The sequence below is a fragment of the Seriola lalandi genome, unplaced genomic scaffold (genome assembly GCF_002814215.2).
Source record: "Seriola lalandi dorsalis isolate HSWRI2012SDOR001 ecotype SW California unplaced genomic scaffold, Sedor1 jcf7180002053444, whole genome shotgun sequence".
Lineage (NCBI taxonomy): Eukaryota > Metazoa > Chordata > Actinopteri > Carangiformes > Carangidae > Seriola > Seriola lalandi.
This window is the reverse complement of record NW_019523997.1, coordinates 1-58,070: the sequence shown is the minus strand read 5'-3', so window position 1 is coordinate 58,070 and position 58,070 is coordinate 1. Positions and strand designations below refer to the sequence as shown.

The 58,070-nt window shown below is 38.4% G+C and overlaps 9 protein-coding genes across 9 annotated transcripts; 2 read left to right on the top strand and 7 right to left on the bottom strand.

Moving 5' to 3' along the window:
* Nucleotides 1–3,912: 3,912 nt before the first annotated feature.
* LOC111651155 (trypsinogen-like protein 3) lies at nt 3,913–7,756 on the bottom strand. Its single transcript, XM_023401119.2, has 5 exons — nt 7,621–7,756; nt 7,391–7,532; nt 6,401–6,654; nt 4,780–4,916; nt 3,913–4,562 (listed from the first exon to the last, which is right to left on the bottom strand). The coding sequence occupies exons 1-5, from the start codon at nt 7,658–7,660 to the stop codon at nt 4,371–4,373; spliced, it is 765 nt and encodes a 254-aa protein (XP_023256887.2). The 5' UTR covers nt 7,661–7,756; the 3' UTR covers nt 3,913–4,370.
* A 2,848-nt stretch (nt 7,757–10,604) lies between these two features.
* Nucleotides 10,605–12,064, bottom strand: apoc2 (apolipoprotein C-II). The gene is made up of 4 exons (XM_087172601.1): nt 11,969–12,064; nt 11,590–11,652; nt 11,299–11,461; nt 10,605–11,216 (listed from the first exon to the last, which is right to left on the bottom strand). Exons 2-4 carry the CDS (start codon nt 11,636–11,638, stop codon nt 11,126–11,128), a joined length of 303 nt encoding a protein of 100 aa, XP_087028727.1. The 5' UTR covers nt 11,639–11,652; nt 11,969–12,064; the 3' UTR covers nt 10,605–11,125.
* Nucleotides 12,065–14,140: 2,076 nt separating this feature from the next.
* On the bottom strand, nt 14,141–15,976 carry apoa2 (apolipoprotein A-II). Its single transcript, XM_087172599.1, has 4 exons — nt 15,863–15,976; nt 15,570–15,614; nt 14,765–14,996; nt 14,141–14,553 (listed from the first exon to the last, which is right to left on the bottom strand). Exons 2-4 carry the CDS (start codon nt 15,610–15,612, stop codon nt 14,397–14,399), a joined length of 432 nt encoding a protein of 143 aa, XP_087028725.1. The 5' UTR covers nt 15,613–15,614; nt 15,863–15,976; the 3' UTR covers nt 14,141–14,396.
* Nucleotides 15,977–16,931: 955 nt separating this feature from the next.
* Nucleotides 16,932–18,087, bottom strand: apoc4 (apolipoprotein C-IV). Its single transcript, XM_087172600.1, has 4 exons — nt 17,977–18,087; nt 17,648–17,693; nt 17,450–17,534; nt 16,932–17,294 (listed from the first exon to the last, which is right to left on the bottom strand). Exons 2-4 carry the CDS (start codon nt 17,691–17,693, stop codon nt 17,084–17,086), a joined length of 342 nt encoding a protein of 113 aa, XP_087028726.1. The 5' UTR covers nt 17,977–18,087; the 3' UTR covers nt 16,932–17,083.
* A 4,467-nt stretch (nt 18,088–22,554) lies between these two features.
* apoc1 (apolipoprotein C-I) lies at nt 22,555–23,975 on the bottom strand. Its single transcript, XM_087172602.1, has 4 exons — nt 23,834–23,975; nt 23,359–23,428; nt 23,112–23,253; nt 22,555–23,010 (listed from the first exon to the last, which is right to left on the bottom strand). The coding sequence occupies exons 2-4, from the start codon at nt 23,411–23,413 to the stop codon at nt 22,950–22,952; spliced, it is 258 nt and encodes an 85-aa protein (XP_087028728.1). The 5' UTR covers nt 23,414–23,428; nt 23,834–23,975; the 3' UTR covers nt 22,555–22,949.
* Nucleotides 23,976–28,122: 4,147 nt separating this feature from the next.
* Nucleotides 28,123–30,624, bottom strand: apoeb (apolipoprotein Eb). Its single transcript, XM_023401079.2, has 5 exons — nt 30,546–30,624; nt 30,212–30,273; nt 29,957–30,110; nt 29,446–29,733; nt 28,123–29,347 (listed from the first exon to the last, which is right to left on the bottom strand). Exons 2-5 carry the CDS (start codon nt 30,252–30,254, stop codon nt 29,002–29,004), a joined length of 831 nt encoding a protein of 276 aa, XP_023256847.1. The 5' UTR covers nt 30,255–30,273; nt 30,546–30,624; the 3' UTR covers nt 28,123–29,001.
* A 4,875-nt stretch (nt 30,625–35,499) lies between these two features.
* LOC111651129 (uncharacterized) lies at nt 35,500–36,994 on the bottom strand. Its single transcript, XM_023401083.2, has 4 exons — nt 36,914–36,994; nt 36,783–36,833; nt 36,467–36,617; nt 35,500–36,323 (listed from the first exon to the last, which is right to left on the bottom strand). The coding sequence occupies exons 2-4, from the start codon at nt 36,820–36,822 to the stop codon at nt 35,747–35,749; spliced, it is 768 nt and encodes a 255-aa protein (XP_023256851.1). The 5' UTR covers nt 36,823–36,833; nt 36,914–36,994; the 3' UTR covers nt 35,500–35,746.
* Nucleotides 36,995–39,586: 2,592 nt separating this feature from the next.
* LOC111651132 (apolipoprotein A-IV-like) lies at nt 39,587–41,109 on the top strand. The gene is made up of 4 exons (XM_023401086.2): nt 39,587–39,707; nt 39,813–39,864; nt 40,009–40,159; nt 40,258–41,109. Exons 2-4 carry the CDS (start codon nt 39,825–39,827, stop codon nt 40,832–40,834), a joined length of 768 nt encoding a protein of 255 aa, XP_023256854.1. The 5' UTR covers nt 39,587–39,707; nt 39,813–39,824; the 3' UTR covers nt 40,835–41,109.
* Nucleotides 41,110–45,790: 4,681 nt separating this feature from the next.
* LOC111651130 (meprin A subunit beta-like) lies at nt 45,791–53,309 on the top strand. Its single transcript, XM_023401084.2, has 17 exons — nt 45,791–45,905; nt 46,200–46,259; nt 46,376–46,403; nt 46,667–46,714; nt 46,806–46,843; nt 46,931–47,009; nt 47,132–47,249; nt 47,567–47,745; nt 47,847–48,065; nt 48,159–48,311; nt 48,597–48,644; nt 48,779–48,991; nt 49,274–49,726; nt 49,857–50,042; nt 50,461–50,575; nt 50,720–50,776; nt 51,385–53,309. The coding sequence occupies exons 2-17, from the start codon at nt 46,203–46,205 to the stop codon at nt 51,461–51,463; spliced, it is 2,070 nt and encodes a 689-aa protein (XP_023256852.1). The 5' UTR covers nt 45,791–45,905; nt 46,200–46,202; the 3' UTR covers nt 51,464–53,309.
* The last annotated feature ends 4,761 nt before the right edge of the window (nt 53,310–58,070 follow it).

The following is a 58,070-nucleotide window of genomic DNA, read 5'->3' as shown; positions in this document are numbered from 1 at the left end:
GTGTGCGTGCGTGCGTGCGTGCGTGCGTGCGTGTGCGTTTTGACATTTTAAAAAGCTGTGTGGTGGTAATGTGAAAACTCTGTGTGTGTGCGTGTGCGTGTGTGTGTTTGTGTGTGGGGGGGGGCTAGACTCAGATAGCCACAATATTCATTATTCTATCACCTTACACATTATCACCATCCACACACAGACACACACTCTCTCTCTCGGTCTCTCTCTCTCTCTCTCCTAAACATATGTATTAACAAAACATGATTGTAATCACTTAATCGCTTACTCACCGCCTCTCAGACACGTCCCACACTTTTACACACAACACATCCCACACATACATGCACAAACACACACACTGCTGCCTCTCAGTGTGCTCTTGTAGCTATTAGGCTAGTGTCATTAAAGCTCTTCAGACTAATTATCTCCCCTGATGAGCCACAGGTCTCAATGGGACAATGGGGAGAGATCCGGCATGATTGACTTGGCCTGTACAACTTTCAATGTGCCATTAGCCCAGTGAGCAGAAACACACACACACATGTAGTACTGTATATACACACTCACACACACACATACTCAGCCTTGTGCTAATGTAAGTCAGCTTCTCATGTTCATTTGCATATTTGTGAAAAGACCTGTCAGTTATTATGAAGAAAAAGTGTATGATGGAAGGATGAGTGTGAGAGCGGGTGTGTGCGGCGTGCACTTTCTCTCTGTTTGTGAATGTGTGTTTCAGTGCGTGTTCGTCACTTTTCCTCTCTCATGAGCCAGGTGCCCCAGGGGAATGCTGGGAATGTAAGCCACTGATGAGTGATGGTGACAGTTTGCCAGAGAAACAGAGCGATGGAGGGAGATGGAGGGAGAGAGGGAGATGCCTTACGTTTACTCTACAGATATTGCACCAACCACTGATAAGCACTGTCACATCCCAGGAAAAAGATTTCCCCCTATGGATCATCATTCATTTTAATTCCCTCATTAATCAGTTTATGCCACGGTATTTGGGCAATTGAGGATGATATTTGTTTTCAGTGTGGGCTGCGCATGCATGCCTGAGTTATAAAAGCCAGAAGAAACAGAAGGAGGAAGGGAGGACACTCAGAAATTGGGAAATAATTTACAGTAGCTTAAAAATAGGGAGTGCGGGAAGAGCGAAATGGACGATGGTTTAACATTAATACAGGTAAACATAGTATAGCTAAGTGGGCTGAGAGAAAGGATTCCACAGTCTGTCAGTCAGAGATATCAATAAAATATGTGCGCATGTTTGTGTGAAGGGTAGAAACAGAGAAGAAGATAGCAGCTCTGTTGGAGTCAGACTTGTGTCTAGAATTTATTTCAGGACATACAAATCCCTCCCACCTCGAAGGTCATCTTATCTTTACAACTTCTGAATGTGTTGGTCCATTAAATTCTGTGGGAGTGGGATCCTTGGAAGGTGCATCTGACCTTAGCAGGCCAAAAACAAGGTGTCATTTTAAATGCAATCCATGTTTCTAGATAAGCACACAACTTTTCAATGCAGCAATACAGTTGTGTCATTGTTATAAAGGAAGTATGTTTTTAAAGCTATATGTTGTGCTATGGTGCAGTAGATTTCTCCTCAAGCCAGGTAATCAACCTTTTTTAACGACCCTTGAAAAAGTATTTATAACACTGTAGCTACAGCTAGTGGCAATACAGCTTTTTGGTCCTAAAATATCTCAACGACTGTTTGAGGCATAGCCATTTATTTTTGTTCTGACATTCATGGTCCTCAGACAATGAAGCCACTGTGCCTGATGATCCCCTGACTTTTCCTCTATCACCGCTACGGCAGTGACATTTATAATTTTGAGTGAAATGTGTCAAAATTTGTTGGATGAACTGCCATGTGATTTGGCACTGATATCCAAGGTGCCCAGTGAATGAACTGTACGCATGTGACTGATCCATTAACTTTTCATCTAGCGCCATCATCAGGTCAAAATTTAATTTGTCCAATACTTTGGTTTATGAACAAATATCTGCAAAACGAATGACATTCCCAACAGCATTTTACCTGCTAAACATCAAGATGTTAGCATTTGCATTGTGAACATGTTACCATGGTGACATTAGCATTTAGCTGAAAGTACCACTCAGCCACAATACTGCCTACCAGAGCTATGAATGCGAGTGTAAACTCATGTTAAATGCTAGGCTATCAGGACACTTAAAACCTTAAAGCAGCTGTTTGTTCATCAGGCCTCATCTTCTTATTGTATATCCCACTTAAATGGCGTTCACTGACTTTACTTTCAGAGGACATGAGAGGTTGGATTTAACATGTAAGAAATGGGCTGTAATGTTTGCAGAAGCACATAAGATAACTAATTTTAATTCTCAGAGAGTTCTGGTAGAAATTATTAGGGGGATGCTTTATCTCCCCAAAGCAGACTGGTAAACTAGGAGCCATGCCCTCTTCAGAGGGTGCAGACCACATACTACAATCCATAACAACCTGCAGATCATTTGGGATTAAGTACACAAAGAGACCAAAAAGGTATTTGCTGAGAAATCCTACAGGATTTCAAGCTTGTTATATTACATATCTTGCCTGAGGGCATAAGTGAAGTATCTATTGTATCTATTATGAAAGCTAACAATTATTGACACAGTAGCTATTACATTAAATTGGTTTCAGTCAAATCCCCCAGAATTATAAACAATGGCTATCCAAATTGAAACAAAGAAAGAAACACAAACAGCAGCTCCAAATACACACACCAATTAATATCACACTGCTTTCGAAAGTGACATCCCAGTTACCAAAGTCAGCCCCTCAGTTTGCTTTCTGCCTCCCGCTGAGGTTTGAAAGGAGGGGGGAGAGAGGGTGAGGAATGGGAGAGAAATGGTGAGAACAGATGGCAGAGTGGCCCTTATGTTCAACTGCCTGGGTGATTATGGACACAGCTGTCAGTCACTTTGCATGTAAGTGTGTCTGTGTGTGCAGTGTCTGTGCTTTTTGTGTGCGCGTCCAACTCCCCCATGTATTCCCTAGCTCCTTTGTACTCAGTGTGTGTTGATAATATTACATTCCATCCATGTGTTTATTACTAGAACATATTTTTGTGGACATATTGATGCAATGGCAGAGTTCAGATCAATGATCAGAGTTCAAACAAAACCTTGAACAGAATGTAAGATTCATGACACCTGTTCACACTGCAGTGAGCAGAGGTTTTCTCCCTCTCTCCCCCTCTGTCTCTCTCCTCTCTTTGGGACGTTGGTTGGGCTTTACCCCCATCTAGAGGAGCTTCACATTATTGCCACTCATCTTTTGTCATGGCAATATTTGCATAGTGCAAAATTCCCAGGCACACCTCATTAAGAGGCTCAACCTGTTTGACTTTTAATTGTCATGAAACTCTAATTAACACAAATGAAATGCTTCATTCCAAATATATATTACAAATTATTTACAAAGTGGTGACCATCCTTTTAACATATGAAAGTCAGCCTGTGGTTACTGACATTATTTTCTAAAACAACATTGAGAGACAGTATTATTACCATAGAAAATTGACATTGTGAACTTGTTAGCAAAGAAATGCCTAATTATAATTACAACAAATGGCGCATCATTAGCATTAATGTGGTGTCATGTTTCTGCCCACTTGATAAATGTAAGTCCAATATCCACTCTCCCTTTGCTCAGTGCCAGCTATATTTTGCTTTTTCTGCTAAGTGCTCCACTATGTTCACCAACTAGTCTCTAACTTTGTCTGTCTGCTGTTTGGTGCTGGGCAGGTAGTTTGCAGTGGGTTTATTGTGGCTTTTGCTCAAAACATCCACTTGCTGTGAGTGAAAAATGGCACTAATGGGAGAGCATATCAAAACAAGTTGCGAGTTGTGAGACCAAAACAATGAGTTAAAAGATGCTAAAATTCCATTGAGTGGAGGGGTACATCAGAATTGGATGTTTATTCCCTTTTTGCAGTTTTGGTGTTCAACATGTGGAACAAATAAATATTTCCTGTCATGTCAAATTCACTGTCACTGTCACATACATGGCAGCAAATGTGGAGTTATGATCTGGTGTGAAAAACATCAGAGCTAATTAGCAGCAGCTATTAGCCAGCTGTAGAAACAGTTTGCCAAGGAAAAAAGTCCATGAATGAAACATGAGGTGTTGCAACATGTCTCATTTCATTTTAGCTGAGAGTAGGATTTATGTATGTTATTCTTAAAGTATTACTTTCACTAAGTGCAACACTGTGTCTTGCTGAATTTACTGAAAGGCCAACTACTACACTTCAGGTTCAAGCACTAAACCTTGCCTGCAAAGTGGTCAGAGGCAATGTTTATAATAATGGCTACATTTTATCTCTGAATAAATGTGTCTCTCTGCTGCATCATGCCAGCATCCTTGGAGTGGTTTCAGTTGGCAGAGTGGGTGCATAACGGTCCATCACATCTTTGACCCAGTCATTGTAGTTGCACATCTTGGTGTAGACAGTGGGGTGAGCTGGGTTCCTGCAGCCATGGCTGAACCACTGCAGACCTTGCAGCTGGCCATCGCACACCATCACACTGCCATCATTATTCTGGAGAGAGAGGGGAGAGAATAATATACTCTGCTGTGGTTGTTTATGGGAAATGCATGCAAGTGAGTGAGTTGAAATGAAATGAAATGAAATGAAAATACAGTGGAAGGCAGGGAGGAAAGATGAGGGCAGAGACACGGATTAGATTATGATGCACAACAGACATACAGGTGAGAAATGCAGAGCTACAGTTTCACTGGGGTATGTCCATACTGACCATGCAGTTATCTGTGTATACTTGACCAGCGCAGACCATGCCCATGCTCCAGTACAGGAACTCAGGGAATGTGTTCATACAAGTCTGGTCATCCACAACAGGCACAGTTATACACTTCAGACGTTGAGGAGGCTCATCTGTTTTGGAGAGGACGAGGGTGATTTATTGCTCTGATTCTTTCAAACTAAGTACTTCAAATCTCATACGAATTTATAAAACAAGTACAACTTAGTGGTTATGATATATTCAGTACCATCATTCATCAATCTGCCTGTCATTCTTTGACAAGAGTTTCCTTCTTTTCTTCATTTCCTTCGGCAGATCTATGAATTAGCTCCCATTTTTATGCATTGTCTCCACTTGCACTGGAGCATAAGGTCTAAACCTTGAGTAAATACTACTTTCAAGGTCTTCCTCTTTTAATTAGTCTTGATCACTGACACATTTTGACAGGTAATTAGAAACTCTTCTGATTAAAGAATGCCATTTTAGCTATTATTAAAATAGTGTTCGTGTCTTGTTAGGGCAGCAGTGACCAGAATACTGATGAATATCTTAGCAAGTACATGCCCACCTGCTGATCAGAATCCAACATTTCCCTCAGTCATGCTTAAAATATAAAAACAACATTGTTGCATTTTGTATCTCTCCAGGTTAAGCCTAAATGTATGATAGGTGCTTCCAGTCATTGTGCTATGCTAAGCTAAGCTAATTGCCTGGGCTCCAGTTTGATTCTTAACTGACAGGTATGGAAATATAAACATATTTTCCAAATATTGCTAACTGAGACTCTTCTAGTTTTCTCATAGCTGGCCCTGTCTGTTCATGGAACATTTTTTTGTACTACAGGTTAGCATGGGTTACCGGTCTCTGACCCTGTTGTTTTCTTCTCCTTGTGGTGCTGTGGAGCAATGTTTACATTATAGAAAAAATATAGGTCACCATATTGTTTGTTTCTTGAATTCTACTAGTACATGAATAAGGATAAACATGCACAGTGCCAGCATAGTGGTGACATGATACATATTTCACCAAACCACAGAGAGCAATAATGTCTATCAGTCCAAGTTTTTTTTGTGTTAGGAAGGAAATTCATTCAACATATTTATCAAGCCTTAAAGGAATAGTTTAATGTTCTCAGAAATGCACTTATTGGAATACAATGAAAAAATAGGTGGATACTACTCTCACATCTATGTGCTACATATTAAGCCAGACAAGCATAAAGACTGGAAACAGGAGGAAACCACTAGTTCCCAACTCTGCACAAATTCGAAATATATCCACCTTCCAACACTTGTAAAGCTCACTAATTAAAAAGAGATATCTTGTTTATTTTATCAGAACTAACCCTCTGCTCGAAAGTGAACATGTGTATTTTCCCAAAATGTTGAACTACTACACAGAAGCTGTGTTAATGAGAAAGGTTTGTTTACAGTAGAAACTCCAGGGGCTTATAGCTGATACTCGAAGGAAAGCTGGAGTTAAAACTTTGTAGGGCAGGGAATGTTTGAGGACTGGATTAGGGAACACTGGTTTATCCTGCAATTATACTAAATTATAATGTGGTTACAAGTTAATGAGCTGTAAAAGCCACAGTAGCACATTTAAATTCACTTACATTGATTTGGGACGGTGGAGCCCCAGCCGCTGACATAGCAGGTCTCTCCAGGCTGTGGGCAGCGACTGGGCAGAGGGATGGGCTGAACGTACTGGTTGAAGCGGGCCGGCCTGGACAGACGGACCATCGTGAGGCTGTGGAGCGGTGAGCGGTAGGGGCTGTGATGGATCACATCAGCAACCGGAATGTGCTGCTCGGTGCCCTCCATCACAGTCACATCATGTTCCCCAAGGGATGCAATGGTTCTGTCGGATCTGCAAGGATACAAGGGAAGATTGGTTCTAAAGTTATTAAGCTCAGGCAGGAGGACTTTTCAGGCCTCATGCAGAAACAGGCGCATGACTAAGGAACAGCAGGTAAATGAATGTTGTTTATGAAGGAACACAAGTGGACTTTGCAGTGGTTCTGTCCACTGACTGAGTAGTCTGCTGACAGATTATAAGATTATAATAGTATATTTTCTTGACATTATTTCTTAAAAGCTACAGCATGTGCAGTTCTTCATGAATCACTTCTGAGAGGGAAAAAAAATGCAAAACATTCTGCTTTTTTTTTTTATTAATCTCTTCAGGAAAATTGTATAAGACACCAGCTTGCTGAATGCAGCTGAAGGTCACGATGCAAATGCTGCAGCAATTGAATTAATGGTAAAAAAACAAACAAAATTTCTAGATTTAAATAACACACCATTGAATCTTAACAAAGTAGATATATCAAGCACTTCAGCCAGGTTTTACCAAGCCCAAATGTGATTTAACTGCCGGTAGTGTGGGGAAATTGGATGTCCATTAAACTAAAGTACTGCCATTATGGTGAAAACTCTGCTTACCCAAAACAAAAGCAACTTTTTACATTAAAAGTTTTCTTACAAATGACTCTAAAAACTGTGACAGTAATTAAAAAAATTATATGGAACATGACATTGCAAAAGATTTTAATTTAACATCAGCAGTCAGTTTTTGTTTGGCATTAACAGGCAATAACACCTACATTGGTGTACAATCAAAGGAGGTTACGAGCCACCATTTGTCAATGAGCGCTCCACTGCAGGATACACTTCCACCATGCAGATAGACCTGCCAGGGTCTGGAGTGAGGCTGGCACACCTTGTCGTAGTTCAGGGGAGACGCTCCTGCAACACAACAACCAGAACAAACAGGAACTATATGGCTATTCCAACATTAATCTCAGATAGAAGATACAATGTGGTAAATATCTACCTGCAAGCCCCAAAGCAACCATCAGAGGGAGAAGATTCATTCTGTATATCTTGTTTTTGTCGTGTATTTGTGTAGCTCCAATAACGTGTGATGACCGTTTCACCAGTCTTGCTTCTTTATATCTGCAGGACAGTGGGAGGAACAGACTTCTTTACTGCTACTCAACTTCACTTCCAGTTCAGCTGTAATTTTTGTAATAGCTTTATCAGAGAAAGTTTCAACACTTCCACGTTCAGTTATAGAGACACACCTTGTTTCCTGTAACTGTTTGTTCCTTTCCAGAGAACAAGAAAGACCCTCCTGAGACATGATACATTACAGTTTTTGTATTTTGTTGACGTTTATGTTGTTTTCATGGACTTAAGATCAGCAAACACATGCTGTTCACAGCTTCTTTAGGCTTGGTGGCTATATTAAAACCATTTTTTATGGTTAGTCTGTGCACCACAACTGCACTCTACACTGGACAATGGTGCCATAGATAAATCAACAGAGCTTCTTTAGCACTACGAACAATGATAATAAAAAAAGATAAGAGTCGAGATATGAATCCCTCTGCTGGGAAGTTAACATAATAGCGTTAATATTTTACTTATTATTTTACCATGACGTACTTTTAAAAGGTCACAGATTGCACAACTCTGAAATCAGTTTTGTGAAAGTAAAATATTTGCTTATAGGCCTAATATTTCTTCCTCTTAGCGTCTCTAAAAACATGATTGAAAATATTTTTTGTTAGTACTTAAATAATGACTTTTAAATTATTTCTAAATTCAGGTAGAGGCATCCTCACAAAGCTAGCTAACATTTAGTTTTTGTGTTATTCATCGATTAAATAAAAAATTTAGGAACAACTGGTTTACTGGTTAAGTAAAATAACAAAACAAATACAATCAAATCAATAACATCATCAAAACTATAAATAACATCGATAAATGTTTCAAATTACCTCATATAATATAATTAAAATAAGGGCAGAGAATGTGCCAAACAAGCACAAACAAATGATAGCTTATAACTGTAACAATACTGTCATATAGTCTAGTTTAGGTACCTCTCCATTTGTTTCTTACAAGTGTAAACACTTCTTTGATTTGTTCCATCCCAGTGTACTAACTGTATTTAAAATGTTAGTCATAGGTCTGGGGATAACTAATTCAATTCTCACATACCAAATGGGATATGTACATATGTGTTAGAGTTCTCCAAAAGGACTGAGGTATACCTACAGACGTAGCTTTGCTAGACTGAGATGTAATGTGGCCGCAACTGACAGCCAAGACTGATTTATGCATATCAGTGACACTACGATATAAACAACAAGCTTGAAGCCTTGTATTAAAAGGCAGAGCTGGAGAATATTAGATAATCTCTGTTCAGTTATCATTGATTTAAATGTAGACATGTTTGAAATAATAGTTTTTATTGACCTAGCACAGTTTGTAACTGTTGATTCATGGGTTGAATCATCTGCAAAAATAACAGTAAAAGATTTCTTGGAAACAGGGAGCAAATAATTTCAATAAAATAGAGGAATGGGCCGAGGCCACCTGGCAGCAGAGAAGTCCCCATTGTAGAATACTTCTTGCCTTCTGTGAGACAACTTCTTATCAGAGAGAGGCAAAGGTCTAAAACACCTTCAAGCAACCAGCAAATTATGACTGATGACATTAAATTTGATGGCGTGTTTCCACTGAAATGGAAATACATCGAACCGCGGAAACATCTGTTTATTATATGACATATGGTAGGAGAGAAACACCTAGCAGCAATTTCACATGGTCTGCCATCCACATTATCTGTCCCAGGAGAAATATCTGCAGGGAGTGATGACAGCGAACTTTCAGCTTTTTTAACATCAACATAAAAAACATGACAAAACAGGCCATCATAAGTCAAACTAGAACAAACTTTAATTTCGCAATTTTAGTAATATAATGTTGTTTAAAGTAATTGTTGATGTCAACTCACTAACACATTTTGTGCATTCCTGCCCATGTGTAACACACACTCACAGGGTCCAGCAACATAAGCCCATCCTTACAGCACATGTGGCGCACGATGATTCTACTCATACTGTATACACTCTCTTTGAAGTAGCATCCATTTTTAGGTATGACAGCTCCAATAGCATTTAAATGTAGAAATCTGATCTGTGGACAGCTCTGAATAAAGATGCAAATATGCTCAAATCAAAGCAGAGGCTGGAATCCAATTAATCAAACCACATTTGTAAAAAGTCAGGTCTGTCAGTAAGCCAGGTTTCCTCCTCTCTCTCTCACAGTGTAATGTTTTGCAGCAGTTTCGATGCCGAGAGATTCAATCAAATTACTGTCAAAGCCAGATCTGATCACAGTTGTCAGCGTGGATAAAACATGCGAGACAAATTCTGATAGCAAATACAAAATGCAGTTCTTCTCAGATTAATCCAGCAATAGCAATATTTTGTCAGAAGTATTATAATACTGTTGTCCTTAAAATGCACACAGATGTGTAGTTTGTCCTGTGGCTCTCTGGTACAGTATACATCTTTTGTAACAACTACGCATGATCGCACTTGAAAGCAAATTTCTCTCCTTTAGTTTTGTGCTGCTTGTAGCTTCAGAAGAGGCCACATGTTGGAGATTGATGCATTAATTAAAAATCATCACAACACTCTTGCATCACCGCTTGTCAGAAGCCACAAAACAAACTTCGCAGTCTTTGTTGTTTATTCATCTCTGTCGGTTTCTATGCGCTCGCATTTTTACATGTTGTTTCTTTTCATCCATTATTAATTGCAGCAGAGGCCTCTGTTCTGGTGCTGCCTCAGCCGATAAAAGTCTGGTGCCTCATTGCAGATTCATACAGACAAGAACACGTGATCCTTTGCATCAGTGAGATAAAAGGAAACACAGGTCTTACACAAACAGACAGGAGACAGATGCACAATTCACCGCATCAAACAATAAACTAAATTATAAGTTATCAACCACACAGAGTAGTTTTTGTACAAATATTTTATTTCAAGATAAGACACAAATATTTAAATTTATTCAGATGGAATGACCATTTAAAGTCAACTATGAGGAAACAAAAATACCAGTAGGTGGCGATAGATCATTCAATCATTGCATGTTTTTCATGGCTGGTTGTTTTCTAATTCTGACACCCATGGAGAAATTCCTTGGTTCATGAAAAGATGCAGCTTGCTCCTTTTCTTGTGCTTGCAAAGTTGTTTCTGTCCAGTTTCCTCTGTGCAAGATGGTTTTTTTTTTCAAAGGATTACACATTCCGCATTGGGTGGTTATCATCATGAACCACCGGTACAGTGGCCCAAGAAAGCACCACAAAGAGCACCGGGTACATCATTTCTGAGGATGCTGTTTGAGGTTCTGGCGCTTAGGTGAGGTGAGATATGGCAAAGTTCAGAATGTCAAATAAGGCTTTAGTCTTTTGTGGGAAGCTTTAAAGTTTTTTACACAATGGGAGAAGGTAGCTGAGGTCACTGGAAATGAGTTTTTGTTTACTGCTGGGGGTAGAAGAGGTGGTAAATCTGGTCATGCAGTATGCCACCGTATGTGCTCACGACTGCGCTGGTGTCAGTGTAAAGGTTCCTGCAGGAAACACAGAAAGAGATGTTTAAAGAGATTAATTCACACTTACTGCATTAATGAATCTGCATTTAAGATCTCTTACTTTGCCTTCTCCTCCAGCTTCAGGCCCTTCACACTTTCCAGGTACCCACTGGCAGTGCTGACAGTACTTTCATATAGGCCCCTGACTTTATCTGCAATGGTGGTCAGAGTCCCCTGCTGCTGCTCCTCCTGCGCCTCCCTCGGCACACGGAAGCTCTCGGCACCTACAAAAAGAAAACCAGGTCAGACGGGTCAAAGGGTATCACGTATTATCAGGAATACCAGGTATATTTCTCCATCGCTGATATATTTCTGTTCTGGATTCAGTTTTATCGTTTGAGAATACACTTACTGAGAGCAAGGAGTGCAACAAGCACGGTAACGACCAGCAGCTTATTCATAATGTCACTCGTATCTGTGAGGAAAGTGAATGAAGAGACATTAAAAGCTTACCTCTTCTATCCACTAGGGTGAGATATTGTCATAGGTTTCTCTCATGTGTAGTCGATACAGTGTATATGTGTTGATATTAATTGTTTATGTATGAATTTTCCTCATCGAGCATGAAAACCAAACATTTTCTGACCTTCAGCTCTGTTAAACACACAACTTATGCCAGAAAACATTAATTATCTTTGAACTTGTCTGATGACCAGTGCCAAATTCATTAATTTGAAGACTTTTATACTCTATCCCATTCAGTAAAGGAAGCAGAAGTTGTCAGTACTCACTGTATTTCTCTCCAGAAATGGCTGTGGTGAAGAAAACAGAGTAAGAGGCAACGCTTGCCTAACCAGCTTATATAGGAGAGTAAATGTGTTGACTTGTTGCTCCAAGAGCCAAAGTGCACTCTGTGGGAGATAAACCCACACTGTTGTCCAGGTGGGAGTATGTGTCACATTGTTTCTTGATTAAACAAACATTGTTACTATCTGCATAATCATGAGGATGGTATGTGAAGCATCAAAAGGTGCTTTAAATGTCATCAGGAGCTAAAGATTAATTGAAAGATTTGATTCTATAAGCAGAGGGGTTGAAGGGAGGAGAGGGCATCATGTTGGTACATTTCCCACTAATTCTTGACAAGTTTTGAATGCACCGCAATTGTTTTCCATTGATTTAGTTAGTAGTTTATTAATGCAGCACACTCATACACCTTGTCCAGTTCACAACCTCCATAAGGAGGACCTTGTTACTTGCATAACAGAGATGATGCATTCATGCCACATTACAATAGTCCTAAGTCCTATTAAGATGGTCCTAAGTCTAGAGAGTGTTGAACACGTCACCCAGTCTAATTCAGGTTATGAAATATTTGGTCAGCTAGACTAGATTTATTGTGGCAGTCAAAAGACTTCTCTTGTTTATGGAGTTTTGTTTTGTTTTTGTTTTTTTTGGGGGGGGGGCGCTGTTGTCTTCTACCTTTCCTGTTAAATATCCATGAATTACTTCTACTCATCATTGTGGTCTTAATCAGAAATGGAGAAACAACTGTTTTAGCACAGGATTTGCTGACAAAGGCACAGGTGAAAAATAAAATATAGATTTTGTTTCTTCTTCATGTGGAGACCTTTGGACTTTCTAATGTTTTGTGTTGTATATCCTATCCAATGTAATACATTTTTTTTATTCATCCCTGAGGTTTTTGCTGTTATATAATATAATACACACGGTTTTAGTCCTACTACATACTACAATAGGAAATCATAACATATACAGTAGTTTATGAAAGCTTTATATCTCTTTTTTCTATGACTTGAGAACAAGCTTCCCAGCTACCTGCATTATTCATCGTGTTTAATTACAAAAGGGTTTAGTTTTATCTATATCTATATTTTTTTCAGAAGTAATTTTCTCTGAAATAGCAACATGTTCCTAAGAGCCCTAAGTAAACATCCCAGCCAATCATGTGATCCAGCCTCACATGTCATGTTGCTTGTGACCTGAGAGCTCAGGTCAGTCTGAGGACAGCTGTGGGCAGCGGTGGGATTCAAACAGTTTTGATTAAATCCAGCTGATTCAGTGCTGGGATGACTCTTTGCTTGGTGATCTCTGTAGCTAAAGGCAATCATTAAACCCTGTAATGGCACTATCAGTGCTTACAGCAACACTGACACTACAATCAGTTCTTTTGTCTGTTGTCTCTGTGCCATGTTTTGAACACTGTTATTACACAGTTGGGATCAATTACTAAAAAAAAAAAAAAAAAAAAAAAAAAAATTGAATTACTAGAATGTATAGTGGCAGAAATATAAAAACTGTTGCACATCCTGTTGCTCTTGCACAAAATGCCATGATTCAGAATATCCTCAGAGCTGGCCCACTGGGAGCATCTATTAACAGTGAATAAAAGAATCACTGTATCAACACTGACAAGTTAAATTGTCTTCGCCACCTTCCTTCCAAGGAAATAGCACTTCTAGAGGAATTATCCATGTGCTCGTTTTACTGTAGGACACTTTCATGATTTCAGGATAGGATGTACACACACTCAGCCTGCGATCCAAGAGCTCAATTCAGAGTAAAGATGACAAAATATTCTTGCTAAACATATGAGACATCTCCATGTGTTATTATTGTATAGTGTCTGCGTTTAATAATTGAATGGTTTTCATTACTAATACTGTAAAGCATTCATTTTAGATTACAGCTTCATTGCTATCAGAGTGAGAGCTACGCTCATAAACCAGTTCCATAATGTTTAATTCGTTTATGTGGCAACAAATTAAGATGTGGAGATTTTTGTAGCTTAATTGAAATTTGTAAGTATAATTATATAACATGGTGATTAGTGGAGCCTTGAACAACTTTGGTCATAAAATAATATCTTTAAATAACCACATTTATGATATTAGTTGTGGAAGTAAACCCCTCAATCTCATGATGAAGAAGCACATTTCAAATAGTTTCCAGTTCATTTTATTGGACACATTCACACATATACATACACAATCACACGCAGACTTTGGTTAGTGTATCAAACACAAAATACTGTACATGCACAATTTGCATAGATGGTGTTGCCCTTGTTTTTAACTAACTTTGGCAAAGGATTGTATTTGCATTGTGCATTGCTCTTCTCAGCCTAAACTGGTGTAGTTTCTATGAGCTATCATCTATTACAGATTGCTGACAGGTGTTTGCTCCAGTTGGTCTTCTTTACTCAGCGGGCAGGAATTTGTCCAGGTAGACCTTGGCGTGGTCGATGCCGTCGCTCAGGAAGTCGCCAACATGGGGGCGCAGGTAGTGTTCGTACAGACCCAGAACTGCTGTACGGGCCTTGTCCAACAGGGGGGCTGCCTCCTCACCCAGGCCACTGCACAAAACAGGGATGACTGATTATTTAAAGAAATCACCATAGTAAAAAGATTCATCACCTAACTCAGCGCCTAGAGAAGCCTTTTGCTTTTCCTTGTATGTTATATTTTAAGTGGACACATTTCCTAACATTGGCAGTTTTCCCTCAAACTGACAGTGAAACATCTACAGGGTCTTCCCTGGAAGGATTGTTCTTGGGGAACACTCACCTGGCAACCTTGACGGCAGCTTGGAGCTCGGGCTTGCCCTGCAGTTCCTCGAGGTAGGTCCTGGCAGTCTGTCCACGCTCGCTCTCACCAATTTTCTGCACGAAAGGAGCAGCGGCTTGCTGCACCTTGCCAAAAGCGTTCAGCAGCCTCTTGTAGAAGACAGATTTCATTGTGTCATACTTGTCAACAAGTTCCTGCGATGGTGCAGGGACGTCACACAGGCTCATGGAGACTGGAAGGAAATAAGAAAGATTATTATGTTTGAATCAATGCTATAAAAAATCAGATCAGAATAAATCAAAAGATCAAGACAAGTTCATTTGAAAGAACAATCTCTGTATGTAAATTCTTGCATTGGAAGAATTATCAAAGCAAGTGTACCTTTAAGGCCAAAGAAAAGCTGCTTTGAATGTCTAGGCTTCTTGGTAATTGTGTCCAAAATCAAATTTCTTGAACCAGTGTTCAATGTATAAAATCATTTCTGCTTCAGCAGCTCAGTGTCATTTAAAAATCTGTCTTTATCTTAAAGTCAACCACAGATAAAGCAGTGCGGGAGCCAGCCATGCAGCAGTATCCAATAAGTTATTGCAATTTATTGAATGCAGTAAAAACATGTTGGATTTATATCATTTTTTTTAGAACAAAGAAAAAATGAATAGCATTTACATTTAAGTCAGTTTCCTCAAATGGCTCTCTGAGTTTGTGTAATATTTTCTGAATTCACAGTCACATAAAAGCCATGCTTTACTTAAACATGTCATTCACACAATGCAGTTGTACAGATTGTATTGGTATGTTGCCTTACCCTGCAGAGCGAGGATCAGTGCCAAGGCATATTTTGCATTCATGTCTGAAACAAAATGGAAAAAGAAAAAGAACTTAAAATTGAACTCTACATATGGAGCTATCGATATTCTTTTACATATTTGACATTTTAGCCTTTGAAGATGAGAAACAAGTTGATGAAACTGCAGAATGCAAAAAGAAGTAAAATACCTAAATGTTTTATTAAATGGATGTTTTAGTCTAATCTGCCCAGAAGTGGCTTCAGCGGAGAAGCTGCAAAGGCTGCAGCAGTGAGAAGAGCAGAACACTTACCTGCTGTTGTGTTGGATGTACAGATCCAAGAAGTGACAGTCTTCTCTGAAAGCGAGTTGTCTGTAACTCGGACCTCACATCTGGACAGGATGATATAGGGGGGGACTGCAAACAAACGTCATCTGATGAGCATACACACACCTACACACACACACGTGCATGCACATGCACGCACACACACACACACATAGTCACACACACCCACACACACGTTCACCTAAACAAAGTCCAGTGTACATGATATTCACTTTAAATACTGTATGTGGAAATATGACTTCATGGTTATGCAATGTTCCTTAAATGTAAATTTATCTGTATTCATATGGCTATGCACTCGGAGCCCTCCTGATACTGCATAAGTCGTGTGTCTGCAAAATCTCCTTATGTATGCGTGTCATAATTGTCACGTGTCTTAGGGGAAAAAAAAGAAAAAAAGCTCATGTGTTTTTACCTGCTTTTATAAAAGATGCTAAATAAAACAAATAAATAAAAGCTATTGATTAGATCAGCTCTTGCTTATCAGCCTTTCTTTTACAGCCATAAGCCACAAGTCATAATCACTTTATAATGTCTGCTCAGAGCAGATCAGAGTCAAATGGTCAGCAGGTCAATCAACCAGGGCCTGTCTAGACACACTGTGCTGAACCCAGAGCAATGCATGCTGGGATTTATGCCTTCACCTTTCACCCTCATAGCCTGGGACAGACTGCATGTAGGGTGATAAATGATCAGTATCATTATGTTTTAAAGTCTCTCTTTCTCTTTGCTACCGTCTCAGTCTTCCTTTGCCAATTGTCCTAATTCTAAAGAACTAAAACTCTATCGCTAAACTCAACAGGAGATGGCTGAATGTAACTGTTCAATGTCTTTCTGATGACTCATTATCCTACATTTTATTTTAATAGGACTCTGCAAACAATGTTTGTAAATTATGTAATTTACCTGAATCTTCCCTCTGATCATAGGTTGTTTTGATTCATGCCTTTGACTATTCCCTCTTGTGATCTTTACCTCTCTTTGCCTTGCTTGCAGGACACACTGGGCCCATGTACAGAAACAACTGGAGCCGTTTCATGTATAACCTGGAGTTTTATTAAAAACTAGTTTGATTCTTTCTGTATTTGACACAACCTGCAAAGCTCAGTGATGTTGAGATCAGTCTAACATCGAGTGTTAAGAACTGTAGATAAGTCATGTGACAAGAATATTGTGAGCTTTTCCTTAGTGTTGATTGGGTTGATCAGTTGCAGTAGTTCCTTTAAATGGCCTGTAGTTGTCAATGGTTGTCTGGATCTTCTCCCACATGGAGCTTTTGACATTAGAGGCCCATCCAACATAGTTGTCAGTCACTGGTTGGATGTGGTCTTCATAGTAAGTACCAAGAAAGTCCAGTGCTGTTACCCCCAAACCATGGACTTTAGCTTTTGCATCCCTATGAGATGCACAAGTACACAAATGAGTAACAAGGTACATATAACGTGTACACAAACAAAACATTTTTAGCAGTTCTGATAACTAGTAATCATTTACAGACAAGTCCATTTTGCTCGCATTAACTGTTGAAGAGCAGAGTGTGTTCAGAAATACCTGGCCCTCTCTGCCAGCCTCTGCAGGATTCCCGGAGAGTCAGCTTCTGCTGGTTTCAGCGTCTGGGCCGAAAGTGGCCCGCATGCTGCAGAGGAGGATGCTTGTCAGTCAAGAAGAGCAAAGACACTAGTAGAAGAAAGCTCAGAGATAAAGTAACTGAGACTGAAGACGGAATTTTTTTTTTTTTTTAACCCATACCTTGCATTAGTAAGATGAGACCAAAAACAAGCAGTTTTGTATGCATCTACCACAGAGATGAGAGAAACACAAACATCAGCAGCTTTTTTTGTCATAATATTATTTTTATAATGCAAAATTGTCTGTCAACATGACCCATTTATAGTTCAAGTTAAATGTCACATATACAACAAAGCATATTCACAGCATATTATAAAACGTATTGTTTTCTTTCAACTCTGTCTCTTTGTAACGATAAAAACATCACAATATCAGATAAAATCTCAGATTTCAAAACAAAATTTAACCATGTGTTCATCAACAAACATGCACAACAAAGGACTTTTTACCTTTTCTTCTGACTCTGGCCAACAGAAGTTGAATGAAACAAGTGTTATCAAGCCACTTTATTTGTATTAGATGACTGCAAGAGCGTGTACATTGGCCCTGATCGGATGACCATTCAACTTGTTTTTTTCTTTTCTTCATCACGTTTTATTGACAAAAGCAACGAGAGATCAAAGCAAAATACTTCAAGCAAACAGTGTGGATCTACTTTCTCTCTTAGAGTCTCACTTTTATGATATTCTCATAAATAAGAAAACACTAACACAGAAAATACAGAGACAAGTTGACAAACAAGCTTTTAAAGAGATTAGATTTAGGGTTTTTTTTGTTTTTTTTTTATAAGCTTTCAAAGACTTGGAACTTATGGGAAGTTTTGAGCAATGGTTAGGGTTGGTATCACCCACAGCAGATACTTGTGTGATTAGTTTTCTTTTAGCCTGTTAAATATTTGCTGTTTTTACAATGTTAATGTTAGAATCCAAGTGAAGAAACATTGCTTTTTAGATCTGCAGATTGCGAACTCTTGATATCTCTTCAAGATCAACATTAGCATTAGAGTTCAACAACTGTCCAAATGCCCTTTGGTTCTGATATCTCAGCCCATTTGATACGTATACAGGCCAGTCAAAGTCTCTGTTCTAGTGGGAGAGATATGGGTTTTAGTGAGAGCTGAATGGGGAGGGGGGGGGGTCAAATAGATAAACATTTTCAGCCAAGCAAAGCAGTTCTGTGAACAGAGTCCACCACAAAATCAATTTTCAATCAATCTTTTCACTGCTTAGGCTCTGTGGCTGTTGTATGTTCTGAATGAGAACAACTCAACACTAATGTTGAGACTGAAGTTCATAACTGTGTAGCATTTAAAAACCTGCTCTCGCAGCTGTCTAAACAGCTGGGATCAACATTTTTCTTTGTTTTGTGTGTCAGGTTTTGAACATCTGAACTGTGCTACAGATTTAAAGATGTGTGTGTGTGTGTGTGTGTCTGACATAACTACAGCCTCCCGTTATGCATGAGGAAAGTTATATTTGCCATAACATAGAGTCAGTTGCCACTTTATTAGTAATACTTAGCTGAAAATGATGCAGTCTAATACAATAGTCCTGCAATAAACCCTCCATCATGAAGCTTATAATGTTCAGTTTTTATTTAATCTATTTCAGAGAGGTCTTGATTCAACTTTATGATCACTGTATAGAATGTAATGTTGTAAAATGTGGTGTCGAATTGTATTACATTATACAGAGTGGTGTTTCTTTTATTTTGCCTACCTTTGTTGATGTAAAAGGGGCAATACAGTTCAATAGCACCACAAATTACAGCCTGATATTGGCGTTTATTGCAGGGCTGTTGTATTAGACTGCGTTAGTTTTATCTAGATGTACCCAATAAACTGGCTATTGAGTGTATATGCATTTAGTTCATACAAAGTAAATGTAACATTAAGTATAAAAAACACATTTAAATTAATATATTAAGGTATGATGTTTTGCTTACAATTCTTTGCAATACAGTGTATACAGTATGTTTGTATATACTGTATACTGTGTGAAGCTTGAAAATGATAGAGCCACTAGTCAGTTTCATTTACGATCGTTGTGATGGCTTTAAATAAGGAAAAAAAAACTCAATCTCAGGGTTAAGCTGCTTTCATTTCAGATGCATCAGGAAGTAGATTTTTCTCCAAATCCAACAGTTGAAGCTCAAACTTTTCTTAACATGTACAGTACAGGTTCCTCTTGATGAAGGAACGGAAACCATAAAGGCCGAATGGCTTACCAAGAAGAAGCACTTTACTCTTCTGTGAAAACTTAAACTAATCAAAGTGAAAGTGATTTAAAGTTAATTTTATCCCCGACAGCTGATGCAACATGATCAGAATCTGTGCAGTCTGTGACCTCCGTGCACCAGCCGCTGACCTCTGTCATTCTGTTCTCTTCACTGGAACAGATTTCGGTGAACTGGAACAACTGGTGGATCATTAACCCAGCATAAACAGTGACTTTAGCCAGGGAATTGTGAAATGCCAGAAAAGCAGCCATGTTGGCACTTGCCCTTTGGTACCAGCTATTGACACAAATAACTTATTATCTGTTAGATGCTGCAGTCTATTATTTAATTAAGTTATCAGCTTTAGTGCCCATTCATACGATACTGAGCCTGCTATAAACTAATATTTTGGTCAAAGTGCTTGAAATCCATTCATCACATTTTGATCAGTCAGTGTCTGTTAAACCGCTACAGACAAACTGGTTTCTCATTCAGGAATTGATTGATCGGCAGAGCTTTTCATTAGATGGGCATCTGTACCTTCCATGTCCATTTCATAGTAAATTTAATATTATACACTCCTGCTCTTGAATACTTTTTCAAATGATTAAAAGTAAGGGAGTACACAGGTTAATTTCTCATTAATATGGAACTGGCTACAACCTGATTATCTAAAAACATTTCATGATTAGGTTTTTAGTGCCATGAAGCACAACTATGCACTTAGGTTTGGTATAACACTGATATAATAGGAGATACATTGAAATGATAGACTGCAAGACTGGAAACAGTGTATTTCTGAGTGAATCTAAAACCTTGTTTATTCTGTTAATATTCCAACTCCAGTAGGTTTTTATTGATATATGGATATCTATCTTGGAAATACTGATTCATTAATTCAAGAATATACAGTGGGGCAAAAAAGTATTTAGTCAGCCACCAATTGTGCAAGTTCTCCCACTAAAAAGATGAGAGAGGCCTGTAGTTTTCATCATAGGTACACTTCAACTATGAGAGACTGGAAAGAATCCAGGAAAGAATCCAGGAAATCACATTGTAGGATTTTTAATGAATTAATTGGTAAATTCCTCTGTAAAATAAGTATTTGGTCACCTACAAACAAGCAAGATTTCTGGCTCCCACAGACCTGTAACTTCTTCTTTAAGAGGCTCCTCTGTCCTCTACTCGTTACCTGTATTAATGGCACCTGTTTGAACTCGTTATCAGTGTAAAAGACACCTGTCCACAACCTCAAACAGTCACACTCCAAACTCCACTATGGCCAAGACCAAAGAGCTGTCAAAGGACACCAGAAACAAAATTGTAGACCTGCACCAGGCTGGGAAGACTGAATCTGCAATAGGTAAGAAGCTTGGTGTGAAGAAATCAACTGTGGGAGCAATAAGAATTAGAAAATGGAAGACATACAAGACCACTGACAATCTCGCTCGATCTGGGGCTCCACGCAAGATCTCACCCCGTGGGGTCAAAATGATCACAAGAACGGTGAGGAAAAATCCCAGAACCACACGGGGGGACCTAGTGAATGACCTGCAGAGAGCTGGGACCAAAGTAACAAAGGCTACCATCAGCAACACACTACGCCGCCAGGGACTCAAATCCTGCAGTGCCAGACGTGTCCCCCTGCTTAAGCCAGTACATGTCCAAGCCTGTCTGAAGTTTGCTAGAGAGCATTTGGATGATCCAGAAGAGGATTGTCAGAATGTCATATGGTCAGATGAAACCAAAGCAGAACTTTTTGGTAAAAACTCAACTTGTCGTGTTTGGAGGAGAAAGAATGCTGAGTTGCATCCAATGAACACCATACCTACTGTGAAGCATGGGGGTGGAAACATCATGCATCATGCGTTTTTCTGCAAAGGGACCAGGACGACTGATCTGTGTAAAGTAAAGTAAAGAATGAATGGGGCCATGTATCGTGAAATTTTGAGTGAAAACCACCAAATCAGCAAGGGCATTGAAGATGAAACGTGGCTGGGTCTTTCAGCATGACAATGATCCCAAACACCGCCTGGGCAACGAAGGAGTGGCTCCGTAAGAAGCATTTCAAGGTCCTGGAGCGGCCTAGCCAGTCTCCAGATCTCAACCCCATAGAAACTCTTTGGAGGGAGTTGAAAGTCCGTGTTGCCCAGCAACAGCCCCAAAACATCACTGCTCTAGAGATCTGCATGGAGGAATGGGCCAAAATACCAGCAACAGTGTGTGAAGACTTACAGAAAACATTTGACCTCTGTCATTGCCAACAAAGGGTATATAACAAAGTATTGAGATGAACTTTTGTTATTGACCAAATACTTATTTTCCACCATAATTTGCAAATAAGTTCTTTAAAACTCAGTGATTTTTCCGGATTTTATTTTATTTTTTTTCTCATTTTGTCTCTCATAGTTGAAGTGTACCTATGATGAAAATTACAGGCCTCATCTTTTTATGTGGGAGAACTTGCACAATTGGTGGCTGACTAAATACTTTTTTTGCCCCACTGTATACATTTGATGTAAGAAAAAGCAAAACATGATCATTTATATAAATCAAAATTTCAGACTAAATAAATCAATGGCCTGCATGAGTTCATCCCAATTTCTTCCATGAGGATTTCCTTGTATAAAAATAAAGGTGGGGGAAAAAAAGGGTATGTATCTTGATTTGAAAATAATTCTCTCTTTATTCTCTCCTTCAATTGTAGTCAGTGTAAGTAAGAAGATTTTAGAGCTCTGTAATGGATGTAAAAATGGGTACAAAGGGTAATTATTATGCTGTGATTTGTAAAATATATGGAGGCCATACAGTCATAGACCAGAATTTTTCATTTATTCATGTCAAACATGTTTAACAAGCTTCTCCACTTGATTTCATTCCGCTAAAAAGGTTCTTATTTTCTTTAGTGATAAATATTGATGCAAACACTGAATTTATATAAAACATGTTTTATTTTTTGATGACCTTGAAGCACTTTTCTCACATTGTTTCTTGAAATAGATTAGACTCAAATTACTATTTATTAAAAAAAAAAATTCTCTTTACAGAGAGGCAATGTAACCAGTGAGTCAGCAGAGCAGGGTGTCATGTTAGCGTCTCAACATGAGGCTCAGAGTGAAGAGGTCAGCCGCCAGAGGTGGGTGGGGGGGTTGGTGGTTGGGGGGGGTTGGGGTGCTATGCTGGACACATGAACAAATCTACTCATCTACTGAGTGATTTCTTCGAACTTGGCCTTAATACTTTCCAGCTGTTCCTGGAACCAGTTTCTGAGGAGGAGAAACGAAACAAATTGTGTACTTGTTAAACAGAGTCAAAGTGTGCATGTGAGTATGAATGTACTTATTCATGTGTGGGTGTGTGCACCTACTTGGAGCTGACTGCAATATCGCTGCTTTGGAAACCCTCGAAGCTAGTCTTGGCCTTCTCAGCCAGGCTCCTGCCCATCTCAGTCATCTGCTCACCAAACTTGGTAAACCTCTGCTCGATAGTATCTTCCTGAGCCTCTGCAGCTGAGCGGGATGGACAGAAACAAGGAAAAATTATAGTCTACACAACATGGAAGAAAAAAACCCCGAGCAGAGACGTTATAGGCTGAAAGTGACACAAAGACATACCTGTGTATGCGACAAAAGCCAGCACCAGCACGGCAACTGCAAGGTACAGTTTCATCTTGGCTGTGATTCTCTAAGGAGGAACAGAGGACAGGTCGTTGTTTTTTTCAGGTCACTCTCGCGCACGAAGACGTTTTCATGGCGCAAGGATCGAAAGTCATAACAATACAACATTAATTCTTTGTCTTTAAAAAATAGCACCCCCGTGCGTCAGCACCACAGAGGGGGGACAGCTCCCTTTACGTCCATTCAGCTTAGCCATCCGACCTCATATATTATGTAACATCTACAAACTTCAGTTGCTACGATATTTGCGGTTGAGTTATATAAATAAATAAGTCGCATCACGTCCGAGCAAAACTTTTGGGTAAATACAGTTGTTAAACTATAAGTTTCTGCGTCAGCGTCATATAGTTAATAAAGCAACAAACGCTCTTTTCAGCTCTTGGAGTAATAACAAATGAAATGTGAAACATACCTGTTTTCCGTCTCGGAGGAGAAATAAATCGAGTGTGTTTGAGCGCCTATGTGTGTTCCTCTTTATAAGCCAACTCGGTTCCAGGAGGGTGACGCAAAACACCAGACTTTAGGTCAACATGTACACGTGGTAACCTTGACTTGCCTCTGCCCCGATCACTGATCAACGCTAATGTGATTTCATTAAAAGATGCTGTTAATGATAAAGATGCCGCTGAAAAACAAAAACAACCCAGCTCAAACGTATCTGCCTACTTGCATTATGCTCTAAGATTGTGTGATATGCAGGACACTGATTGAGGGGGATCTAGATTAAAGTCATCACCCAGCACTGAGTACTGTGTCTAATCATCAATCACATACCATTCACAAAGAATATGGCGAGAATAAAAGATGGTATCCTTATTGCACATGTAGTGCGCATGTAGTGCAATAAGTGAGATTTCACAGATGATGGCATCCTTAAGGGTTCAGAGTTTATCCCTCAGCAACAGTGGTGTCAATAGATAAGGTGAGATGTGATGTAGAGGGAACATAGTTCAGCACTGATAGCATTATTAATAGTAGACCTCAGCTGTTTGGAAGCTCATCCGAACCTGAAGTGTTGGCCAAGTACTGTCTCTTTGTCAAACAGCCACGCATTTATTGGTAATAGATTATCAAGGTTTTGATGTCAAGCAACTAGACTTATGTGGTGAGCTAGAATCCACTACAGGATCAGATTCAACTTTCCAAGGCTTGACTGTAAGAATGAGAATTCTGGTTTGTGAACAGGTAGATTTTTTTTTAATTAAAAAAAACTTTCATGTCTCTTTTTTATATATTTATACTGGTATTTTTATTTAGGATTATTGCATAGTTTGTACCTTTGCAGTGATGGAAGAAGTATTGAGATCCTTTAAGTAAAAGTAGCATCACCACACATAAAAAGTACTCCATTACAAATACAAGTCCTGATTCAAATGCTTAGTATTTTAAGTAAATGTATAGACATGTGTAAAATAAAATGTATTTGTATGTATACATTTTCAAAAGTAAAGTCATTATCCAGAGTGGCCAGTGTCAATATAATCTTAGGTTATTATATTATTCAGTAATTATTATTGTTGCATTGACATGTAAACAATCATTAATTCTCATATTTGGTCATAGTGGAGCCAATTCTAACTGGTTTGTATTCTGTTGGGCGGTTTAATTAATAGCAAAACATTAAGATCATTATATTTTTGTGTGTAAAATTTTAATCAGAGACGTTATTCACATACTATATATAGTACAATGTTTATATCTGAGTTGTGGTGGAACTGAAGTATAAATTAGTATAAAATGGAAATGCCTTTTCCAACTCTGCTGTTTAAATATTATTGTTGATATTACAGGACATACATTTCTAAACCTTACCATGAGTATTCTGTTCATGGAGCAGAAGTCACTGATAGCTTGCAGACTGATGCACACGGCTTTACTGCAATGACCATTTCTGTTTTGTTGATGTATTTTTCCATTTACCACTGCTGAGATTTTCATTGCCTAATTTGATGTCTCTCTTATCCAGACCTTCCCTTTCTTAAAAAGGAAGCAAGTCAGACAAAGCCATATGTGGTCCATCTTGTAAGTTAGCATGCACCAGAAAACAGTACAGCTGGATGAACCGTAGTAACCCCTCATTACAACTGTGACCTGAGTTAGAGCCAGGAAGTCTGCGTCTGATAGTTGAAAGGCTTCATCACTACTTAATATATCTGTTTTCACACCAAGCAGTCTGCAAAAGGCCAAATGCCCATTTGTTGCTGATGACTCGGCCTATAAGGTGCTATTGCTATGATGAATGGCCTACGATGGTGTTAAATGAGCCTTCACATGCCTCAACACTCACACATTACCTCTGAAAGACTAAATCTCCATCTCTTTTGTCATGAAGTGGCCAATGGGTTTATGTATGAGCTTGTGCTTGCGTGCATATAAGCTCCTCTTGAATAATTGTAGGAGGCACAGGGCGTGAAAGTGCACGTCTTGCGTGCTCCCAATTTGCAATAACAAGCTTACAAAAAGGTTGTTTTTGTGTTTGGCCAAGGGCCCCTGTGGTGACTGATGTTGTGTGCCAACTCTGGAGGGGAGGGAGAGGATGGAGAAAAGAGAGGGGGTTGTAATAGGAGGTAAAATCTCTGCAGGGGTGTTTTTGGAGGGGTTACTAGCAGTCATGGGCTAGCTAGCACCTGATAATTTGCTGGGACGTTTTTGTTTTTTTGTTGCTGGGCAGTGCTCAGAGTGCAGACACCCTATAGGAGCAGACAGAGCAGAAGTGCTGAACTGGCAGGATGCTTTTGGTTTTCCTGTTTTTACCATTCATGTCTGATCCTTGCAGCAATGGACAGTTTATTGTAGGAGTTTCACTTAGTTTCAAAATAAACACTGGTTCCTGAAAGGAGTGATATCATAGGGAACAAACACCTAGTCATAGTGTTAGTCACTCTTTCAGTTTACATGGAATGCCCTTTAACACAGATAGAAATGGTAAACATGTTTTGTTACACAATCATTTGGGTGTTTGGTAGTGATGAATAATTGCACATCTTTCAGACACATACAGCAAAAAAATTACATATTACTACATATAAGATTTTTTTTTGAGTATTTTGCTTTTATTTCTGATAGCATACAGTAGAGAGTTGGACATGAAATGTGGGAACAGAGAGAGGTGTGGATTACAAGAAATATAGATCCACAGCTGGATCCACACTATGGACATTATAGTTATGTGGTACATGTCTTGGACTCCTAGCCCCCCCCCTTCAAAAGTACAATAAAATCCTTTTATTTATTCATATCATATAAATTCTAGTTCTCAGTTTCTGTGTCCTTAGTTAAACATGTCTTCAAGTGATTCTTAGGCAAATACCAGTTCTGTGATTTCAAATCAATCTTTTACAATATGTGTTCTGTTCTTGACACTCACTGAGTTTGTGTTTCTTTATGAAGCAAATGTAGTTTACTTAATCTTCTAAAAAAGAAAACACAGCTGCATCTTCATGCAGCATGGATTCAAGTGGAGGGGTCAGAGGAGAGGAGAGGAGAAGAACAAGGGACAAATGGTGTCCTCTGCTGGCCTCTGCTCCACACTTCAAAGGAAAAATCCTGCTGAGTTGGAAGAGCATAACTTTGACTGCAAGAGTGAGTTATCCGAGTTTAGGACGATGATGACCATCTTTTCCCCCTAGGCAGGTCCAGATGTGTAGCAAGCTGAAAATCCTAAACTTGGATTTCTTTTACATTTAATGGCACTCAAATCACTAGTGTAATAATGTTTCTGCTGGGGGCAGTTATGTTTGCTAATGGTCATAAGAAATATATCAGAAAGTATTATTAAATATTATCAGAAAAAATCCAAATAAATGTAGAAATGCCCAGTTTTCTACATTTCTTTTTTTTTTGGCATGTTACCTTCATTTAATAGCTGAGAGTGTCAAGAGTGAGGTACAAATGGTTCCCTGCCAGAGACGGACATTGCAGATTAATGATATGCACACTGTCTACAAACAGTATTTGTGCATGAATGAATGTCTCTTGTTGGCATGCCTGTGCAAATATGTGTTTACAAACGCGCTGATGCATGTGTTATAACTCGAACCAAGCCAAGATAAAAACGGTGTCACCATGAAGATAATTCAATCTGGGGCACAGAATGTTCCCAAACGCCTGCTGGGATCTTAAAAGAAAGGAATCTGGGAGCAGATCTTAACAAGTCCAGGCTAGAAAAAAAGTAGGCTGAGGGTTTTGCCTATTGAGGGGGGCTGATGAGAAACAGAAGGTGGTTGGGGTAGAGTACAGGTACAGGGAGGGAGTAAAGAATACCTGTTTTTTTTTTTACTTAAGGATGAATTACATTTGTGGGAACAGTAAGTTAAGGAGACAGTTCAGCGAAGAAGTAGAGGTGGGCTTCTGTGTTCATGTGTGTGTGTCAGAAGTTGGGTTAAAAACTGCAAAAGATAAATGGCCTTATGTAATGTGTTGCCCCACGTTGGCTTATGCAACAACTGCTTAATGTGAAAACGTGACAGGTATATTTTCCAGAAGTGCAGCACCAAGGGGCTTTAAGTCCTTTAGAAGTTTCCAGGATGGTGATTTCGGCACATTTGGTGATTATTTTAGACACTGTCTTTATATTCAGAGTGCTTGAGACTAAATGTACGACAGTGAATGGCTGACAGTGAGTCTCCACTTTGTGTAGCCTAATTTTGATTAATAATGTTCAATGTTTGATCAGAGACACAAACGAGCGGAAACAGGGCATCTTTTCTAGTATCTTTATTCACTCAGCACTGTTCAGCACACTGCAGCCACAGGCAGCGCACTTATAGTGAGCAGCATATGACATGTGAAACACAAGGGACACTCTACACTCAGGCTTAAGAACAGGCAGCATTACACTTATTATTCACTGATTGTCATATTTGCCTCAAGTCATTTTACATTCCACTTCTCTGTGAAGCACAACAGCAACAAGAAATGCAGACAATACAGGAAGGGCACTTTTGTGGTTGAGCACTGGCTCTAGAAGAAGTAGAAGACACATTACTGTGTTATGTGCCCCAGTGTTTTGATCATCATAATTCAGTGCATTTATTGAAATGAAAGACACTTGTGTTTGGTTCATTTTGGGGATGACACAGGATGGGATCCCTGCCTTTGAGGCTCAAACTCAGCAGTTATATTTACAACCAAACAAAAGGTAGGAAACAAAATACAAAATTTAGGGAGGGGGCAGGGGTAGTGGGCTAGAACAGTTAATTCAAAGTAGAAAAGCAAAGCATATTACAAATAATTGTCTCCTGTTTGTGTATTGAAGGCTGTTATTAGCTGTGGTGCTTGTGTTCAGTGACAAAAGGGGCGTCGATAAAAGAAGAAGAGAGGGTGACTACGCAGAGGAAAGAACCCAAACAGACATTTTTCTGCTGACTGTTCTGTAAAAGATGCACCTCATCCTCCCTCCTTCCTCTCATCAACCCTCTTGACCCTGAAGGTAGAGCACCCAAAATGAAGATATCATCAGTAACTCAACTTCCCCCTTTCCCCTCTTTTCCAGGGTATAAAGAAATCAGATGTTTACACATTTCTCCTTCTACAACCACCAACCATCTACAACCCTTAAAAACCCCTGAGAGTCTTTCTTTAGTTGGTGGCGGGCACCTTGACCTTGTCGATGATGGTCTCAAACTGTTCACGGATCTTGGTGGCATAGGGGGCGAGCAGCTCGGTCAGCTCGTCGATCTTGCCCTCCAGGGAGGTGCGCAGGTCCTGTGCGGTGGCCTCCATCTGGGTCTTAAGGGTCTCAGCCTGGGTTTCCAACTGCTGCCCCAGACCCTCAGCCTGGCTCTTCAGCATGGAGGAGATGTCAGTCAGCCTCTTGGTGGCGGTGTCGCTGACCTGATGGACGTAGGGCTCAACATTCTCTTTCACGATGTCCATGTTCTGGGAAGTGCGGGATTGAAGCTCACTCAGGTAGGTGGCCACAGTGCTGGTGGGGAAGAAGAAAAAGAGACATTTAGGTTTCATATTAACAAGAACAAGAAAATGTTGTTTTTTTTTAAGTCTGAAAGCCTCCACCCCACTTACTTGCGGATTCCCTCGGTGTCCTTGTTCAGGCGTTTCTTCAGCTTGTTGGTGTAGGTGCCGATGCGGTTGCGGACATCGTCAGTGTTCTGCTCCATCATGGTCTTGAGCTCACCCAGATACTCAGTGCTGCGCTCTTTGGCATCCAGCATGTCATTTTGCAGTTTGTTAGCGAGAAGCTGCAGGTCCTGAGACATCTGACCAGTGGAGGCGTCAGTGTAGGGACCCAGCTTGGCCTGGATGTCATCTCTGTAGGTTGTCAGCTCTGCCATGGTGTCAGCGATCAGCGTGCTGGAAACAGAACAACAAGATGGTCTTTAATGAGACAACTTAGGAGTGCGAGCATAATGCAAACACAAAAGGTTGGTTAGGAGATGTAAGGGTTGCATGAAGAGAGAAGAAGAAGACAGCGATCTGGACAACACAGGAGCATTTGGAAATAAGGAGGTGGACTAATCACTTCTTATACAAAATGAGAATGCAAGAGAAGGATAAATTGTTCAAGTTAACTTACTCTAGCTCCCTGCTGAACTGAGAGGTCTTAAGGTGCTGCAACACTCCATCGGCTTGTGTGTTCATCTCAGAGATGTACTGCCAGAAACGATCCACGCCATCCTCCCAACTGGTTAGGGAGGCATCAGCCTGGCGCACAGCACGGGCATTGCAGCCTGTTATGGGCACATGTGGAAAGCATGGATTAAATACATTAGTACACATCAGATGCAGAAACAGATGCTGTTGATAAACCTTAAACTACAACAACACTAACCAGTGATGACTGCCAGAGCAAGGATCAGAGCTACAGCCTTCATGGTTGTTAGACAGATTCACCTGTAAAATAAAGAAAAAAAAAAAAAACAATAAAGTACAAACACATGTAGCAAACTTGACATTTTTAACCATAACTACAATTTAAGCATGTAGCTACAGAAAACAGTAAACTCGGGTCACACAATTTTAACAAGGAAACACATAGATGTAAATAATTATAGTCACATCCAGTAACTGAGCATTTTAGCAAATAAAAATAAAGTAAGACTAAGCATGCCAGTATTAAATAGGATGGTCTTTGTCTCTGCATGCTGCGCGGTCTCTTCACTCACCTGAGAGAATGAGCTTCCTCCGTGCTCCCTGACCGGTGACTGAGGGCTTTTATACAGTCCCAGGAGGCTGCTCCTGCTGCGTCTGTCGCAGGAGGGGAGGGGGGTGGGGGGTGAATAATGCTGGCGCGCGCACGCGTTCACGTGGTGGTTGTGATGATGATGATTTGTCTGCACCGAATCCTGTTTCCTTCCACGCAACGTGCCCCCAACACATTGTCCGAAGTTCTCACCGGTTTGCATTGTTTGAGGGGGCGATTGAGCAACAGGGCTGTCACAAGAAATAACGGGGTAAAAGTTTCACGCCCACGCTCAATGTTTCTGTGCTTACTTTGTTTTCTTGTTTTTCAGACAGCTGACAATTCTTAAAAAACAATGAACCTTTCCTACTTTTCAGGTGTTACTTCCCCCATTACATGCTACTTTCTTACACACAGGTGGAAACAGTATTTAGACCTTTAGCTAGAGTCAGAAAAACAAAAAAGAAATACAGCATAAGCATGAAAGTAAAAGTCCTGCATTCAGTCTTGAATAAAAGTCTAGATTATGAACAGCAAAATGTGAAGTACCAAATCGTCCACATTCTGCAGCAGAATAGCCACACTAATATTATTATACTGAATATTATATTGTTGGATAGCTATTACTGGTTGATTACTGCATTCAGAGTTTTCATGTTGTAGCCAGTGGAGCTGAAGCTATAGTGTTACTGTATATACTGTGGGGTAATATTGCTACCTTTACTTAAGTCACAGATTTGAAATCTTCACTTCACTTCGCAGGTTTGGTGTTCATTATCACCAAGTGGTGTCATTTGAATATAAATGCCAGGATGTAATTCAAACGATCACATTTGCATTTCTATCAAAATGCTCTGCCTCCTCCAACCATTCACACCTCATCTATCCACCCCTGACAGACACACAACCCCCAACACATAAGGCATTTTTGCATAACAGTCCCACCCTTGTAGTTCCAATGGTAAATGGAGAACATGTGATTTTTCTGTACTCAGATCATATGCTCCAAAAGTCTATGTAATGTATTTGCTTAACAATACAACTATATGAAGTACAGCTATAAATTACCGGTGGGTGCCTGAAGTACAAATAAGGTGTCAGGATTACATGATGGGCATGTTCAGGCTTGGGGATACACTCAGGTGCAGGAAGCCCTGTTCAAAAGGGGGATTATGGGTAATAAAATACAGAGAACTTAAACTATTTTATAACCTGTGAAAAAAGTAGTTTCATAGGTTAAGCAGTATCATGACAATGAACAAAAGAAGTAAATTACACAATCACACAATCTGTCTCTTTTTATGTTGTCAGTTTTGCACATAAGAAAGTTATTTCCAACAAATTTCCAGGATTTTGAAATTGGCTTGGGAAAGGGGAAGGCTGATGAAGAAAGAAAGTGTTCAATGCAGCCTATTGAGCAACAAATATTTGTTTAATGTCAGGAGCACTGGTGCATATTATTATTGGACTGCCATCTCCATCGTACACAGATCCATACTTGGCCTCTCCATTAGACTGACCTGTTATTTTCTTGTTATGACAAAGATTTTAAATCATTGTTGGCAAGGAATCAAACACAGACTTCCCTAATGTCAAAAAAAGTGTCACCACTGAATCACAAGGCCTAAGTAAAAACCTATTTAAAAGAGAATGTCATTGATAAGATGTCATTGATATCTTATTGCACGACACTACTAGGAAACATTAAAGATGGTAGCAGCAAGGATCTTAGTTGGTGTTTCATAGCTCAGTGAGTGCTCCACATGGTGTTACATTCACTGAAGGTGAGAGGCTGGGCCTCCTGTTGATGGCTGCATGGAAAGTAGGAGAAACATTGTATGACCCACACTTCAACTGTTATGTTGTGTAATTTGAAGAAAATTGGCTTATTTCTTTAATGACACATCATGTTATCAGTCACAGATAAATAGTTAGGCTACACCCTACCAGCCATGGCATACTGTATGTTAGTGTATGTTTTTGCTGCCATTAGTCTTTATAAAACATGTGTCTTTTGCTATCAAGTTCAACTCTGATTCCTTCACTGCCCATGTGTAATGACCTTTGCTCTTTAGGACTCGACCTCTCTGTTGTCAACCCAACAGATTTTTGTGTTCTGTAATTTTTCACAGAAACACATCTGTACACAAGAACAAAGTTTACACTTGGTCAGGTAATTAGCGTGAGAACATGATAACATGTGATAACCCAAAGAGTATGTGTTTAGTGGTTAGGAGACTTTACCACATTGTCCAGCTATTTTGTTATAGATGAAAATGTTCTTTGCACTCTTGTAGAGAACAATGAGGTGAAACAGTTTAATTTCCCCTTTAAACTCAGCATGTTTAGGTGTCACCTTTCTGTTAAAAACAAAAAAACCTTCGACCTCAGAATTTCATGACGATAGTGAGTCACTTGAGGAGGTGTGTCACACACAGGAAGATACTATATGTTCGGATAGATAACAAGCCAAGTCCAGTTCAAACACACAAGTCAAGATCAGTATTTTAATCCAATTATTCTCAGCAAACCGTTCTAATGCAACAACTTCTTAGGTTTTACACTCTGATCAAGATGCTGTTATCCCGTCTTATTTCAGAGGAATATGTTTAGTTTTGTTTCTTTTCACTACAGCTACTATAATACAGAAATGACAGACGCTGACAAGATATTTTGTGGGTTTTTTTGCGCAGAGTGCATGAACCAGAGTGACCAACCAGTGCACATGTAACAAGACAGATTACAAGCCCGACCACATAAACCAACAGTGCTACCAGGACAAAGAGACAGAAGACACACGGGGAAGTGAAACAGAATCAAGAACCGTGAGGTAATACAGTAAAATATCTGACACAGTCATCTAAACTACAGCTGCTTCTCCTTTCTCTCTGCAACAACAGAAGCAATGTCTAATGTCTAAGGAGGGAGTGTGTGAGAGGGCATCTTTAAATAGTTTGAACCAAAGTAACCCCAGCCTGATGATGTTGTTCTCTGAAAGCTGGTTTGAAGAATTTGGTTTTTGGTTAAATCTGGATGATCTCACCCTAAAGCGAACAAGAAGACATCTGTTGATGAGTCAGCGAGGTTACTGCAGTTAACGTCTGTGGGTTAAGAGCTGTTGAACTGGGTGTTCGAGTTCAGAATTGAGTGTTTTTCCTGTAGCATACCCCCCTCCATCATTTGGTTCTGAGTCAGAGTGTTATCAGCTGATGGAGATGTGTGCTGACAGAGCCAAATGTCTGAGTAGGGCTGCTGAGTTTATTGCACCGTCTTTCTGTAATGAAAGGGTCACAAGTTTGATGCATAAGGCTAATGCTCAGGGTGAGATGGTAAGCTAATGGTGTACTTATCATTGTAGGCTGAAGGGATAAAGCCTGGGGTGTAAAGGAGCTCAAACTATGCAGAAATTTGATTGGTTGGAGACATGCATTTTCATTTTAAATATCACTTTTATTTGGCTGAGTATTCTGCAAAATCACTGTTAATTACATCATATTAAAGGATTAGTTTTAGACATTTTGGGTGACCTTCTCTTCTCTTCTCTTGTTGATAGTTAGATGAGCAGCTCAAGCAACCAGTTAGTTGTAGCTTAACCCAAAAATTGGATGCCGAGGGGAAACAGCTAGTCTGCCTCTCATACCTACTAGCACCTTTAAATTTCACTTATTAGGGAAAATTCTGTCATATTTGAATATTTGGTCTCTTAGCTTCATATGTTTTATACAGACATCAGAGTGGTATCAATCTTCTCATCTGAGTCTCAGAAAGAAAGCTTATAGTCATATTTCCCAAATTGTAATTTTATCGTTTCATCCAGCTTTGAACATTAGGTGAAACTTCAAAGATTCATTCAGGGACACGATTAAAAGTAAAAACAATGATGACTGCCTCAGAAATGTAACACATCATGTAAAAATTTCAAATCTTGGCACTAATCTTGGCATTCTGCTCCATCAATTACATGTTTTAATAAATCAAGAAAAGTCATGAGGTAAAATAATTAACATCTTATTTTTGCTTTTCAGGATGTGTTCTGACCCTTCTTTACTATGACGGCTTTCAAAACCTCCAGTTCATCATGTTTTAACAGTTGCAGGTGAAAAAGTACAAAACGACACCAAAAACAAAACCTAGTGAAACCCAGAAAATATTTACAGTATGTTAACTCATCAGGAATGATATTCAAAGTTTTAAAATAAACACAATCAGAATATAACTAAAAGCTTTGGCGTAATCAGACAAACTGTGTGTGTGCTTGGAGGGTTAACGTTGTGGAGAGCCTGTGACAGCTGGGGGCAGAACAGAGGAATGTTGTTTGCCACTGGGTAAGGCAGCGTGGGAGCGATCTGTGCAGCAGGGACTGAGGCACAAAAGGAAAACTAAAAAAACAAGGTGGAAGCACAATGTTTTTATGAACCTCTAGACTTGCAGGGACAAACCTGGACATGCCCTGTCCAATATCCACATCTCAATCTCAACAGGGTGTGGCAGGCAGGGGGAGGGGTGGGGGGTGGTGTGTGTGTGTGTGTGTGTGTGTGTGTGTGTTTAACTTCTTTGGATTTAAAATATAAAGTTTCATGCTTTCTCATAAATGTCAACATTTAAAAACTGGCTGTTGTCCATATGAGCATGGGAATATATACATTGAAGTGACTCTACAGTATGTGTTCACCAGAGGGCACTCATTCTTTGAGATTGGTTTCACCCTCTGTTGTGCAACAGCCAAGTCCAAATAAGTTTCTATTCTTTATGTTTTGTTATACAGAGCTTTTGTTAATTGTTTTTCATTTATTCATAATTTTTTCATTTAAATTTGATATTTGATATTAATATAGTGACGTTGCCTGCAAAGAAACCCATCTGACATCCTGAAACCTCATCATCACTCATTAATAATTTCCTCGTGACTTTGTAAAAACCACAACAGACTCACACGCTTATGTTTTGATTTCACTTTATTCCCATAATATGGGGAGAGAACACTGTGGTCACAGACCAACATTCAATATTTATAATTTATCTATTTTTAACACTGTAAATATAGCTATAGACATCTCGATAGCACAAAAGGTGGTGAGCTTGTGTCGTCATATTGTTGTATCAACATGGATGTGTCCCTGAAATCAGAGAACTGTGTTTCTTTAGATGCAGTTTCTTTCTGTTAAACATGAGGTGGAGATTGACTTAGTTGGCTTTGACAAAGGACTCGTAGAGGGTGGTGAGACGGGCCTGGAGGTCCTGGGCGTAGGGGTCCAGCCTCTCTCTCAGCTCATCAACGTAGGGGGTGGCAATTTCTTTCACCTGCTGGGCTCTCTGAGTCAGCTCACTCTGGACCTGCTCGGTCACGGGGGCCACACGCTCCTTGAAGACCTGCAGATGCTGGTCCACTTTCACCTTCAGGTCGTCAGTGTAGGGTCCCATCTGAGCCTGCAGATCCTTCACACTCTGCTCCAGGCTGATCTTCAGCTCTTCGCTCTTCTGCATCAGGGTGGCCCTCAGGGCCTCGGAGTCCAGGGAGTCTGCGTAGGGGGCCAACTCCTGCTTGAGCTGATCAACTTTCTGCTGGATCTGGGCCTTCATGTCCTCGGTGAAGGGCTCCAGTTTCACCCTGACTGTGCTAATCTCTTGGGTGACACGCTCTTTCAGCACATCGGCCTCTGTGGTGACTTTGGTGATCAGATCCTGGGCTGCAGGTGGAAGCTGTTCCTGGAGGCTGACTGCGTACTTGTTGGCTACATCGGCACTTTCTGTTAAACGGGCACTAGACATGAAAGGCAACATTGAGATGAAGTTTAGTCTAAAGCTCATATTCTAGTTGTTTAAGAATAGTATCTCCGTTGCCATGTGTCCAGTTCTTTACACTATTAGCATGTCACACATGGTCTCACATTCTGTAGAACTTACCTGACATCCTGTCCAAACTGGGACTTCCTGATCATCCGGACGGTGTCGTCAGCTGTCTGGGTGGCCTTGGCAACATAGTCCCAGAAAGCGTCAGTCAGCACCTCCAGCTGTGGCTTGGGTGCATCAGCATAGAAGAGGTTGGCATTGCAGCCTGTTAGATGGAGACAAGACAGCCTGTTGTTAGGTTTGACAGTGCACAGTGCATATTCAACCCTCACCAAGGCTTGTAGTTCTTTGTCTTGAAAATACCAGTTGATATTTTTCTCATACTCCAAAATTTACAATAGAATAATAATATTTTTGCTGTCATACTCACCAGTGAAAACGGCAAGGACGAGCACAACAAGGACCTTCATGGTTCTTACACCTTAAAGACAAGAAAATACCAGTAAGTCACCGAGGCGAGCGGTAGACACTCAAACAGCACCTCTTATTTCTCCATCTTACCTGAGTTTGCGAGTGTATCTGCAAGTCCACTTGGCAGCGCTTGTGTTGAGCTGGTGAAGTTTTGCAGCTTATATAGCAAGCCAGAAGGTAATGATCCCAAAGTCCACGTGCTAGTGCCTTGCTGTCACCCTAATATCTTCACTGACATCCTGTGCCAGAGAATCCTTGCAGCATACAGACACAAGCCCATACTGTTACACCAATGCACATCCAACCCGAGTACATAACCCAGTTTCTGCAGCTTCATATATTAGTGATTGTCTGGCAGATTTTCATTTTTAATTGCCTTACTTGATGTAACTACCTACATGTACGTGTGATTCATCAGTGTTGGAGTGTGAAAAAATCCATAAGTTTAACCTAAAACAAATTCTGTCCTCACAGGTCTGTGTAATCACTTCGCTGTTTTTTTTCTCAGACACAGATAACTCTCTGCCAAGACAGAAAAACCTCTCCCCCTTTAATTTCTTTGATGTCCAGCTTTGATTAGATATATGGTAGCTGTTTTATTGTCTCTGTTCACTTGACATTTTGCCTGCTAACGTCACGGTAATTTAAGGTTATAGTCTCTGTGTCACGCCAATGTTCAGCAATCTCAATGTGTCAGTCTGGCCAAAGGTTAGTAAACTCCAACACCGTCAGCTTCTTAAGGACAAAGTAGCTGCTGTTTCACACCAGATGTGCCATAGTTCAATTCAGAGAAACCACTTTTAAAAAAGCAGAATTTGACTGCAATTTATTTTTCTCTTAGACAAGGAAAGATCCTATTTCAAGTCTGAGATTTGAAACTTAGGATATTTTATTGAAAAGATTTGGATATTTTCGCCCCGAGAAACATTTTATACTTAATATGTATTTATCTCCTGCTTCTTTTGATGTTTAAAAAATTGCATTCTATGTTGGTAAATTAATGTTTTTCAATTATTCCTCTCAGTGAGTATGATTGTGTTTGTTTGTAGGTTTCACAAACTGGTCCAAATGTGTAAATTACTTCTGACAGAGCAGAAACCGGTTCTGCTCTGTCAGAAGTAATTCATTGGTTTTTTTCAACATGTTGTCCAACTATGTCCAGCCATGTTCAGACAGTCCCTCCTAATAGAAGAAGTTAGGAATAGTTGTGCAACAAATGAAAAGAGAGCTGGACAGAGAAATTCAGTTCTTGGCTCCTCTCACCGCAGAGCTGGCCGATGACAGCCTGAAGTGGATGTGAATGTCAGATCATCCGTTTCGAAAAAGTTACAGAGATGGTTGCACACAGACCCCTGTAATTCAACATGAGAAAGGTGCTTGGGGAGGGGGGGTTCAGAAGCTGTAAATGCTGCAATGAGTGAACACACCCAAGTCCAAATAATGACAGATTTTCCTGTTTTTTGATTCTAGACTATGTGAGACTATGTGAATTTATACAGATCACACGAAAACAAAGTTAAGAAATTATCAATCAATGACCACAAAATAACTCTGATAAAGATAAACTTATAGCAAGGCTACTTAGGGAGTCGATAAAAGATGCCTGTCGCTATTGATTGAACAAAATGATGGATGTAACAGTGTCAAATGCTGGTGACAAAATAGATACATGTCCACAGGTATCACTCTGACTTTTCACATCTCAGTTAAGAATGAAAAACACAATGTGTTAAAAACATTTGGGATTTTGTATACTGTATCACATTCAATCTCCAGCAGAGAACCATAAGTCTGAACATCCAGGTTGTGTTGCATCAGATTTGAGTCTTAAGTGTTACTTCTTGCTCTTATTAAGATCGAATTGAGTTTTACTTTTAAACCATCAAATATACGGTTTCAGTTTTTCGCACAGTACCTCCATAATTCCTCCAGGAGTTTTTCACATCTGAGACATTTTCCTGTGAGACTTCTTATGTTCCTGTGAGACTCTATACTCCTGAGGGACTTTTTCTGTATCTGACATTCTGTGATGTGAGAAAAATGCATTTCTATGTAATGGGCTCAGTCAGTGTTTACTGTGAGTATTTCAGATGACTTCCCACTTTTGCTAATGCTTAAATAGGAGATTTCTACAGCCAGTCCTTATCTATTTATGCCATGAAAGAGAGTGACAACACTGAGTGCTTTTAAGTATTCATCTCCCCATCTTCCTGTTTCTCTGAAAATAACTCTTGACATCTGCCATGAGTTCCAGCATTATGACCTGAAATGTAAACATGTCAGGGAAATACAATTCTACTTTGACAGCCAGGTAGAAAATATTGTACTTTTGAAGGTGTTACACAAAAGTGACTCCATTACTGATTGACTCCTGGCACAAAGTACACCTGCAGGATACTGTAAAAAATTATGTGTGATTATTTTGATCCTTTTTTAATATAAAAATTGTGTTATTTTATTCACGTTACTTGAACCAAATACAAAGTCCACTTGTGTAAGGATACAAAGGTTATCTGGATTTATTTCCAGGCTGTTACAGCTAGACTACGTGGATACTATAGTTAATCTCTATTTCCTAAATGCTTTCTACAGGGGGGTCAGAGGAGAACTACTGCAGTATTTCTTGTGGTGTAAGATAGGTTTTGTTGTCTGGACATACCTAAAAGGCACGTAACCTCTGTATAGTACAAAGATTGTGACTGTGATAGTCATGTGAGAAGCAGCAGAAACAGGAAGAGAGCCACTGTGACAACATGGCAGGGACTCCTGGACTTTGGGCTCTTGACTACAACTGTCACCTGGCGTCAGTATATATACACAGAAGCACCACTCTGACACACTCTCAAACACGCTAAACCCCGACAGATATACAAGCCAAAAACAGGTGAGAATTACGCTACATTTCAAAACACAACTTTAAGAGGCAAATATAAATGATTCAACTTCGTTGATGCAGCTTAAAAGTTAACTAGTTCATATTGTTTTTCAGCAAGACGCAGTCATGAAGGTGTTTGTGGTACTAGCCGTTGCAATGCTGTCGGGTAAGTAGCTTTTATTTTGTGTTTTTTCAATATGTCAAAGTCAAAGATAACTTAACATTGCAGCATTGCTTGATGTTCGATCAGAATAAACTGAATGGCTGGAAAATATGCACGGCTCAAACTAATCTCATCTCCATCCAACAGGTTGTCAGGCCAACCTCTTCTACGCTGATGCACCCAAGCCACAGCTGGAGGTGCTGACTGATGCTTTCTGGGACTACATTGCCAAGGCCACCCAGACAGCTGATGACACCCTCGAGATGATCAGAAAGTCTCAGTTTGGACAGGAAGTCAAGTAAGTTGTATGACACACAGGACCATGATGACTTTGCCTACTAGTCACACATATTTGTTTTACTCAAACCGCTAAACGTTACTTTGTCCCTCCTTTAGTGCCCGTCTTGCAGAGAGCGCTGACATTGCCAACACATATGCAGTCACTCTGCAGAAGCAGCTTCCCCCTGCAGCCCAGGACCTGATGACCAAGGTCACTGCAGAGGCTGACGTGCTGAGAAATGTGCTGACCCAGGAGCTGACCTCTGTCAGGGACAAGCTGGAGCCCTTCACCGAGAATATGAAGGCCCAGATCCAGCAGAGAGTCGAGCAGCTCAAACAGGAGTTGGCCCCCTACGCAGACTCCCTGGACTCTGAGGCCCTGAGGGCCACCCTGATGCAGAAGAGCGAGGAGCTGAAGATCAGCCTGGAGCAGAGTGTGAAGGATCTGCAGACTCAGATGGGACCCTACACTGACGACCTGAAGGTGAAAGTGGACCAGCATCTGCAGAACTTCCAGGATAGCGTGGCCCCCATGACCGCGAAGGTCCAGGTTGAGCTAAGTCAGAGAGCCAACCTGGTGAAACAAATGGTGGCCCCCTACGCTGAGGACCTGAGAGAAAAGCTGGACCCTTACGCCCATGACCTCAGGGCCCAGCTCATGTCCCTCTACCAGTCCTTTGTCAAAGCCAACTGAGTCATCCTCCATAATCAACCTGCTCCATCACTGACCTCTGTTTGAAGTGTGTAATAATTTAAATATCTGAATTGTACTGTAAACCAAATGAAACTGGGTGAATACCCACGACATAATATTTATTGCTAAGTGCAATATTTGCAAAGCAAACCTTTGCACTTGTCAAACATGTAAATACTTAGTTTTTTTTTGTGTGTTGTGAAGTTGGAAACTGTAAGTTTTTGTCATTTCTGTAAGTTATGAAAAAATAAATAGATGAATCTGGAAAATGTGAATCGTCCGATCTCTGTTTTCTTTTTGGTCTTTTACAGGATGTTTATCTAATCTGTAAATAGGCACAAAATTCTACAACTATTGTAAGACATGCTGTGTATTTACAAGCCATCTAAAAATTACACTGACAAAGTGTGATCACTACATAAACACACATAGAGGAACTACACAAGTCACAAGCCACAGTGGCACATGTGCTGTTTTTTTCCCAGCAGGCAACTAGTATTTTGATATCATCTGCCATGTCTTAACATGTCCTGGCTCCTAGTTTTTCCAGAGGTAGACTGTTGTTCTTGTTCCTGTAATCACTTGTCATGAAACTGCACCTTCCTGGTACCAACGCTAAAATCAACTAACTGCTGTGAGAAAAGTGGGTGATCAATGTGATGTGAAAGAGAACTAGACAAACCAGTAATGGACTGATTCCATTTGATGACACATGAGACAAAAACTATTGCAAAAAAAAAAAAAAAAAATCAGATGCATTATTTGCTCGTATTTAAAGTGAGTGAAGTGTACTGAACACCACATAATTCTTTCTACCATAAAAAAACAATAACTGTGCAACATCTTATTGTTGTAAATATAAAACTCAAAGCCTTCTTATCCTAACCCAATTGACAGTGCCAGCATCCAACGTGGAGGGTCAGAGTCCAGTGACAACATACCTACACACTCACATGCACGTACAACACACACTATGCATATTTGTTCCCTGGTTACTTCAAAACAGAGCAACCACAAAAACAGCAGTGAAAAATAATTACAAATTGACAAGTTTGTCAAATATCTCACAAGTTAAATCATTAATTATGAACTTGACTCTTGTGGGTTTTGCTTGAAGAAAGGAGAATAACTTTTGTTTATAACTGATTCTTGGTAGAATATCAAAAGTGTGTTCAAACACATCAGTCATCGATGCAATTGTAGGATATAAGTTTTTACTTTCTTCTTAAGTGTAACTCTGCAGAATTCGGTCTGCCTTTAATCTAACTACATCGTTTGTGCTACAATCACTGAGGTGCAAACTACTGAAAATCGCTGTGAGACTTTAGAAATGCTAATCTGTTCTCACATTTTCATGCACGAGCCTGTATTATACCTGATTAGCACCTGTGTGGGCACCCAGTAGCAGTCACACTGCCTTATCAGTCAAGACAGCCAAAAGGCATTTTTAAGGCCTTGATCCCAACGACCACTTTCTAAAGCTGAAGGCTGCACTAATGTCTGCCCCATTCAAACTCCACGACACCGAGAGGAGGGAGCTGTTGTTTGAGGCAGACGAGTTTCTTTGAACAGGACACATCTTGCCTTATTCACAGTAGTGGCAAACTGAGATTCGGTGTTGTTTTGATGTAGATAAGAGGTTGTTACTGGACTACTGCTGCTAGTTTGATAAGAAGATCAGAGCCTGTGGACATGAGAAGATACTGTAGCTGAATCATGTTGATAGGTCATTGAAAATGCTCTCAGGCTGTGATGTTTGTTCCACCTTGTTGTCCCCTATGGGCTGGGCGGGTTTTAAGAACAGCATGGTTGTGACATATACGTGGGGTGATTTTGGTTGAGATGTTTTCTTTCCACTGATTGCCTCAAAAAAATGTCCACCTTTGACAGCTCAAGTCAATCCAAACCGAAAGTGATTACGATGAGCCTCACAAAGGTTATTATTTATCAGAGACCATTTGTATTGGACTGCAAAAGGGAAACTACCCTTTCATTAAAAAACATGGTTTAAAGCAGTGGTGAAATATATCTATATACATTTATAAGTACTATACTTGAGTGCAGTTTTGAGGCATTTGCGTTTTACTTACTACATTTATATGAAAACAATAGTTACTGGCTACTTTTCACATGAAGTTTTGACACACTAATTCACAATATGATGCACTGTTTTAGATAAAACTACCCAACAGTTTAAAGAAGCAGTTAATATGACCTCTACCTCAACCAATCACAGCAGTGAAGTAGCACTTACTGTACATGGTAATACATTAATGATAATTAATGATTAATGATCCAATTGTGAATAATGATTACTTTTATTTCCAATACTTAAGTACTTTTTGTTCTCAGTACTTTAATTTAATCAAGATATTGAATAGGGAGCTGTTGCTTGTGGTGGAGTAGTCACCATCTGTGTCATTGCTACTTTTTTTCTCAAATAAATGATCTGAATACTTCATCCACCACTGACTGTAGGGTTAGTCATTCAATCCCCAGCTGTGTCAAGTGCCCTTGAATGTCATGAAATGCATCATGCGACTCTGTAAAACCAGATGTAATAGGAGAGGCTACACTGCCACCCAGTGACCGAGCAGTGTAAGAGCTTGGGCGTGAATAAGATCTCCCAGCTTTGTGAAGGGCAATGAAGAGTGAATCAGTAGGTAGATGTTCAGTTATCTTGCCTGTCCACTTCAACAAGACACAGGATTTTAGTTTTGACTGGCAATGAAATATTCTGTATTAACTAATGACCATCCAAGCTCATTCTGATTACTTTTTGAAAATATTCCACCGGGCATTGTACTGATGATGATGATTATAATAATAATAATCTTTTGCTCTGGGTTGTTAATCTATGTCTCTTCTTTACTCAATGTCAACATTTCTTTATTACTCACTCAGAGGATAACGAAAAGTGAGAATATTAAAAATAAGTTAAATAAAAGGTAAGATCTTCTTTGTGTATTTTTGCTGTACATTCATGTGGTACAGTAATTATTTATCTACTGTAATTTCATTTTTATAATTGTACCAAATAAAACTCTGACCCTTAAACTAATATAATTTGGGTATAAAGAATACAAAGATTATTTATAAGTAATGTTAATTCATCATTGCACTGCTGTTGACAGAGAGCAAATATTCAGCTGAATTTATAAATGCTCTTCATTTTATGGTTTGCCGTTTCAATCTTGTCATACAGTGACAGTGGCAACACTTAACACTTTGAGCTGACAGGACCAGCAGGCAAAAATGCCCCCTGGCTGACAGAACATAAGTCACAATAATATATTGCATAACATTGTTTAAAGGCTGAAACCATCAATCAGCTACATACCAGGACTAATAATGGACCTGCATGAACACCAAATGTTCTCTTGAAGTTAGAACATGCATGAAAGATTTCTTCATTTGTGTTTTTGTCTTCACTCCTCTCTGTGATTAGATGCAGGCAGGGCTCAGTCAAAATGTGATAACAGACAATTAAATCTGATGAAACCACAAAGACATGGCTCTGATTAAGAAGATTGTAAAACTCTTAATAAATATTATTTGTTTTATATTTCTCAGCTTTTACTCTGAAAGTTGCTCATAGTCATAAATACAATATAGATAAATATTTTAGATTTAAAAGTTTTCATGGGATTTAAGGGTACGATGAGAAGTATGTGAGTACAGGATGCGTCCAAAAAGATGATTGTACAGTGTTTCAACATTGGCAAAGTTGCAAAAGACATAATTATAGTTTTACATTACTGTTTGAGTTTAATTCAGTATGATTAAATGTACAAAATGAGTGTTGCAACATGTGAGTAAAACAAATCTAATCAGTATTCAGAGCAAGTTTGAGATGGATGAAAGATGCCTGTCATCATGGGCTCCCTCTGGGAAAACAAAAATGTCACATGTTTGATGGTGTTTGTTTTGATGAATGGAAACATAAGAATGAAGGACTCAGGTCGGCTACAAATTCAGGTTTATGTAACGTTTGTTCACTGATCATGACTTGGATATCCTGACACGCCTCTCTCTCTTTTTTGGTCCTTTCACTCCCATCACGTTTCAGTCACTTTGAAAGAGACACGAGACAAAAGGTCACTGGAATTCGCAAGCAAAACGAAACATGGTTTAATCAACACAAGCAAGGAAATTCATTTGTTATTTGTATAATGGGGTTATACTGCCTTTTAGGTGTTGATCTGGTAATCCTCTGTTTGGGGACCTGCGGGTTTGTATCAGCTTGATGTTTAAGATAAATAGCAAATATATGCAACATTACTACAAAGGAAAGCATACTGTACATTACCTGTTTAGTAAATAATTTCAGTTTGTTCATGTATATCTCATAGAGTCAGTGCATTTTTGTAACTTGTGAGAAGGTGTATTCAAGCTAAGACGAGGTGTTAAGTTGCTCTTTACGGGCTTGAAAAAGGAACCGGCACAGAGGTGCGGGTGGCTGGAACACAAAGCCACATGGCCAAAATTGACAATGTGGCAGGGAGTAGGGTGGAAATAGGCTGGTATAAAAATACTAATGGGTGACTGGGGAGTGAGGAACAGGTGTGCAGGTAGATGTGGGAGTCGGGTGACGGGGATTGGCAAGAAAATCTGAGGGCATCTGGTGGATGGATGGAAATCTGGCACAGAGTGGGAAATGCCTGGGGGAGTTACAGTGGCTGAAGGAAAGGCAGACGCAGGGAGACTGAGTGTGTTGTGATGACAGGCTGATGTTATATTTATGAATATTATTTGTGCACATTGTGTAGGCCAAAGTCAGTGGCTTGTGTCAAAGGAAGGAAGTAAAGCCAGTATCAGCAACAAAGCACAAAGGTTAAACTATTGTCCAACAGGCTGTTTAATAAAAACTTGGCCTACGTGTCTTTTAAATTATAACTTCTTCTCTGTCAATCTGTAGTCAGCTGCAGGGTGATCATTCTGTTGAAGGTCCAGTGTCCACTGGTCAACAGAGGTTTTACATTAAAATTAGGAGCACTGATGTTTTGTCGAGTATCTCTCTAGTGATCAGGTGTTTCAATCGGGGTCGAACGTACTGCAAGTCTCAACAGGTGTAAGTGTGTGTGTGTCTGTGTCTGTTTGTCCGTATGTGCCAACAAAGGACTAGGCAGATTGCATGTATTCTTGGTATGGACAAAGATAATATTTCTTTATCTCTTTGACACTTTTACACGTCATAACATAGATGAAAGGTGGCACTCCTTTGTCTGTTAGACTGTCTGGTATGTGTCTCTTTTTCTTAGCAGTGACGCTTGTGCATAGCACACATCATCACATACCCTCCTCTTCCACTCTATATTGCAATAATTTAACAATGCAAAATAATGATTTTCCTCTTTCCAAACAGAAAATGTGTGTCTTTACAACTCTGCTGTTGAGTTTGATTTTGCAGCACGCAGCCACATCGGTAAGTTTACTTATCCGAAGCATGCCACATTCATTTCATAGTCATTATGCCAGTGATGCATGGAACATTACCACTGTGATCAAATGATGTGCCATTCATCTGACATTTGTCCACAGCCTATTTCATCTGCAGAAGGCACTGAAGGTGAAGAATAGCTGGCTGATAATGGCTTCCAACAATATTTTCTCTGAAATAACTTTTTAAATTAAATCAATAAAAAATATAATTTTCATTATATTCATTATGATTGATTCAGATGTGATTGTGGTGAGTGAAATAATCATTTTGGAATCAAAGTTATGAGATCATATTAATGAAAACCCAGGAATGGAAATCACTCATACAAACATGTAACAAGTCACACTGAACATAGTGTCTTCTCCTGATGCTACCTTGTGTTTTATCAGACGGCAGTGGGTATGAAGAAGCTCTAGACATTGTTGAGATAAACAAAGGTGTGTATGAAAGATCCATACATTATTCAAACTGTTACTTTCCATCACTTGGATTTACATAGTAAAATAACAATAAACGTTCTTTTTTCAGATCTGAATCTACATGAGGGAGACATACGACTAATGACTGTGAGAACCATTGCTGTTATACTTTTTTTTAATACAATACACTTGCACAACACCTCGAGTTCATTGTGATCACTCTTCTTTTTAAAGGGCCGTGACAGGAACATTGTTGTTGGAAACCAGTTCAGATGGGAATTACCCGTCCCATATGTGTTACATGAGAGCCTTGGTAAGACAAAGAAATGGTCTTTGTATTTTTTCAGCTGTAAAGAAAAGAGCGGAATTAACATCTTGATTGACTTGCTCGATTTTCTGACTCATCATGATGTTGTGTACTTCCTTGAAACACAGACTTGAATGCCAAAGGAGTTGTTCTACGGGCTTTTGACCAAATACGGCTGAAAACGTGCATCGACTTCAAACCCTGGGAAGATGAGCCACACTACATTGTAGTCATCCAAGACGATGGGTGGTTCACTATATCACTGATTATAATTACATAGAATATTCTTTAATTTTAATAATGTTTTGGTTTTTATAACCAATCTTAATCTTCTTCTAGTTTTAGTTTAACAGGATACATTGTTTCCATGTAGCTTGATGAGGTGATATTAGTGTGAACCTAGTGCAGGCCTCTCTTTCCTCACCCAAACAGAGTTGTTATGCATATCTTTTTCTTATCTTTTTCTTCTGAGTTCGTAGACTTTTGGCAAGAAAGCAAATAAGCTAAATGTCAAACTATTTCTTTATTGCCTTACTTGTCTTATTCACCTGATCTGTCTATAGATGTTGGTCATATGTTGGGAATCAACATCAGGGAAACCAAAGTGTCTCTATTGGACAGTGGTGTGATCACCTTGCCATTGTGGAGCACGAGTTTCTTCATGCACTGGGCTTCTGGCATGAACAGTCCAGATATGACAGAGATGAGTATGTGACCGTTGTCTGGGAAAACATAGAAAAAGGTTTGTTTAAATCTTAGCTGAATGCATCTTTCTGATTTTAAAATGGGTGACCTCTGCTACGAAGAAAAACCATATTAAACGTATCTTCATGTTTTATTCAGGAAGGGAACACAACTTTTTAAAGCACAGTTCAAACTACACTACCACTCTAGGAACGATGTATGATTACACATCTGTGATGCACTACAACAAAGACGCCTTCTCTAATGGCAATGGATCCACCATCATCACTAATCTGCCAGAGTACCAAGATGTAATTGGTCAGCGTCTAGAAATGAGCTCTAATGATGTTCTGAAGCTCCAGAAGCTTTACAACTGCAGTAAATGCTTATTTTACTAAACAATGCTGCATTATAGTACAATGTTATTTGTTGTGCATATGATCACGATTTGTGTTTTTGTGTTTTTGTCAGCATCTGCCGTAACCTTCCGGATGTCCTGCAGCTTTGAGGATGAAAGAGTGTGTGATATGACTCTTTGCGCTGCAGGAAATACCAGCTGGGAGAGAGTGGGCAGCACAAAAGCCGGGCCGTTCTCCGACCACACCAGTCTGAGTTCACAGGGAGGTATGAGCCTGCGTTTAGTTTTAATTTCCTTTTGTATGCTGTCAAAAACACCATACAACACCTTCAATCATTTCTCTATAATGGTACAGCTGCTGTGCATTACATCCCTTTATTCTTTATTATCCCCATCATGGTGTTAATCTATACCTTGCTCTAACTGCTGTTTTTGTTTTCCAACGGACAGCAGCGTTGTGATGGGTTTACTCTAAAGAGATACTGAAAATGCCAATTAGTAGCTGGTGCAATTTTAAATAAAACACTCTTGTAATTTCATTATGTTCACAGAGAACCAGACAGAATCTGCTCATGGAAATGGCACAGCAAATCAAAACGGTGAGTTTTCTGTGAAACACTATTACTGCATCCAGCTTAGAGTTTCTCATCAGTTGCAGTTTCCAAGGTCATTTTTTGCACACTACATTTCTGCCAACTACATGAGGATCACTTTAGTGCTTAATTGTTTGTAGGTGGAGGCTCCTTCATGCACTGCAGCACGGTGTCTGGAAAAGAGGGGGATGGCGCCAAAATGCAGAGCAGGAAGATGAATCCAAAGAGGCAGATCCAGTGCCTCCAGTTTTTCTATTTTCACAGCGGGAGCGACAAAGACCAACTCAACATTTGGATCAGAGAATATGACAGGGAAGATGAGGAGACCACCTATCTAATGGGACAGATCACAGGTGAAATCATGCATAGTGGATATCTGTTATCCACAAAACATGACCATTTGAAAGTGGCATCATACAGCCAAATCCAGTGTGTAAATCGTTTCAAGCAGTTATTGACATGTAGGATTTAATTTTAAAGATAAACACACCAAAGGCAAATCAGCTCTATAACCTGATAAACATTCCTGTCAAGATGTCTGTCTACTCCAAGATAAGTGTTATTAGATTTACATGCACTTACTGCACTCTGCAGTGTACCATCAGTCATACTGTATGTTCATTGTCATTTGTCAGGTCCACCAACATCTCACTGGCAGCTCCATCACGTTTCCCTCAATGCCACTAGGCCCTTCCAGGTGGAGTTTGAGGTCCGCAAAGGAGCAGGAAACTCCTTGGGCGGGTTTTCAGTGGATGACATCAACCTGTTTGAAACTGAGTGTCCACATCATGTCTGGCATATTCCCAACATCGACCATTTTCTGATAAACAGCAGCGTTGGCACAAGCTTACTGAGCCCACGGTTCATAACCAGACAGAGCTACGGGCTCCAGCTTCTGCTGCATCTCTACTCTGATCACTTCGGTGTTTTCTTCCGGCTCGTGTCCACAGACCATGATGACCAGCTCCAGTGGCCATGTGTGTGGAGACAGGTGACAGTCTCACTGCTGGACCAGAGTCACCACATCCAGCAGAGGATGTCGAAGCAGATAAGCATCACAACTGATTCAGAGAGAACATTCATTGGAGGTGATTGAGCAGCACTGATATACAAAATACATGCAAAATATTATTCAATAGATCTTGATAAATTAACTGTATTGTACGTGTGGTTGTATTGCAAGTGCAAATCATGTGTCTCACTTATTTTTACATCAAGATAGTGGAGAGATATTTCACTACTGGGATAACCCCAGGAAGCTGGGGCATCTCATCAATGACACCAACAGAGAGTCGTACTATGCTGGTCCAAACCTCGGCTACAGGACTTTCTTGTCTTTGGATGCATTTCGGTCAGGAAACTTTATAAAAGGAGGCAGCATCTTCTTTTTCCTCAGCTTTGATGGTATATATTATGGCAGTTAAAAAAAACAACTTTATCCTTAAATCTTCCTTTAACCAATTTTGACTTAGATGAACTATATGTTTTATCTATTCACTTGTTCGCTGTATCTATATGATTTTTAAGGTTGCACTATTACATCAAATCAAAAACTTTTTGGAGATGCTGGACTCAAATGATGCATGAGTCCAGCTGGGTTAACATTCAATTCTATTCTGTCAGGGTGTCCGGATGGGTTACAGTGAAGTTAAAGCATCACCATTTAATGTCGCTTTAGTAAACTTCTGTAAATCAGCAACAGACTGTACTTGTAATAACTGCACTTAGTGGAATGTCAAACCTCTCACAGCATGTTTACCATTGTTTTACATGTTACAAGCTCCCTGGCACTGAAACATTCTTTTGATATTTTCATTGACAGATTTATCGACTCTACGACTGAGTGGCTCAGACCCTCCTAAGCCACAGATATGGTCTAACATGAACCATGTGACTCTGATGAAGACAGATGATAAGGGAACCTGCCTAAACCAAATGTAAGAGCTGACAGACAAATATTAAGAAAAAGGCTAACAAAAAAAGCAAAAAAAAACAAATGAATGTGTTGAAAGGCTTGCATAGACGGGGACAAAGAATGTGGAAACGCCTGTATTACAAAACACCCCCTTCTGTTCTGACAGGATGGGAAGCACTACAACCATCGTCACTCCATCATTCATATCATCATTTGCAGTCAGGTACATCCACTTTGTATCAATAGCATGTACTGTACAGAATTTACTGAGAATAATAGTACATACAGTAGCTCTGTTTCACTGTGTTGTAATAAATACTTATATATTATTATATATTTATGTATATACTGTATGTAGTATGCATTTATACTAAGCTATATAACTAGGGCTGCAACTAATGACTGTTTCCATCGTTGATTCATCTATTTCTAATTCTTTATATTAATCAAACAATTAATTAAAAGTATGAATAATAGTTAATCACGATTCTCTTCAGTGTGCATTTGCTGTCAGACTAATTGTCCAATCTATCTAATTAGTTACTCACTTAATTGTTTCAGCCATGAACATAACATCATACAAGTAAAGCACCTGCTTTATTTATCTGTACCATTTTTGGGGGCATATTAAGTCATCATGCTGGTCATCTGATTAATACATTTTTGAACTTCTACAGAATAAGAATTTTATAAAATGTATTAGGTCCACACACATTACCAGCACTGTACTATTAAAGATAACTATAACTTTCAGTGATTTGCACTTAAAATACAACTAGAGTTTTACATAGACTATTCTCTATTATAACCACTCTGTTGTTATTTTCCCAGTCTTCCCACAGGAACCATCTTTACCATGCTGACAGCCACAGTGGCCCTGATATCAGGAAACCTGCCCTTGACACTTTGAAAATCTCAGCTTTGTTCTACTCTAAGTATAGAAATTGGTGTATTTCTGTGGTCGAGAAACTACAAACCAAGGGTGTAGGTTTGCATATGAACAATAGGTACATGTCCCTACCAATATTTTGGGAGGACAGAATTGTCCTCCCAAAATATTGGGGGGGGGGGGGCTATCTGGAGGCTCATGTCATGTGAGAATGTCACAGTGGTACTTAACATAATCAGAAAAATGTCAACTGATGTTATTTAACCATGTTAGCTACTGTTAACTATCAAATTAAGCCTGGCTTCTGTCTTCTGTAGGCTAGCAGTCAGGTACTGGGAGTAAACATAAAATGGTGGATATATCAAACTATGAGTTTAATTTCTGTCAAAAAATTATATTGATTAAAAATTATATTTATTATTTATCCTATTAAAATGTCATCATGAATATTGTGACTTTTTTTATGCCTTATACTAAGAGGTTTTGGGCCTTACTATACTATAAGGTTTTTATGGTATTTATGCGTTACTATACTATGACCATTTTTATTACATTTTATGCGTCACTATACTATAATTTTTTTATGCCTTACTATATTATGACGTTTTATTAAATTTTTATGCCTTACTATAGCATGACATTTTTATGCCTTACTATACTATGATGTTTTTTTACGTTTTTATGCCTTGCTATACTAAGACGCTTTTTTATGTTTTTGTGCCTTGCTATACTATGACGTTTTTATACCATTTTATACCTTAGTATAGTATGACCTTTTTTGACATTTTCATGCCTTACTATACTTTTACCTTTTATGCCTTATCATACTATGACTTTTTATGCCTTACAATACCATGACTTTTTATACCTTACTGTGGTGGCTGTGCCACATGTTAACAAGTGTAAACTATTTATGTTCAACAATTAACTAACATTTCAAGTAAAAACACTACACTAAGCTTTTGTTTTCATACAGCACACAATTTATTGGTTTGGCAATTTTTTCCTTCCATGGATCCCGCATGACCTCCCCTGGCAAAAAGGAAATGGCACTGAAAAAGAAGGCCTGTTGAACGCTGCCAAGCAGGAAGTGGAGGAGGCCCCTGTAAATCCCCTGTCGTGTTGAGGTAAATTTTTTTGATTAATTGATTATTCCTGTTCCCTTTTCGTGTCTGTCAAATCTAGCCTATATATATTGTCTATATAAACCCACCTTGTGTGTCATTTTGATGAGTTCATTTTAATTTGCTGTATGTTTAGTTGACCTAAGTTTGAGTTAAAAGGCCTTTTTCCGTTTTGAAATCATTGTCCTGAGTTTCTAAATTTTGTATTTTGAGAACTTAATTTTTGTTAAATTGCAATTATTTGTAAATGAATAATAATTTGCTTTGCTTTACACAACTGGTTTCTTGAGCTTTTTTTCTCTGGTTCCTGACACTTACTATAATATCAGATTTTTATGCCTTACCATATCACAACTTTTTTAGAGCCTTACTATAGTCTGATGTTTTTATGCCTTACTATACTATGACGTTTTTTTGATTTCTTATTCCTAATTATACTATGTTGTCTTTGTGACTTTTTATACCTTAATATACTATGCATTTTGAGGACTTTTTATCCCTTACTATATAATGATGTTTTTATCACATTTTATGCCTAACTATACTATGACGTTTATATACCTTACTATAGTATGACGTTTGTTAACGTTTTTATGCCTTACTATACTATGACATTTTATGCCTTACTATGCTATGATGTTATTTGACGTTTTTATGCCTTACTATACTATGCTAATTTTTTTAATTCTTACTGCTCACTATAATATAACGTTTCTATGACATTTTATGCCTTCCTATATTATGATGTTTTCTTTAACGTTTTTATACCTTACTATACTATGATGTTTTTATAACATTTTGTGCCTAACTGTACTATGACATTTTTATGCCTTACTATACTGATGTTTTTATGCCTTACTATGCTATGCTGTTTTTTTGATTTCTTATTCCTTACTATACTATAACGTTTCTGTGACATTTTATGCCTTACTATACTATGATATTTTCTATAACGTTTTTATACCTTACTATACTATGATGTTTTTGTAACATTTTATGCCTAACTGTACTGTGAAGTTTTGATGTCTTGCTATAGTATGACGTTTTTTAACGTTTTTATGCCTTATTATACTATGACGTTTTTTATGACATTTTATTCATAATTGTACTACGATGTTTTTTGACGTTTTTATGGATTACCAAGAAATGTCGTTTTTTATTTCATTTTAATGCCCTACTCTATTATGTCGTTTCTATGCCTTACTATACTATGAGGTTTTATGACTTTTTATACCTCACTATACTATGATGTTTTTATGCCTTACTATACTATGTTGTTTTTTTGACATTTTATGCCTTACTATTCTATGACGTTTTAATGACATTTTGTACCTTACTATATTATGACATTTTTTAGACATTTTATACTTACTATACTATGACGTTTTTTGACGTTTTTATACCTCACTATACTATGATGTTTTTATGCCATACTATACTATGACGTCTTTGTGACAATTTATGCAATATTATAGTGTGACGTTTTTTATCAATTTATGCCTTATCGTAATATGACGTTTTTATGACATTTTATGCCTTGCTATAATATGACTTTTTTATAACATTTTATGCCTTAGTATAGTATGACCTTTTTTGACATTTTCATGCCTTAGTATACTATGATGTTTTTATGCCCTTCTATACTATGACGTTTTTTGACAATTTATGCAATATTATAGTGTGACGATTTTTGTCAATTTATGCCTTATCGTAATATGACATTTTTATGACATTTTATGTCTTACTATACTATGACGTTTTTATGCTTTACTATGCTATGAGATTATTTTGAATTTCAATACCTTATAGTACCATGACATTTTTTTATGACTTTTTATACCTTACTATACTATGACTTTTTTTTTTACTTTTTATGCCTTACTATACTATGTCGTTTTTATGACTTACTATACTATGATATTTTCATCTTTTTTATGCCTCACTATACTATTACGTTTTTCTGACTTTTTATTCCTTACTATACTATAACGTATTTATGCCTGACTATATTATGTTTTTGGTTGAATTTTAACGCCTTACTATACGATGTCATTTTTATGCCTTACTTTGCTATGATGTCTTTATGACTTTTTATGCCTTACTATACTATGTCGTTTTTCTTACCATACTATGACATTTTTATGCCTTACTATAATATGACGTTTTTATGGCTCGCTATACTATTAAGTTTTTATGACATTTTATGCTTACTATAGTAGGACCTTTTTTTGCCTTACTATACTATGTCGTTTCTTTAAACTTTTTATGCCTTACTATAATATGACGTTTTTATGTCTTACTTTACTATGTCGTTTTTTTATTTACATTTTATGCCTCATTGTACTGTCTGGTTTTTATGCTTGACTATAATATTACTTTTTTGACTTTTTATGCCTTACTTTACTATGATGTTTTCATGACTTTTCATGCCTTACAATATATTTTACCTTTTTATGATTTTTTATGCCTTATTGTACTATGTCGTTTTCATGACTTATATGGATTACTATACTATGTCATTTTCTTTTACATTTTATGCCTTACTATACTATGATGTTTTTTTTTTACTCTTTGTGCCTCACTATACTATGTCGTTTTTATCCATGTTTTTATGCCTTGTTATGACTTACAATACTATGATGTTTTTATGCATTACAATACTATGTTGTTTTATGACATTTTGTGCCTTACTATACTATGACGTTTTTATGTCTTACTATACTTTGTTGTTTTTATACATTAAATCACTATGACGTTTTCATGACTTTATATGCCTTGCTTTACTATGTTGTTTTTATGCCATTTTATGTCATACTATACTATGACGTTTTTTGAATTTGAATACCTTATTATACTATGACATTTGTTATGACTCTTTATGCCTTACTTTACTATGATCTTTTTTTGACTTTTTATGCCTAGGTCGTTTTTTTTTTTTTTTTATGTTTTATGTCTTACTATACTCTGTCGTTTTTTTTTACTTTTTATGCCTTACTATACTATGTCGTTTTTATGCCTTACTATGCTATGATGTCTTTATGTCTTACTGTACTATGTTGTTTTTAAACATTAAAACACTGTGCCATACTATACTATAACGTTTTTTGACATTTTTATGACTTACTATACTATGTCGTTTTATTCCTTACCATACTGTGACATTTTTATCGCCTTTTATGCCTTAATATACCATGATGTTTTTTAATGTTTTATGCCATACTATACTATGACTTTTTTTTGACATTTTCATGACATACTATACTATGACATTTTTTGACATTTATATGCCTAACTATACTATTTTGTTTTATTCCTTACCATACTCTGACGTTTTTATTGCCTTTTATGCCTTAATATACCATGATGTTTTTTGATGTTTTATGCCATACTATACCATGACCTTTTTTTTGATATTTTTATGCCATACTATACTATGACGTTTTTTGACATTTTTATGCCATACTATACTATGACGTTTTTTGACGTTTTATGCCATACTGTACTATGAAGTTTTTTGACGTTTTCATGCCGTACTATGCTATGACATTTTTTGACATTTTTATGCCTTACTATACTATGTCGTTTTATTCCTTACCATACTATGACGTTTTTATTGCCTTTTATGCCTTAATGTACCATGATGTTTTTTTTGAGGTTTTATGCCATACTATACTATGACGTTTTTTGACATTTTTATGGTTTACTATACTATGTCATTTTATTCCTTACCATACTATGACGTTTTTATTGCCTTTTATGCCTTAATAAACCATGATGTTTTTTGATGTTTTATGCCATACTATACTATGAAATTTTTTGACGTTTTATGCCATACTATACTATGACGTTTTTTGACATTTATATGCCTAACTATACTATTTTGTTTTATTCCTTACTATACTCTGACGTTTTTATCGCATTTTATGCGATAATATACCATGACCTTTTTTTTTACATTTTTATGCCATACTATAATATGACGTTTTTTGCCATTTTTATGCCATACTATACTATGACATTTTTTGACGTTTTATGCCATACTGTACTATGAAATTTTTTGACGTTTTATGCCATACTATACTATGACGTTTTTTGACATTTATATGCCTAACTATACAATTTTGTTTTATTCCTTACTATACTCTGACGTTTTTATCGCATTTTATGCGATAATATACCATGACCTTTTTTTTGACATTTTTATGCCATACTATAATATGACGTTTTTTGCCATTTTCATGCCATACTATACTATGACATTTTTTGACATTTTAATGCCTTACGATACTATGTCGTTTTATTCCTTACCATACTATGACGTTTTTATTGCCTTTTATGCCTTAATATACCATGACTTTTTTTGACGTTTTATGCCATACTATACTATGACGTTTTTTGACATTTTTATACCTTACTATACTATGTCGTGGTATTCCTTACAATACTGTGATGTTTTTATCGCCTTTTATGCCATAATATACCATAACGTTTTTTTTACATTTTTATGCCATAGTATACTATGACGTTTTTTGACATTTTCATGCTATACTATACTATGACATTTTTTGACATTTTTATGCCTTACTATACTATGTCGTTTTATTCCTTACCATACTATGACGTTTTTATTGCCTTTTATGCCTTAATATACCATGATGTTTTTTTTAGGTTTTATGCCATAGTATACTATGACGTTTTTTGACATTTTCATGCCATAGTATACTATGACGTTTTTTGACATTTTAATGCCTTACTATACTATGTCGTTTTATTCCTTACCATACTATGACGTTTTTATCGCCTTTTATGCCTTAATATACCATGATGTTTTTTTGACATTTTCATGCCATACTATACTATGACGTTTTTTGACATTTTTATAATTTACAATACTATGTCGTTTTATTCCTTACCATACTATGACGTTTTTATCACCTTTTATGCCTTAATAAACCATGATGTTTTTTGACGTTTTATGCCATACTATACTATGACGTTTTTTGACATTTTCATGCCATACTATACTATGACGTTTTTTGACATTTATATGCCTTACTATACTATGTCGTTTTATTCCTTACCATACTATGACATTTTTATCACCGTTTATGCCTTAATATACCATGATTTTTTTTGACATTTTTATGCCATACTATACTATGACGTTTTTTGACATTTTTATGTCTTAGTATACTATGTCGTTTTATTCCTTACCATACTGTGACGTTTTTATTGCTTTTTATGCTTTAATATACCATGATGTTTTTTTGAATTTTTATGCCATACTATACTATGATGTTTTTTGACATTTTTATGCCTTAGTATACTATGTCGTTTTTTCCTTACCATACTATGACGTTTTTATTGCCTTTTATGCCTTAATAAACCATGATGTTTTTTTTTAGGTTTTATGCCATACTATACTATGACGTTTTTTGACATTTTCATGCCATACTATACTATGACGTTTTTTGACATTTTCATGCCATACTATACTATGACGT

Coding starts and splice junctions, on each gene's coding strand:
- LOC111651130 (XM_023401084.2), top strand. CDS start 46,203: ATGTGTGTCTTTACAACTCTGCTGTTGAGTTTGATTTTGCAGCACGCA. Junction 46,715..46,805: donor CATTGTTGAGATAAACAAAG/GTGTGTATGAAA, acceptor TTCTTTTTTCAG/ATCTGAATCTACATGAGGGA. Junction 50,777..51,384: donor ATATCATCATTTGCAGTCAG/GTACATCCACTT, acceptor TTATTTTCCCAG/TCTTCCCACAGGAACCATCT.
- apoc4 (XM_087172600.1), bottom strand. CDS start 17,693: ATGCATACAAAACTGCTTGTTTTTGGTCTCATCTTACTAATGCAAG. Junction 17,535..17,647: donor TCTCATCTTACTAATGCAAG/GTATGGGTTAAA, acceptor CCTCCTCTGCAG/CATGCGGGCCACTTTCGGCC. Junction 17,295..17,449: donor AGGCTGGCAGAGAGGGCCAG/GTATTTCTGAAC, acceptor TGCATCTCATAG/GGATGCAAAAGCTAAAGTCC.
- LOC111651132 (XM_023401086.2), top strand. CDS start 39,825: ATGAAGGTGTTTGTGGTACTAGCCGTTGCAATGCTGTCGG. Junction 39,865..40,008: donor AGCCGTTGCAATGCTGTCGG/GTAAGTAGCTTT, acceptor TCCATCCAACAG/GTTGTCAGGCCAACCTCTTC. Junction 40,160..40,257: donor CAGTTTGGACAGGAAGTCAA/GTAAGTTGTATG, acceptor TCCCTCCTTTAG/TGCCCGTCTTGCAGAGAGCG.
- apoc2 (XM_087172601.1), bottom strand. CDS start 11,638: ATGAATAAGCTGCTGGTCGTTACCGTGCTTGTTGCACTCCTTGCTCTC. Junction 11,462..11,589: donor TGTTGCACTCCTTGCTCTCA/GTAAGTGTATTC, acceptor TTCTTTTTGTAG/GTGCCGAGAGCTTCCGTGTG. Junction 11,217..11,298: donor AAGCTGGAGGAGAAGGCAAA/GTAAGAGATCTT, acceptor TGTTTCCTGCAG/GAACCTTTACACTGACACCA.
- apoc1 (XM_087172602.1), bottom strand. CDS start 23,413: ATGAAACTGTACCTTGCAGTTGCCGTGCTGGTGCTGGCTTTTGTCGCA. Junction 23,254..23,358: donor GGCTTTTGTCGCATACACAG/GTATGTCTTTGT, acceptor CATCCCGCTCAG/CTGCAGAGGCTCAGGAAGAT. Junction 23,011..23,111: donor GATATTGCAGTCAGCTCCAA/GTAGGTGCACAC, acceptor TCTCCTCCTCAG/AAACTGGTTCCAGGAACAGC.
- LOC111651155 (XM_023401119.2), bottom strand. CDS start 7,660: ATGAATCTTCTCCCTCTGATGGTTGCTTTGGGGCTTGCAG. Junction 7,533..7,620: donor GGTTGCTTTGGGGCTTGCAG/GTAGATATTTAC, acceptor GTTGTGTTGCAG/GAGCGTCTCCCCTGAACTAC. Junction 4,917..6,400: donor CTCCACCGTCCCAAATCAAT/GTAAGTGAATTT, acceptor TCTCCAAAACAG/ATGAGCCTCCTCAACGTCTG.
- LOC111651129 (XM_023401083.2), bottom strand. CDS start 36,822: ATGAAGGTCCTTGTTGTGCTCGTCCTTGCCGTTTTCACTG. Junction 36,618..36,782: donor CGTCCTTGCCGTTTTCACTG/GTGAGTATGACA, acceptor TCCATCTAACAG/GCTGCAATGCCAACCTCTTC. Junction 36,324..36,466: donor CAGTTTGGACAGGATGTCAG/GTAAGTTCTACA, acceptor TTTCATGTCTAG/TGCCCGTTTAACAGAAAGTG.
- apoa2 (XM_087172599.1), bottom strand. CDS start 15,612: ATGAATGCAAAATATGCCTTGGCACTGATCCTCGCTCTGCAGG. Junction 14,997..15,569: donor ACTGATCCTCGCTCTGCAGG/GTAAGGCAACAT, acceptor ATTTCCTTCCAG/TCTCCATGAGCCTGTGTGAC. Junction 14,554..14,764: donor GCTGCCGTCAAGGTTGCCAG/GTGAGTGTTCCC, acceptor TGTTTTGTGCAG/TGGCCTGGGTGAGGAGGCAG.
- apoeb (XM_023401079.2), bottom strand. CDS start 30,254: ATGAAGGCTGTAGCTCTGATCCTTGCTCTGGCAGTCATCACTG. Junction 30,111..30,211: donor TGCTCTGGCAGTCATCACTG/GTTAGTGTTGTT, acceptor TGCCCATAACAG/GCTGCAATGCCCGTGCTGTG. Junction 29,734..29,956: donor CAGTTCAGCAGGGAGCTAGA/GTAAGTTAACTT, acceptor TTCTGTTTCCAG/CACGCTGATCGCTGACACCA.